This window comes from Mobula birostris, chromosome 6 (genome assembly GCF_030028105.1).
Source record: "Mobula birostris isolate sMobBir1 chromosome 6, sMobBir1.hap1, whole genome shotgun sequence".
NCBI lineage: Eukaryota > Metazoa > Chordata > Chondrichthyes > Myliobatiformes > Myliobatidae > Mobula > Mobula birostris.
In genome coordinates, this window is record NC_092375.1 from 85,044,485 (window position 1) to 85,105,432 (window position 60,948).

Sequence of the window (60,948 nt, forward strand, 5' to 3'; positions counted from 1 at the left end):
ACGACTCTTTCAGGTTCCCGTCTTCACTCTCCAATACTAAGGAAAAGGTACATCAACAAATCTGGCAGCTATTAGTTAAACTGCTGGCCCAACACTTTTGTACCTTACAATAGAACGTAAAACTCTGTTTTAAATCCAAACTGCGTCATGAGATTAATAAGCAGCGTAGCGGAGTACAGTGTATTTGACTGACGATCTAACTGAAAACTAACTGTGTCACGGGGTCATTATGTGACCTCACATCGGCGGGAAAATTACATCATGTGACCTCCTCAAGACCATTACATCATCCTCATAAGACAATCATAAGATACCCATGAAGTATGTAACAGTGTACACCCCAGGGTTCTGAAAGAAATGGCTGAAGAAATTATGGAGGCATTAGTAATGATCTTTCAAGAATTACTAGATTCTGAAATGCTTCCAGAAGACCGGAAAATCTTCTATAAGGGAGAGAGGCAGAAGAAAGGAAATTATAGGCCAGTTAATTTGACCTCAGTGGTTGAAAAGATATTGGAATTGATTGCTAAGGATGTGATTTCAGGGTACTGGGAGGCACATGATAAAATAGGCCATAGACATCATGGTTTCCTCAAGGAAAAATCTTACCTGACAAATCCGATAGAATTCTTTGAAGAAATAACAAGCAGGTTAGACAAATGATGTTGAGTACTTGGATTTTCAGAAAGCCTTTGACAAGATGCCATACATGAGGCTGCTTAACAAGTTAAGAGCCCATGGTATCACAGGAAGAGTACTAGCATGGATAAAGCAGTGGCTGATTGGCAGGAGGCAAAGTGTGGGAATAAAGGGGGCTTTTTCTGGTTGGCTGCCGGTGACTAGTGGTGTTCCACAGGGTTCTGCGTTGGGACCGCTTCTTTATACATTAAATGTGAATGACTTGGATGATTGAATTGAAGGCTTTGTTGCAAAGTTTACAGAATACAAAGATAGGTGGCGGGGCACGTAGTTTTGAGGAAGAAGAGAGGCTACAGAAGGACTTAGACAGATTAGGAGAATGGGCAAAGAAGTGGCAGATGGAATATAGTGTCAGAAAGTGTACAGTCATGCACTTTGTTAAAAGTAAAAGGGTAGACTGTTTTCTAAATGAAGAGAAAATGCAAAAATCTGAGGTACAAAGGGACTTGGGAGTCCTTGTGCAGGATTTCCTAAAGGTTAATTTGCAGGTTGAGTCTGTGGTGAGAAAGGCAAATGCAATGTTAGCATTCATTCCTAAAAGTTGCTGGAAGTCAGGACGAAGGGTCTCGGCCTGAAACGTCGACTGCACCTCTTCCTAGAGATGCTGCCTGGCCTGCTGCGTTCACCAGCAACTTTTATGTGTGTTGCTTGAATTTCCAGCATCTGCAGAATTCCTGTTGTTAGCATTCATTCCGTCAGGACTCAAATATAAAAGCAAGGATGTAATGTTGAGGCCTCACTTAGAGTATTGTGAGCAACTTATGGCCCCTTGTCTCAGAAAGGATGTACTGACACCAGAGAGGGTTAAATAGAAGTTCATGAAAATGATTCCAGGATGAACAGCTTGTCAATGAAGAGAGTTTGATGGCTCTGGGCCTATATTCACTAGAATTCAGAAGAATGAGGGGTGCCTATACGAAACCTATCGAATGGTGAAAGGCTTTGATTGAGTGGATGTGAAGAGAATGCTTCCTATGGTGGGAGAGTCTAGGACTGGAGAACACAGACTCAGAATAGAGGGGCATCCTTTTAGAACAGAGATGAGGAGGAATTTCTTTAGCCAGAGAGTGGCAAGTCTGTGGAATTTGTTGCCACAGGCAGCTGTGGAGGCCAGGTCTTTACAAGTATTTAAGGCATAGATTCTTAATTGGTCAAGGCATGAAGGGATACAGTGAGAAGGCAGGAGATTGGGGCTGAGGGGCATAATGGATCAGCCATGATGAAATGACAGAGCAGACTCGATGGCCAAATAGCCTAATTCTGCTGCTAGATCTAATAGTCTTATGGAATTTCTTTAGCCAGAGGGTGGAGAATCTATGAAATTCATTGCCAAGGATTGCTGTAGAGCCCAAGTCACTGAGTATATTTAAACAACACACATCAAAGTTGCTGGTGAACGCAGCAGTATATTTAAATGTCTTAGAAAAGAAGTGGAAAATATTGGGAAGGCAGAGGGGAACATATAACTAGGTTCAGCAATAAAGGAGGAAGATTTAGAAGGCAATATACTGTACCTATCAAGATTTGATGGGATGATACAGAAGGGAGTACTATAATCGGTACATGGCAGAATTTCTGATTCTGCTGCTGCCTGTAAGGAGTTTGTATGTTCTCTCATGACGGCATGGCTCTCTCCCAGGTTCTCCACTTTCCTGCCACATTCCAACAACGTACTGTTAGGGTTACTGAGTTGTGGGCATGCTATGTTGGCACCAGAAGCATTTCACTGTATGTTTCAATATACGTGTGACAAACAACAGTAATCTTCTTCTGGGTTAGTCAGGGCATCAAAGGTTACAGGGAGAAGGCAGGAGGATGGGGTTGAGAGGGATAATAAATCAGCCATGATGGAATGGCAGAGCAGACTCAATGGGCTGATAGGCCTGCTACTGCTCTTATGGTCTATTTTCTGGTTTTGTTTCAGGTTAACATCATCTGCACTTTTTTTGATTTTCAAATGCTAAACTTTATATTTGTGATTGTGATAAATGTAATTGCAAAGAAAGCATGACAGCGACTCTACTTCCTTAGGAGTCTGCAGAGATTCGGCACGACAGCAAAAATTTGACAACTTCTATAGATGTGTAGTGGAGAATGTATTGACCGCCTTTACTTCCTGAGAAAACTAAAGAAATTTGGCCTGTCCCCTAAAATCCTCACTCATTTTTATAGATGCACCGTAGAAAGCATTCTTCTGGGGTGCATCACAACCTGGTATGGAAGTTGTCCTGTCCAAGACCGAAAGAAGCTGCAGAAGATCGTGAACACGGCGCAGCACATCACACAAACCAGTCTTCCATCCGTGGACTCACTTTACACCGCACGCTGTCGGAGCAGTGCTGCCAGGATAATCAAGGACACGACCCACCCAGCCAACACACTTTTCGTCCTTCTTCCCTCCGGGAGAAGGCTCAGAAGTTTGAAGACTCGTATGGCCAGATTTGGGAACAGCTTCTTTTCAACTGTGATAAGACTGCTGAACGGATCCTGACCCAGATCTGGGCCGTACCCTCCAAATATCCGGACCTGCCTCTCGGTTTTTTTGCACTATCTTACTTCCCATTTTTCTATTTTCCATTTATGATTTATAATTTAAAATTTTAATATTTACTAAGTTTAACTATTTTTAATATTTAATATTTGTAATCCAGGGAGTGTGAAGCACAGAATCAAATATCGCTGTGATGATTGTACATTCTAGTACCAATTGTTTGGCGATAATAAAGTATAAAGTATTATGTCCTGGTATAGGAACACCAATGCCTTTGAACAGAAAATCCTACAAAAGGTGGTGGATTCGGCCCAGTACATCCCTCCCAATCATTGAGCACTTCTATATGAAATGCTGCCATAGGAAAGCAGCATCATCAAAGATCTTCAACACCCAGGCCATCTTTTCTCACTGCTGCCATCAGGTAGAAGGTACAGAGCCTCAAGATTTGCACCACCTGGTTCCAGAATAGTTACTACCCCTCAACCATCAGGCTCCTGAACAAAAGAGGATAACTACACTCCTTTATTGAGATGTTCCAAGAACCAATGATCTCACTCTAAGGACTCTTTATCTTATTATTTCATGCTCTCAGTATTTATTATCATTTATTTATATTTGCACAATTTTGTTGTCTTCTATGTGCTACATGATCCTTCACTGCTCCTGCCGTAGTTACTATTCTATAAATTTGCGGAGTATGCCCACAGGAAAAAGAATCTCAAGAATTTTATGTGGTGACATATATGTACTCTGATAATAAAGTTGAATTTTGAACTTGTGTAGGGAGGCCTTTCAAGCCTCCTCCTTCCATTAGCTGTTTCTTGTCCAACATAATATACAGATGGAAATGACAGGAACTTTGATGGGGTCCATTGGTTGTGGGATGACTCACATTTGTCTATTACATGCTGCCTTCCACTTTTACTACATGTGGCCCTGTGAAGAAGCTTCACTGATTGGCATCTCATTTTAAGTTTCACTTGGCCCTGTAAGTCATTGCACAATCCTCAATGGCTGGTTCACGGAGTGAGTGAAATAGAACAGATTTTGCAGAGTACAATTCTGAAGCTGCTGTTGGACCACAGTGTTTAATGAACGTAAATTTCAAATGCCGGACATGTTCTGGATCCATCCTATTTACTATATTGTTGGTGAGAAGATGGAAGTTTGTCTCCACATACACACTGTCAGGTACACCCATTGTCCTGCTACAAGTACTTCTGCATAAACAGATTGCTGAAAACAAAATTAAGTGTATTTTTGACCATTTCTTCACTTCTTGCCTTTAAATGCATTGAGGATACCTGTCATCTTTCCAATCCTCACCTTTCAGGCTGAAGGTAGAAGGTAGTTGGGTGAAGGGAGTTTTCCCTAATTCGCTGATTAATTTGTTTAATAAATGTCAACTGATTAGCATCCTGAATTGTGTCCATTCTGCTCCCATAATGAGAACTCCTTATTCCAAATAGCTCAATTATAATTATCCATCAGTTTGGTGTCAAAAAACCTCTTGTAGCTGTAACCTCTCAGTCAAATGAGTCATCCTGAATAATCTCTGCACCCTCTCCACTGTTGTCACATACTTCCTGCACTTAAAAAGAACTCTGCACTTTATATGAGCAGAGATTATAAGAAGGGATTCACTCCGTTTCAACATAACCCACAGCCTATACTGTGTATTCTGTGCAATAGCCAACAAAGGCAAATATCTGGTTTCCCCTTTTGCCTACTCTATCAATTTTTTAAACTCCAGCTAACTGTATGCATGCAGACAAAGATCCTAGTGTTTCTCTGCACAGTTTTCTACCATCCATATATTAACTTTGTTTGTTTGTCCTCCCCAGTGGGTATCTTAAACTCCTGTGGACTGAAGTTGTGTTTACATTTTTGGAATCATTTAATCTAGCCATTGAAATACTCCAACTAAATGGAAATATCTTCCTCACTGCCAATTCTGATATTCCTGGGCTATATGTGCTAGTCCACATCCTTTTTTAATATTTCAAAGAAAAAGGCACCTGGTACTGATCCATGTGAAATGCAAGCCTTCCAGGTGCAAAATGCCAATATACATTAACAATTCCTTTCAGAAAATCTACTAGATTACTTTGAATGCACCCTTGTGACTTCCTGATCAGATTCAGCATGGTTTATCAGATAAGTCGTCACTATGGCAAATATATACTGGCTGTCCTTTGAGCTCCAACTAACTAAGTGCTGATATGCTGGCCCCCTGAATTACCAGCAATTACTGCCTGCCTGCAATGATAGCGTGGACGCTCTGCAGTTACTCATTCATTTTTTTTTACACATTAACAATCTTCCATTCCTTTGAAACCACACCTGAAACCATGTTTTATGGTAATTAAGCCTCTCATTAAAAGTACTGACTCACTCCTGCTACTTTGAAAGAGAAAGTCTCAAATATTCTCCTTCAGTGCAGTAGTTACAGGGGACTCGATCTTTAGGGGGACAGAAAGGAGATTCTGTGGCCAAAAAAGAGACCACAGGATGGTGGATTGCCTTCTGGGTGCCAGGCTCCATGATGTATCGGAACAGCTGCAGAATATTCTCAAGGGAGAGGGGGAAACAGCCAGAAACTGTGGTGCATATTGGCACCAATGACACAGGCAGAAAAGGAGAAGATGTCCTACGCAGTTAGTATATAGAGTTAGGGAAGAGGCTGAAAAGAAGGCCCTCCAAGGTTGTAATCTCTGGATTACTCCCAGTGTCATGGGCTAATGTGGTAGGAATGGGGTGAAACCACAGATGAATGAGTGGTTGAGGAGATGGTGTAGGGAACAGGGTTTCAGGTTCTGGAACACTGTGACCTTTTCTGAGGAAGGGGTAACCTGTACAAGAGGGATGGGTTGCATCTGACCTGGAGGGGAACTAATATCCTGGCCAGGAGGTTTGCTCTTGCTACACGGAGAATTTAAACAAGCTTTGCAGGGGGCTGGAAAACAGAGCCCAGGTCAGTAAGGGAAGGATCAGACTGGAAGGTAGACGTCATGGAAAGTATTAAAGGGAAAATCGAAATAACAGGTATGATGGGTAGGATAGTTTGAAGTGTGTACATTTTAATGCTAGGAGAATGGGAGTTAAGGATGATGAACTGAGAGCATGGGTTCAGTAATGACACAGTGTTGTAGTCATTACTGAAACTTGGTTGGGAGAGGGGCAGGAATGGGTGATTAATTACCAGGTTTTCTAAGTCTTAGAAAAGGTAGAGGAGGAGATAAAAGTGTGTGTGGGTGGGAGGGGGGGTGGTTACACTACTAACCAGGGACAATATCACAGCTGCACTTAGGGGAGACAAAATAGAAGGGTCAGATACCGAGTCTATTTGGGTGGAAATCAGGAATAGGAAAGGTGCAATCACAATAATGGGATTGTACTACAGACCTCTCCCCCCAACAGCCACCAGGATGTTGAGGAACAGATATGTAAACAGATTAAGGAAATGTATAAAAATAATAGGGTTGTTCATGACAACTTCCCAAATATAAACTGGGACTTTCTTTGTGTAAGGGGTTTAGATGGGACAGAATTTGTTAAGTATATCAGGGAAGGTTTCTCAAATCAACATTGAACAATCAAAAAAGAGGAGGGGTCGTGCTGGATCTGGTGTTGGGTAATGGGCCTGGCCAGGTGACTGACCTTCCGGTGGGTGAACAGTTAGGGAACGGTGACCACAACTCCTTAACTTTCAGGATAGCTATAGATAAGGATAAGTATGATCCTTGTGGGAGAATTTTTAATTGGCACGGGGAAAATTATGAGGGCATTAGGCAGGAACTAAGAAGAGTTAATTGGGAGCAACTTTTCTCTGGCAAGTCCACATCAGAGACATGTGGAGGGTGTTTAAAGATCAATTCCACAGAGTACAGGAAAGGTATTTTCCTGTTAGAAGGAAGGATAGGGATGGAAAGAATAAGAGATCCTTGGATGTCCAGAGAGGTGATGTCTTTAGTCAAGAAGAAAAAGGAAAAGTATGTAAAGCTTAGGAAGTTGGGATCAAATGAATCACATGAGGAGTATAAAGAAGCCAGAAAAGAACTAAGGAAGGGAATTAGGAAAGCCAGGAGGGGCCATGGAAAGTCCTTGGCAAGTAGGATTAAGGTGAATCCCAAGGCATTTTATACATACATCAAGAGCAAGAGGATATCTAGGGAGAAGTTGGGAGCACTCAAGGAGAAAATGGAGAACATTCGCTTGGATAGAGGGAATGTGAGTGAGATACTTAATGAGTACTTTGCTTCAGTATTTACCAAGGAAAAGGACATGGAGGACCAGGAGATCAGTGCTGAGTGTATAAATTAGGGTGTTTAGAGGTCACTGAGGAGAAAGTGTTGGCCTCCGAATGAGTATTAAGGTGGATAAGTCCCCAGGTTATTGAAAGAGGGAAGAGACACTATTTCTGGGCCCTTGACCAGTATCTTTGTGTCCTCTCTAGCCACAGACCAGGTCCCAGAGGACTGACAAGTGGTTAATGTTGTATCTCTATTTAAGAAGGGAACAAGGGAAAATCCTGGGAACTATAGACTGCAATGTCTCGCGTCAGTTGTAGTGAAATTGCTGGAGAAAAATCTTAGAGATAGGATATATGAGCATTTGAAAACTCGTGATCTAATTAGGGAGAGCCAGCATGGCTTTGCGTGTGGCAGGCCGTGCCTTACCAACTTGATTGAGTTTTTTAACAAGGCAACGAGAGAGATTGATGAAGGTAGTGCAATGGATGTTATCTACATGGATTTTAGTAAAGCATTTGACAAAGTCCCTCTTGGGAGATTAATCCAGAAGATTAAGATGAATGGGGTCCATGGCAAATTAGCTGTTTGGATTCAGAACTGGCTTGCACATAGAAGACAGAAGGTAGAGACTGAAGGGACTTATGCAAGCTGGAGGTCTGTAATTCATGAAGTTCTGCAGGGATCTGTTCTGGGACCTCTGGTGTTTGTAATGTATGTAACTGATCTGGATGAAAATGTAGATGGTGGGTTAGTAAGTTTGCAGATGATACCAAGATTGGTGGAGTTGTGGATAGTGTAGAAGACTGGCAAGGATATAGCACGATATGCAGAGCCTATGTGTCCAACAGAGTGATCAGCAGCACTGGGGCTCCACAGGGGACTGTCTTGTCTCCCTTTCTCTTCACCATTTACACCTCGGACTTCAACTACTGCACAGAGTCTTGTCATCTTTAGAAGTTTTCGGATGACTCTGCCATAGTTGGATGCATCAGCAAGGGAGATGAGGTCGAGTACAGGGCTACTGTAGGCAACTTTGTCACATGGTGTGAGCAGAATTATCTGCAGCTTAATGTGAAAAAGACTAAGGAGCTGGTGGTAAACCTGAGGAGAGCTAAGGTACCGGTGACCCCTGTTTTCATCCAGAGGGTCAGTGTGGACATGGTGGAGGATTACAAACACCTGGGGATACGTATTGACAATAAACTGGACTGGTCAAAGAACACTGAGGCTGTCTAGAAGAAGGGTCAGAGCCGTCTCTATTTCCTGAGGAGACTGAGATCCTTTAACATCTGCCGGATGATGCTGAGGATGTTCTACGAGTCTGTGGTGGCCAGTGCTGTCATGTTTGCTGTTGTGTGCTGGGGCAGCAGGCTGAGGGTAGCAGACACCAACAAAATCAACAAACTTATTCGTAAGGCCAGTGATGTCGTGGGGATGGAACTGGACTCTCTCACGGTGGTGTCTGAAAAGAGGATGCTGTCTAAGTTGCATGCCATCTTGGTCAATGTCTCCCATCCACTACATAATGTACTGGGTGGGCACAGGAGTACATTCAGCCAGAGACTCATTCCTCCAAGATGCAGCACAGAGCATCATAGGAAGTCATTCTTGCCTGTGGCCATAAAACTTTACAACTCCTCCCTTGGAGGGTCAGACACCCTGTGCCGATAGGCTGGTCCTGGACTTGTTTCATAATTTACTGGCATAATTTACATAGTACTATTTAACTATTTATGGTACTATTACTATTTATTATTTATGATGCAACTGTAGCGAAAACCAATTTCCCCCGGGATCAATAAAGTATGACTATGACTATTTACCCCCCCTTGGAAGTTTTCATGTTTTATTGTTTTACAACATTGAATCACAGTAGAATTAATTTGACTTTTTTGACATGATCAACAACAAAAGACTTTCATGTCAAAGTGAAAACAGATCTCTACAAAATGATCTAAATTAATTACAAATATAAGTGTTCACCCCCTTCAAGTCAGTATTTAATAGATGCACCTTTAGCAGCGATTACAGCCTTGGAATCTGTGTGGATGGATCTCTGTCAACTTTGCACATCTGGACACAGCAATTTTACCCCCATTCTTCTTTACAAAACTGCTCAAACACCAGTATCTAGAAGGTCTGACTGCTGGGGAGTCAGTATCCTGGCAAAAACTACACCATGAAGCCAAAAGAACATGCCAAGAAACACTGTGAAAAAGTTAATGAAAAGCACAAGTCAGGAGATCAATACAAGAAAATTTCCAAAACGCTAAATATCCCTTGGAATACAGTTAAGTCAATCATCAAGGAATAGAAAGAATATGGCACAGCTGTAAATCTGCCTAGAACAGGCCATCCTCAAAAACTGAGTGTCTGTGCAAGACGGGGACCAGTGAGGGAGGCCATCAAGAAACTTATGACAACTCTGGAAGAGTTATAAGATTTAGTGGCTGAGATAGGAGAGACTGCACATACAACAACTGTTGCCCGGGTGTTTCACCAGTTGCAGATTTAAGGGAGAGTAGCAAAGAGAAAGCCACTGTTGAAAAAAACATATGAAATCTCAGCTACAGTTTGCCCAAAGACATGTGGGAGACTCTGAAGTCAGCTGGAAAAAAGTTCTATGGTTTGATTAAACCAAAATTGAGCTTTTTAGCCATCAGACTAAACACCGTTAGGCATTAGTCAAACACCACACATCATCAAAAACACACCACCACTACTGTGAAGCATGGTGGTGGCTGCATCATGCTGTGGGGATGCTTCACTGCAGCAGGCCCTGGAAGGCTTGTGAAGGTAGAGGGTAAAATGAATGCAACAAAATACAGGGAAATCCTGGGAGGAAAACCTGATGCAGTCTGCAAGAGAACTGCAACATGGGAGAGATTTGTTTTCCAGCAAGTCAATGACCCCAAGCATAAAGCCAAAACTACACAGGAATGGCTTAAAAACAACAAAGTTACAAATATAAGTGTTCACCCCCTTCAAGTCAGTATTTAATAGATGCACCTTTAGCAGCGATTACAGCCTTGGAATCTGTGTGGATGGATCTCTGTCAACTTTGCACATCTGGACACAGCAATTTTACCCCCATTCTTCTTTACAAAACTGCTCAAACACCAGTATCTAGAAGGTCTGACTGCTGGGGAGTCAGTATCCTGGCAAAAACTACACCATGAAGCCAAAAGAACATGCCAAGAAACACTGTGAAAAAGTTAATGAAAAGCACAAGTCAGGAGATCAATACAAGAAAATTTCCAAAACGCTAAATATCCCTTGGAATACAGTTAAGTCAATCATCAAGGAATAGAAAGAATATGGCACAGCTGTAAATCTGCCTAGAACAGGCCATCCTCAAAAACTGAGTGTCTGTGCAAGACGGGGACCAGTGAGGGAGGCCATCAAGAAACTTATGACAACTCTGGAAGAGTTATAAGATTTAGTGGCTGAGATAGGAGAGACTGCACATACAACAACTGTTGCCCGGGTGTTTCACCAGTTGCAGATTTAAGGGAGAGTAGCAAAGAGAAAGCCACTGTTGAAAAAAACATATGAAATCTCAGCTACAGTTTGCCCAAAGACATGTGGGAGACTCTGAAGTCAGCTGGAAAAAAGTTCTATGGTTTGATTAAACCAAAATTGAGCTTTTTAGCCATCAGACTAAACACCGTTAGGCATTAGTCAAACACCACACATCATCAAAAACACACCACCACTACTGTGAAGCATGGTGGTGGCTGCATCATGCTGTGGGGATGCTTCACTGCAGCAGGCCCTGGAAGGCTTGTGAAGGTAGAGGGTAAAATGAATGCAACAAAATACAGGGAAATCCTGGGAGGAAAACCTGATGCAGTCTGCAAGAGAACTGCAACATGGGAGAGATTTGTTTTCCAGCAAGTCAATGACCCCAAGCATAAAGCCAAAACTACACAGGAATGGCTTAAAAACAACAAAGTTACAAATATAAGTGTTCACCCCCTTCAAGTCAGTATTTAATAGATGCACCTTTAGCAGCGATTACAGCCTTGGAATCTGTGTGGATGGATCTCTGTCAACTTTGCACATCTGGACACAGCAATTTTACCCCCATTCTTCTTTACAAAACTGCTCAAACACCAGTATCTAGAAGGTCTGACTGCTGGGGAGTCAGTATCCTGGCAAAAACTACACCATGAAGCCAAAAGAACATGCCAAGAAACACTGTGAAAAAGTTAATGAAAAGCACAAGTCAGGAGATCAATACAAGAAAATTTCCAAAACGCTAAATATCCCTTGGAATACAGTTAAGTCAATCATCAAGGAATAGAAAGAATATGGCACAGCTGTAAATCTGCCTAGAACAGGCCATCCTCAAAAACTGAGTGTCTGTGCAAGACGGGGACCAGTGAGGGAGGCCATCAAGAAACTTATGACAACTCTGGAAGAGTTATAAGATTTAGTGGCTGAGATAGGAGAGACTGCACATACAACAACTGTTGCCCGGGTGTTTCACCAGTTGCAGATTTAAGGGAGAGTAGCAAAGAGAAAGCCACTGTTGAAAAAAACATATGAAATCTCAGCTACAGTTTGCCCAAAGACATGTGGGAGACTCTGAAGTCAGCTGGAAAAAAGTTCTATGGTTTGATTAAACCAAAATTGAGCTTTTTAGCCATCAGACTAAACACCGTTAGGCATTAGTCAAACACCACACATCATCAAAAACACACCACCACTACTGTGAAGCATGGTGGTGGCTGCATCATGCTGTGGGGATGCTTCACTGCAGCAGGCCCTGGAAGGCTTGTGAAGGTAGAGGGTAAAATGAATGCAACAAAATACAGGGAAATCCTGGGAGGAAAACCTGATGCAGTCTGCAAGAGAACTGCAACATGGGAGAGATTTGTTTTCCAGCAAGTCAATGACCCCAAGCATAAAGCCAAAACTACACAGGAATGGCTTAAAAACAACAAAGTTAATGTCCTGGAGTGGCCAAGTCAGAGCCCAGACCTCAATCCAATTGAGAATTTGTGGTGGACTTGGAAAGAGTTGTTCATTCACATTCCCATGCAATCTGACAGGACTTGAGTGGTTTTGTAAAGAAGAATGGGGGAAAATTGCAGTGTCCCAATGTGCAAAGCTGATGGAGACCTATCCACACAGACTCAAGGCTGTAATTGCTACCAAAGGTGCATCCACTAAATACTGATTTGAAGGGGGTGAATACTTATGCAATCAATTATTTTGCGTTTTATATTTATAATTAATCTAGATCACTCTGTAGAGATCTGTTTTCATTTTGACACAAAAGAGTCTTTTTCTGTTGATTAGTGGCAAAAAAGCCAAATTGTATTCACTGTGATCCAATATTGTAAAACAAAAAAAAATGAAAACTTCCAAGGGGTGAGAATACTTTCTATAGGCACTGTAGATCGGTTGCAGATGTGGGCTGAGAAATGGCAGATGGAGTTTAACCCAGATAAATGCGAGCTGTTGCACCTCAGTACGGCAAATGCAAGGAGACAGTATGCTGTTCAGGAAAAGATCCTTAACAGTGTTGATGAGCAAACAGACCTTGAGATCCAAGTTACAGCTCCTTGAAAGTTGTTACACAGGTTAATAAGGTAGTTAAGAAAGCTTACGGAACGCTTGCTTTTATTAGTTGAGGCATTGAGTTCAAATGTCAGGAGGTTATGTTGCAACTTTATAAGACTCTGGTTAGGCCACATCTGGGGTATTACATAGAACTCTGGTTGTCCCAGTATAGGAAGGGTGTTGAAGCTTTGGAGAGGGTGCAGAAGAGGTCTACCAGGATGTTGCCTAGTTTAGAGGGCAAGTGCTATCATGAGAGGCTGGATAAATTTGGGTTGTTTTCTCTGAAGTGGCAGAGGATGAGGGGAGAGCTGATAGAAGTTTACAAGATTATGAGAGGCATAGTGTGGACAGGGATATCTGATCCCCAGGGTTGAAATGTGCATGCATGGAAGGTGAGAGGGCGTACATTCAAGAGGGATGTGAGGGGTAAGTTTTTTATTCGGAGAACAGAGGATGCCTGGAATGCGCTGGCTGGTATGGTGGTAGAGGGAAATACATCAGAGACACTCAGGAGACATTTGGACAGCCACATGGATGTAAGGAAGATGGAGGGATATGGACATGGTGGGGTAGGAGTGATTAGTGTTTGAATGATTTTGGTTTGCTTTTTGGCTGGTTCAGCACAACACTGTGGGCTGAGTGGCCTGTTCCTTGTCTGTAGTCTTCTATGTTCTTTTTCAATACATCAGTGATACCCCACCCTAAACTTCTCCATACAATGTGAAATGAAGAATTTCTCCTCAACACTCAGGCTATCATTCCTTTTTTGTGTAGTCCCCCGCAATAAACTGAAAGAATAGCACAGAACTAAGAAATGCTCTTTGCCTCTAACGAACTGTCTTGCGTTCTCACATTGTTTTTCTAATGGAACATCTGCACTTTTATATAGCTTTTTGTTTCTGGCAAAGCTTCCTTTTTAACCTTATCCTACAAACTTCGCATATTATTCCACATTTGTACTAAATCCATTTCCCAAGCTTGCAGTGTATGGATTTAAGAGTTTCTTTTTCTACAGAAGACCTATGGGCCTTAGCTAACCTTTACTCTGCACTGTCTAAAGTACTTTTGAAATATTACTTCCTTCATACTTTAAGCATCCAGCAAGTTGGCCTGCATTCCCTGAATGCATTTGGTATTGTAAACAGTGAATGAATTTGCTCTTATGGGGTTCAAAACAGTCTCCCATGCTACTTGAGACCAGTGCAAGAGGTGTGGTCTGCTCAAGCATGTTGAAATAATATGATACCTGTTTATGTCTTCCGCAGCAACATTCAGAGACGAGAGGTAACTTACAAAGGTACTATGACATCCAACTTGTGCCTAATAAAATGTGCGTCTTGTATACCTTTGTCCAAACAAGCAAATACTACAGAATATTGAAGTGTATTTTTATTTTCTGCCCAATAATATCAGCACAAGCTAAATCTAATAGTTGAATACAGTTAAATAGTTAAAAACCAGAGCGGACAATATTGACTTTAACCAAGTGTTGTTTCACAATGGAGTAAAAACACAGAATGGCAGTACAGGAGAACAGTAGGTTTTTTCATTAAAAAAATTAAAAAGTCAATCAAACCTTGATAGGCAAATCCCCAGATCTGATGGTTTTCTTCCCCAGATTAATAGAAGTAGGAGATGTGCTGTATATAATTCTCCAAACGTTACAGTTAAAAGGTTCATAATCTGAAAAGTGCAAAAACTCCTCCATTGTTTGAGGAGGAAGCAAGATGTGGAATAGATCAGAGACAGTGACCAAACACTTGAATAACAAGAGCTGATCAAACAGCACCATAAAGAAAGTTTGCTTTGTGTTCTACAGCAGACTCTTACATTACAGACCAACATAATATTTTCAGCTGATCTTAAAAGTACAAGAATTATTTGCTATCATTAAGAAACATCTTACAAAGGATGAGAGGATTGATTTGAATTTGCATAAAATTTCTCATTGACTAACTAGCTTACCTGATTTGTGGAGTTTCTTGGGTGGAGTTGAATGGGATTCGTTACAAAACCTGGCAACTCAAGTACTTGGCATAATTTTTGGTCATCAAAAATAGAATCTGTGATGACCTGGGTAAAAGGAATTGAAAACAAAAGTACTACAGCTGCTGGAAATCTGAAAATAGAAGATGCTGGAAATTCTCAGCAGGTTGGGCAGTAACTGTGGAAAGAGGAACAGGACAAAAACCCTTGAACAACTGATGAAAGTTCTTTGATCTGAAATGTTATTATTGTTACTTATTGTTTCTCTTTCCACAAAATCCTAAGGTATTTGAGATACCTCAAATACTTCAGTAGAGTTAACAGCAACTTAAGTATTGAGTATCATCATCTTAGAAATTAATATTAATGCCCCACCCATCTGTACCATGAGCATTTTTAACATTGCTAAAGGAATCTTAGGGCATTGATCAATCTAATTAGACCATGGAACTATACATTGTGGCCATTACAGAGACTTGGCTGTCACAAAGGTAGGAATGGCTGCTCAATGTTCTAGGGTTTAGATGACAGACAGGGAGGTAAAAAAAATGGAGGAACGGCATTGCTAATCAGGGATAGTATTAGAGCTACAGGAAGGGAGGACATTGTGGAGGAATTGTCTGCTGAATTGGTGTGGGTGGGAGTAAGAAACAGGAAGGGAGCAATCATTCTATGGGAAGTATTCTATACACTCACCAGTAGCAACAGAGACACTGCAGAACAGATCAGGAAGCAGATTTTCAAAAGGTGCAAATAAACAGGGTTGTTTATCATGGGCAACTTCAACTTCCCTAATATTGATTGGCACCTGCCTAGTGCAAAAGATTTTGAAGGGGCAGTATTTGTTCGGTGTGTCCAGGAAGGATTCCCAACACAATATGCGGACAGGCCAACTAGCGAGGCCGTGCTGGATCTAGTACTAGGCAATGAACCCAATCAGGTGACAGATCTCTCAATCGGTGAGCATTTCGGAGGCAGTGACCACAACTCCTTGACCTTTACCATAGCTTTGGGGAGGGTTAGGAGCAGATGGTATGGGTAAGTATTTAATTGGGGGAGTGACAATACTATCAGGCAAGGAGTGAAAATTGGGAAAGATGCAGCTCTATAAACTCTGGTTAGACCACACTTGGAGTATTATGTTCAGCTTTGCTCACCTCATGATAGGAAGGAAATGGAAGCTTTGAGGGTGCAGAGGAGATATAGCAAGATACTGCCTGGATTAGAGAACATGTATTATGCGGATAGTTTGAGCAAACTAGGGCTTTTCTCTGAGAATGAAAGAGGATGAGCAGTGACTTGACAGGGGTGTATAAGATGACAAGAGGCAGATGTAGAGTTGGCAGCCCTGTACTTTTCCTCAGGACAGAAATGGCTATAAGAGGGCATAATTTTAAGGTGATTGGAGGAAGGTATAGGGGTGATATCAGAGAGTTTTTTTTATACAGTGGTGGATGCATGAAGCACCCTGCCAGGGGTGGTAGGAGAGGCAGATACATTAGGGACAATTGAGAAATTCTTGGGTAAGCACACAGATGAAAGAAAAATGAAGGGCTATATGGGAGGAAGAGTTAGATTGATCTTGGAGTAGGTTAAAAGGTCAGCAGGACATTGTGGGCTGTAGCGCCTGCACTGTGTTATGTTCTACGAAACATAGTTAAGTACAAGGTAATGACTGTAATTATTAATTAAAATTGGAATTGAGGTCAAATCCCTTCAAGCTCGTTAACAAGTAAATGACAAGCTTACTTAAAATAAAATAAAATTACCATATTCTCATCCAGGAAATTTCTTCATTGTTCCAACATTTAAAATCACCCAAGATTTGCGACTATCCAGACTGGAACGTGCACAAGAGAATGACATATTGACAGAGGTCGTATCTTTTGAATGGAGCCGCACTGAGATCTTTTTCCTACAACACAGGGGGTGGTTGGGAGTGCGGAACCCACATTCCGAAGAGGTGGTGGAGGCATATACTCTCTCAGAATTTAGATAAGCACTTGAAACCGTGACGGGCCTTATGCTGGAAAATAGGATTAGTATTGATGGGTATTCGGTGGCTAACATGAACACATTGGGCAGAAAAGCCTTGTCTCCGTGCTATATGGTTTTATGACCATGTCAGGATCTATTCGATGAAGAGTAGATTCCCCTGCAAATGTCCATTGAATAATCATTTAATAAAAACAGATAAAACCACACTAAAACGATTAGAATATATTTTTAAGGAATGCAACCCTCCGGCATTGCCGGAAAGTATTAGCTAACCATGAGGTCAAAGGCTCCAACGCACTCCATCGCCCAGGCGCATGAGCACAGCAGCCAGTCAGACAGACGTGACATCTCGCGGCGCCGGCGCTAGCCATGCGCGTTCCCGTAGCCGCGTGCGTGACTGTACGCGCGCGGGCCGGGCAGAAGCGGCGTGACGTCGGCAGGTAAAGTTGAGAATATGGCGTTGTCCGTCTTGTGCTGCTTGAGGTGGTGTGGAAATGGAGGTTCTGGGCACATTCAGCTCAAGGAAATGCCTGCCGTCCAGTTAGACACGCAGCATATGGGTGAGTCAGCGACTTATTATTAACTGAGGAAAACCAATCGGCCACCTCACTCCATTTAATTTACATTTACTATTAGCCCTGTTTTAAAATATCGTCGGGTGGAATGTGAAGATGCTTGGTACCTGGAACGCAGTAACCCAACAACTTTGCTTTGTATTAGAATTTGTAGTACCCTTTAAATTAACCCAAATCCGCGTCCCTCGGTCGTGTTGATTTATCGTCGCTGACGTAAGTGTGACATGTGATGGCGGCCGCAGATTGATGAGACTATTCACAACAGACGTACCAGTAATTAATCATTAGACACATTTAACTGGTAAGAGTTAATAATATAGTCATAAGATATAGGAGCAGAATTAAGACCATTTGGCCCATCGAGTCTGCTCTGCCATTTCATTATGGCTGATCCATTTTTTCCTCTCAGCCCCCATCTCCTGCCTTCTCCCCGTATCCCTTCATGCTCTGACCAATCAAGAATCTGTCAACCTCTGCCTTGAATATACATAAAGTCTTGGCCTCGGGTAATGAATTCCACAGATTCACCATTTCCTGGCTAAATAAATTCCTCCTTATTCTTTCATATTCCTGTCATTGACAATTTCTGAACTGAACATCAATCCGCAACCTTATTGGCAATGCCAATTTAGACCACCAACTTCCACACAATCACTTGGAATCATAGGCCCTGTAATGTTAGTCCCCAAGCCTAAGTAATCCATTGCCATGAGCAGGCGCAAAAAGATCAGCTACAATGTTAGTAGCCATTGGGTGATATGTTGTCGTCATGGAACCAAATTGACTAGGTGTACAGGAGCGAGCTAGGTCCATTGGCTGAGTGGTGTCGAGGCAATAACCCTGCATTCAACATCAGAACAACCAAGGAATTGGTTGTGGAATTTCAGGAAGGTGAAGTCAGGGAACCCCCACCAGCCCTCATTGAGTGTCAGTAGTGGAAAGGGTGAGCAGTTTCAAGTTCCTGGGTGTCAGCATCTCAGAGGATCTATCCTGGACCCAACACATTAATGCAATCGTGAAGAAGGCAGGTCAGTAGCTTTAATTCATTAAGAGTTTCAAATGTCTATAGATGCATGGCGGAGAGCATACTGACTGGTTCCATCACTGCCTGGTATGGAGGCACCAATGCCCAGGATCGAAAGAGGCCGCAAATGATTGTACATTACGCCAGCTCCATCCTCTTCTCATTACTACCATCAGAGAGGAGGTACAGGAGCCTGAAGATCCACACCTAATGTTTTAGTAACAGTTTCTTCCCTTCCACCATCAGATTTCTGAATGTTCCATGAACACTACCTCATTTTTTTCTATTTTGCATTAATATATTTATATTTGTAACTTGTAGTATTTTTATGTATTCTGCTGTTTCAGAACAACAAATTCCATAACTTGTATTAGTGATAATAAACCTGATTCTTATTCTGTGGTGTCTGGTAGCACGCTGGTGTCGGACAGTGGCACTTGAGGTCATGACATTTGACTTTTGTCATTAAGGGTTAAAACTCTTGTTGCAATTTCCAGTGATGGCATATGATATTGAAGTTACATTGTATAGTGTCAGAAGATTGTATGGAGTTTGTAACATGACAAACTATCATTGGGAATCACAAACATGAGAAATCTCAGTTTCCTTACCCCACACCTTCCGTTTCTTCCTCCTACCCAAGATCCATAAACCTTCCAGTTCAGGTAGACCCATTGTTTCTGCTCGTTCCTGTCCCAATGAACTTATATCTTGCATACTTCGACTCTTTTATTCCCCTCAGTTCAGTCCTTTCCCACCTACATCTGTGAAACTTCACATGCTGTTGATTCTTTCAACAACTTTAAGTTTCCTGGTCCCGATTACTCATTTTCACTATGGATGCCCGTTCCCTATACATCTCTATCCCATATGAGCACCCTAAAGCTCTCAGCTTCTTTCTGGACAACAGGCCCAACCAGTTCCCCGCTACCACCACTCTTCCCTGTCTTCGTCTTTGCCCTCAATAATTTCTGCTTCAACTCCTTCCTCTTCCTTCAAACCAAAGATGTAACCAAGGGCACTCACATGGGTCCCAGCTATGCCTGCTATTTTGTCGGCTATGTGAAACAGTCCGTGTTTCAAGCCTACACTGGCATAGCTCCCCAACTCTTTCTGTGCTACATTGACTACGGCATTGGTGCTGCTTCTTGCACCCATGCTGAGCTCATCAACTCTGTCAGCTTTGCCTCCAACTTACATCCTGCCCTCAATTACCTGGTCCATTTCAGAGATAGAGACAGTTTATCTACTGATATCTTTTCTAAACCCTCTGATTCACACAGCTATCTGGACTTTACCTTTTCCTATCCTGTCAATTGTAAAAATGCCATCCCCCTTCTCTCAGTCCTCCATCTCCATCACACCTGCTTTCACAATAAGAATTTTCATTCCCGAGCTACTAAGATGTCGTCGTCCTTCAAAGAAAGGGGCATCCCTGCCTTAACCATTAATGTTGCCCTCACCCACATCTCTTCCATTTTGCATATATCTGCCTTCACCTCATCCTCCCACATCCACACCAGAGATAGGGTTCCACTTGTCCTCACCTACCACCCCACTAGCCTCCACATCCAGCACATAAGTCTCCATAACTTCTGCCGTCTCCAGTGGGATCCCGCAACCAAGCACATCTTTCCCTCTTTCCCTTGCCCCCACTTTCTGCAGGGACCGCTCCCTACATGACTCCCTTGTCCAGTCATCCCTCCCCACTGATCTCCCTCTCTACCAATCAGGGTCCTTCCAGATGAGGCGACACTTCACCTGTGAGCCTGGTGATGAAATCTACTGTATCTTGTGCTCCTGTATATCAAGAGCCCCAATGTAGGTTGGGAGACCGCTTCGCCAAGCACCTTCGCTTGGTCCACCAGAAAAAGCAGGATCTCCTGGTGGCCACCCATTTCAATTCTATTACCCATTTCCATTCCGACATGTCAATCCATGGCCTCTACTGCCACAATGAGGCCACACTCGGGTTGAAGGAGCAACAGCTTCTGTTCCACCTGGGTTGCTTCCAAACTGATGATATGGACATTGATTTCTCGACCTTTCAGTAATTGTTCTTCTTCCCCACCCCCATTGTTCGCCATTCCGGTGACTCCCTCTCACCTCATTTCCTTACCTGCCGATCACCTCCCTGTGGTGCTCTTCCCACTGCCCTTTTTTTCCACAAGACCTTCTTTTCTCTGCTATCAGATTTCCGCCTTCTCCAGCCCTTTATCTCTTTCACCAATCAACTTCCCAGCTCTTTACTTCACTGCATCCTCCTCCTCTCCCTGTTTCACCTATCACTTACTACCTTCCTCCTGTCCCCCCCCCCACCCACCTTCTTACTCTGACTTTTCCTCTTTCTTTCCAGTTTCAGTGAAGGGTCTTGGCCTGAAACATCAACTGTTTACTCTTCCATGGATACTGCCTGGCCTGCAGAGTTCCTCCAGCATCTTGTGTGTGTGGCTATCATTGGGAAAGATGCTATCAGATGGTATTAAGAACTGTGGCTTTAGACATTTAGTAGGGATTTTAATGCATGCTTTATCATCTCCGAGGATTGTGGCAATAATCATTTGATACAGTGAGGTAAATGGGTAATGTGATGGTGTCAGTGGGAAGGTAGCATCAGTGCATTACGTGATCAGGGCGTGTCCTTTAGTCTATGGCATAGGATAGGATTGTGTATTGCGATATCTGTTAATGTAAGCAGTGATTATTGTATTGTGTCGGATCCTCTTATTTAACATTGTGATTCTAGATGACGCTATCAAGCCGACTAACGCTGCCTGCTATCACAATACCTACTAACATTCTCATGTAGTTTCAGACACCATCGAGTGACACATAACCATTTTGTGCCATAATCATTCATCCAATCCAGTTCCTACTGGCTCTGTACAAGTGTAGTTCAGCTACCAGTCCTCTTCTCCTCTCTCCATAGTGAATTTTCCCTCCAGGTGTTTCCAGCCTTCTGTTGAATGCTAAAGTTGGATTTGCTTTCGTGTCACCCCTACCAGTCCAGAGCCTAACTACTTGCTGCATCACTCAATGGTGCCTGGAGCTACAGGAGAATGATAGTAGGTATTGTGATAGCAGGCGGTGTTGGTAGGCTTGACAGTCCGCAGCTTAAAACCTGCTTTTTTTTTTGTTCCCTTTCCCAGTTCTAAACAAGGACCTTCAAGTTTAAACCTTAACTGTATTTCTCTTTCAGAAGATGATGTCTGACCTTCTGGGTATTTTCAGCAATTTCTATTTTATTTCTGATTTCCACTGTGTGCATCTTTTACATTTTCAGTGTTGGTAGGCATTGTGGTATTAATGTTGTCAATGACATCCAAACCGTACTTTGACCAGGAGCAGCAGGAAAAAAGTATTTCACCATTATGATTTATCACATCCTCACTTTGTCAGTCAACCAGGGTATCAATTCTTGAAGCGTGCAGAAGTGCATGATGGGAGTAGCACTGGGTCTATCAAGAAGTGAAGTGTCAACCTGTCAAAAATGGAGTACAGGAGTACATACTTGCTAACAGCATGTAGTGGAAAACAATTCAAAAATTATTAGATCAAATCAAAGCTCTGCAGTCAAGCTATATCTAATTGTGAACAGTGGTGGACAATTAAACTGCTAATGTGCCGCAGATGCTCAGTACGACAACGGTGAAACACAATCTTGTTCAACCAGAAATGCCAAATAAGTAATCTGTTATGTACCCTGTAACTGGGTTGCCAAACGAGCAGAAATGGACCACTTAGTTGGAGTCTGGTTTAACAGAAGCTAATAAAGTTTTATTAAAGAAATAAGTAACACAGTACTTTATTGTAAGGATATAAATGCAACAGGTTAGCAATGATAAAACACACATGTACACAGAACTAAGGTAATAAGAATCAACCAAGCTCTATCACAGTCTAGGGGTAAAATGATCAGTCTCAAGTGACGCAGAGTTCAGTTCAGCTTAGTACAGTTCGCAGTAATCGCTGTTGTGCCGTTGGAGAGAGAGAGAGATAATATGCAAATCTGATTCAGACAGACCTTTGATGTTCTTTGCAGTTAGCTTTCGGGCAAACTCTTTTAATATCTTCTGTGGTCACCGACTGTGACCCCTCCGTTCCGGTTACGACTGTTCTTCTGCGGTGGACCCGGCACCCAGGCAAGGGCGGACACACACACCAGGTTCCCGCCGATCGTACCTTTTCACCCTGTGAGTCTATGGTCGGTTCCCGCGACCATACCTCCAAACTCTCACCAACTTGTGGGGGCACACCGCTCTTCCAGGGTCTCGTTATCTCGTGATCTCGTGGTGTGTCGTGCCTTAGCGAACCTGTTCTTTTTATCCCCTTGCTGGGGTATCGCCTGTCCATCAAACTTCAAACAGTTCAGGTTCAAAGCAACCGGTCTGTCAATATTCTGAAGTGTGTTTCTTTCTTGTTAATCTCTCTCTTCTCTCTTATTAGCATTTTGAATGTTTTTCCATTGTCTCTCATATCTCTCTCATCAGCATCAATCTTCTGATAACTTGGTTTGTCATCACAAATCCAATTCGCATTCCTCCCAAGACCCCCAGCATAAAGGCATATCATTGAGCATCAAGGAGAAACCATTCTTCTAGTTTGTATCTTATCTTCCACAAAGCGAGGTGGTGATGGTGTTAGAGGTAGGTCTTCCCAATGCCAAGAATTTCTACACCCATGCAGTACTCAACATAGAACAGTACAGCAAGGGAACAGGCCCTTCTGCCCACAATATTGTGCCAAATCAATTAAATTAGTAATCAAATGGCCAGCTAAACTAATCCATTCTGCCTACACCTTGTCCATTTTCATCCATTCCCATCAACCTTCTCAGCCCTTCCTATTGAGACAGAGATTCACATGCACTTCCTCTATATTCCATTTGGTGAGCTCTGCATTGTGATCAAGTGCAGACTAAGTGACCCTGTCTCATGGTTATCTAAAACATCAGGTTACTAACCACTTTAATTCTCTCTCTTCCTTTCCCACTACTTACTTCCTGCTAGGGTGAAGCCAGATGCAAACCAGAAGCTTCACATGCCGTCTGGGCAACCTGCAACCCACCAGCATGAACACTGAATTCTGTAATTTCAGCTAACTCACTTGCTCTCTGCTCCTTTTTCTCTTTTTCTGATTTACTCAAGCGTTATCACACATATCCACACCCTTGTACCCTCTCACACCCAGCCCTCTATCTCCCAGTTTCCTTTTCTTCCTCTACCTATTCTGTGTGCCTATCTCCCCTCTCCTCCTCCCCCCCCGCCATCTGCCTACTACGCCTCCCTTATTTGCCTTCCCCACCCTACTCCATCTGCCAATTAACCCCTCCTTACCTGAATGGAGCTATTGTTTGCCAGATCTTGCTCCACCCCTCACCCTCATCTTTTTATTCTGGTCATTTCCCCTTTATTCTTTTAGTCCAGATGAAGGTCCCAACCCCAGATCAGCTGTCCTATTCCCTACAGTTGCTAGCTGACCCACTGAGTTCCTCCTGCAGCTTGTTTTCTTGCTGTTGCTGCAAGAGTTTCCCCATGACAATATCTTTGTCCCAACTATCTTTAGTTGCATCCTAAGTAGCCAACTTTCTATTATATCAGAATTGAGTATGTTTGATAATTGCACAATGTTTAATTCCATTTGCATCTCCTCAGAAAATAAAGTTATTTACAGTCGTATGCACATCTAGGACTTGGGATTGGGTAAGTAAGTGGGATTAACATTTGTTGTAAAAGATTTCCAGCCAATACTTGTTTCCATCTGGATGGAATCCAACTTACTTCCATCCCTTGACGTTATTACATTTCTTCTTTGTGTTCCTTGTTATCAATATCTGGTGGTCACCACTGACCCAGCCATGTAGCAGTAGGTGAGAAGCTCTGTAAATCCTTTGACAAATGATTCACCTCTTTATACCTCAAGGCCTTTCCCCTGTGTTCATGAGACATGTCAGGAGCATGATGGAATACTGTCCACTTGCCTAGTGAGTGCTGTCAACAATACTCAAGCTTGGTACTATTCAGGACAAAGGAACTTTAAACATTCATTCTCTACCATTTTACACCTTAGCTACGGTATGTGCCATCTACAAATACTCTTATTCACATAATCTTTCCCAAAAGTGTTCCCAAACCTGCAATGTCTATCACTAAGAAGAGTAAGGGCAGTAGAGGTAGGGAAACACGACAGCCTGTAGGTTCTCTTCTAAGTCACACACGGACCTGGTAAAGTTATTGCTGCTAATCGTCTTCAGAAGGACTTAACTTACTGACAAATGTGGCTTACCAAAATCATCTTAAAGGCAATTTTCAATGGGCAATGCATGCTGCCCATGCAAAGTCCCTCATCATGAAAGACGAATTTTTTTTTAATATCAGATAATGTCTTTGTGTAACTAGACATGGGACAATATGAATCCGAATCAGGTTTAATATCACTGGCATATTTCATGAAATTTGATAATTTTGTGGCAGCAGTGCAATGCAGTACATCATAGCAAAGAAAGAAACCAATTACTGTTGATATATATACACACACACACACACACACGGACACACACACACACACACACACAGTGGTGCTAAATGGGTCACACCAGTGAACCCTTTAGAATTTTCTGTATTTCTGCATAAGTGACCTAAAATGTGATTAGATCTTCACATAAATCCTAAAACTAGTTAAAGAGAACCCAACTAATAAATAACACAGAAAAATTATACTTGTTCATTTATTTGAGAAAAATGATCCAATATTACATGTATTTGTTGGAAAAAACGTGACCTTTGTTTTCAGTAACTGGTGTGTCCCCCTTGTACAGCATTAACTTCAACCAAACATTTCTGGTAACAGTTGATCAGTCCTGCACATTGACTTGCAAGAATGTTTCATTCCTCCATACAAAACTGTTCCAGTTCAACAATATTTCTGGGATGCCTTCCATGAACAGCCCTCTTCAGGTCATGCCACAGCATCTCAGTTGGGTTAAGATTTGGACTCTGACATCGGGACTTGCAAATTTTAGAAGATTTGGTATGTCACCTAAAACACTCGCAAATTTCTGTGGAGAGCATTCTAACTGGCTGCATCACTGTCTGGTATGGGGGGGGGCAGTGCACAACTGCAGAGAGCTGTAAAATTAGTCGGCTTCATCATGGGGATAAGCCTAGGTTGTATCCAAAATATCTTCAAGGAGTGGTGCTTCAAAAAGGCAGCGTCCATCATTAAGGACCCCTAACACCCAGGACATGCCCTCTTCTCATTGCTACAATCAGGAACGAGGTACACACTCAACAATTCAAGACCAGCTTCTTCCCTTCTGCCATCTGATTTCTGAATGGACATAGAAACCATGAACACGACCTCACTACTTTTTTTTTTGCACAATTTATTTAATTTAACTATTTAAAATATACACAGTTCTTAGAAAAAGTTTGTGAACCTTTTGCAATTACCTGGTTTTCTGCATTATTTACTCATAAAATGTAGTCTGATCTTCATTTAAGTCACAATAATAGACAAACATAATCTCCCTAAACTAATAACACACAAACAATTATACTACTTCTCATCATTACTGAGTACAAACAATCACAGCCTAGGTTCAAAAAACTATGTGAACCTCTGGGGTAATGCTTTCTACAAACGTAAACACGAGATCAAGGTTGCTGGTGAATGCAGCAGGCCAGGCAGCATCTCTAGGAAGAGGTACAGTCGACGTTTCGGGCTGAGACCCTTCGTCCTGACGAAGGGTCTCGGCCCGAAACGTTGACCGTACCTCTTTCTAGAGATGCTGCCTCGCTTGCTGCGTTCACCAGCAACTTTGATGTGTGTTGCCTTCTACAAAAGCTATTTAGAGTCAGGTGCTCCAATCAATGATTTGAGATTGAAGGTTGGATTGTAGAAGTGCCCTGCCCTTTAAAAAAGACACACAAAGTCAGGTTGCTGACAGAGCCTTCACTTCTCAAAGAAGATTTCTTTATGTGCACCATGACTCGATCAAAACAATTTTCAGAGGACCTTAGAAGAAAAATTGTAGAGATGCATAAAGCTAGAAAAGGCTACAAAAGCATTTCTAAAGCCCTGAGTGTTCATCAGTCCACAGTAAGAGCAATGGTCTCCAAATGGAGGAAATTCAGTACTGTTGCTACTCTCCCTAGGAGTGGACATCCTGCAAAGATCACACCAAGAGCACAAAGTGCAATACTGAAGGTATTTCAGCTTGAAAAAGAACCCAAGGGTAACAGCTAGAGGCCTGAAGAAAACTTGAGAATTTGCTGAAGTCTCTGTTCATGTGTCCACTATAAGAAAAACATTGAGGAACAATGGTGTTCTTGGAAGGACACCACAGAGGAAACCACTGCTCTCCAAAAAAAAACCTTGCTGCACATTTCAAGTTTGCAAAAGACCTCCTGGACGTTCAATGCTTCTGGGATAATGCTCCGTTGACGTGTGAGACAGGAGTTGAACTTTTTGGCAGAAATGCACACTGCAATATTTGGAGGAAAAAAGGCACTGCACACCAACACCAAAACCTCAGCTGTGAAGCATGGTGGAAGAAGCATCGTGGTTTGGGGCAGCTTTGCTGCCTCAGGGCCTGGACAACTTGCAATTGTTGAGGGAACAATGAATTCAAAATTGTATTACGACATTTTGTAGGAGAATGTCAGGGTAGCTGTCCGTCACCTGAAGCTTAATAGAAGTTGTATAATGCAACAAGACAATGATCCGAAAGGCGAGAGTAAATCAACAACAGAATGGTTGAAAAAGAAGAAAATTTGTGTTTTGGAATGGAAAAGCCAAAGTCCTATAGAAATGTTGTGGAAAGACCTGAAGCAAGCAGTTCATGCAAGGAAGCCCACAAACATCCATGTTGAAGCAGTTTGGAGAAATGGCCTAAAATTCCTCTAAGCTGATGTGCAGGACTGCTCAATAGTTACTGGAAATGTTTGGTTGAAGTTAGTTCTGTACAAAGGGGTCACACCAGTTACTGAAAGCAAAAGTTCACATACTTTTTCCAACAAGAACATGTGATATTGGATCATTTTTCTCAATAAATAAATGAACAAGTATAATGTTTTTGGTTTTATTTATTTAATTGGGTTCTCTTTATCTAGTTTTAGGACATGTGAAGATCTAATCACATTTTAGGTCACATTTATGCAGAAATAGAGAAAATTCTACAGGGAACATTTGCATGGCATTCTGCGTAGGCAAGTTCCATTGAGGCAGGGAAAGGATGGTAGGTAACACCATGTACAAAGACCTTGGCGAGCAGGATTAAGGAAAACCCCAAGGCATTCTACCAAGTATGTGAAGAGCAAGAGGATGAGCTGCGTGACAATAAGACCAATCAGGTGCAATAGTGGAAACGTGTGCATGGAGCCAGAGGAGGTAGTGGAGGTACTTAATGAATACGTTGCTTCACTATTCACCAGGGAAAAGAACCTTGGCAATGTGGGATGACTTGTAGTGGACTGAAACACTTGAGCATATAGACATCAAGAAAGGGGATGTGCTGGAGCTGTTGAAAAGCATCAAGTTAGATAAGTTGCTGGGACTAGACGAGATACACTCCAGACTACTGTGGGAAGTGAGGGAGAAGATTGCTGAACCTCTGGTGCTGATCTTTGCATCATCAATAGGGATTGGGTAAGTGCCAGAGGATTGGAGGGTTGCAAATGTTGTCCCCTTGTTCAAGAAAAGGACTAGAGATAACCCAGGAAATTATAGATCAGTGAGTCTTACTTCAGCGATGGGCAAGTTGTGAGAGAAGATCCTGAGAGGCAGGGTTTATGAGCATCTGGAGAGACATAATCTGATTACGGATAGTCAGCATGGCTCAGGTCTTACCTTACGAGCCTAATTGAATTCTTTGAGGATGTAACAAAACACATTGATGAAAGTAGAGTAGTGCATATGGATTTCAGTAAGGCATTGATAAGGTTCCCCATGTAATGCTCATTCAGAAAGTAGGGAGGCATGGGATCCAAGGAGACCTTGCTTTGTGGATCCAGAATTGGCTTGCCCACAGAAGGCAAAGGGTTCGTATTCTGCATGGAGGTCGGTGACCATTGGTGTTCCGCAGGGATCTGTTCTGGGATCCCTCCTTTTTGTGAATTTTATAAATGACCTGGATGAAGAATTAGAAGAGTGGGTTAGTAAGTGTGCTGATAACACAAAAGTTGGGGGTGTTTTGGATAGTCTGGAGGGTTGTCAGAGGTTACTGCGGGACATTGATAGGATGCAGAACTGGGCCGAGAAGTGGCAGATGGAGTTCAACCCAGATAGGTGTGGAGTGGTTAATTTTGGTAGGTCAGATGTGAAGACAGAAGATAGTACTATGGTAAGACTCTTGGCAGTGTGGAGGATCAGCAAGATGTTGAGGACTATGTCCCTAGGACACTCAAAGCTGCTGCACAGGTTGACAGTGTTGTTAAGAAGGCGTATGAGAGGCATTGATCGTGTGGATAGCCAAAGGCTTTCTCGCAGGGCAGAAATGTCTAACATGAGGGGGCATAGGTTTAAGGTGTTTGGAAGTAGGGACAGAAGAGATGTCGGGGGTATGTTTTTAACACAGAGAGTGGTGGGTGCAAGGAAGGCATTGCCGGCGATGATGGTGGAGGGAGATACAATAGTGTTTGTTAAGGGACTCTTAGATATGTACATGAAGCTTAGACAAATAAAAGGGATATTCACTAGGGTAATTCTAGGCAGTTTCTAGAGTAGGTTAATGATCAGCACAACATTGTGTTCTATGCTCTAAGCTAGTTTATCTAATAAAAGTCACTGCTCTCAGGCATTCTGTCCCTCTATGATTAACGGTATCTTGGATTTATTACAGCAGGATTAAAACTCAGCTGGTATTGTCACATAGTACATTTATTGGAGGTTAAGATTTATTTCAGAATTGTCCAGTTCACTGCATCATATGTTTACCATTGATTTTTAAGAATTGTAATCATACTGTCACAGGTAACAAATTAGTGTGTAATCTAGTTGCGTACTAGACAGATAGTAAATTGGTTGTTGATATAAGAAATGTAAAGTGTATTTCTAATATTTTGAGTTGATTTCTGTCTAGTAGAAATTGAAAAATGATTTTTCAGGCAGCATTTTTTCAGACAGTATTACTGGCAGTAGAACGCTTACTTAATGTTTACTGAGGTAAAAATTGCTACAACGTAATCTGATTGTAGTGATATAGAACTGACAACTTCTGATGCAACTGAAGGCAAATGGATATATGCTCAAACAGAAGACTGAATTATATTTCAAGCTAAAAGATAACATGTGAAATGACATAAAATGTGAAGCAACAGACAATCTGCTGAAGGAACTCAGTGGATCGAGCAATATTAATGGAGGGATATTGTCTTCATTTTGGGTTGAAACTCTTCATTATAATTATTATCGTTATCAATGTACTGAAGTACCGTGAAAAACTGCAGGCTATCCATACAGATTATTTCATCATATCTGTACTTTGAGGCAAGAGAAGAGCAATAACTGAATGCAGAATAAAGTGTTACAGATGGAGGAAAAAAGTGCAGGCAGACAATAAGGTACATGGACATGATAATGTATATTGAAGTCAACAGTTCATTTCATTGTACAGAAGGTCTATTCCATGCCCTATAACAGCAGGATAGAAGCTGTTCTGGAGCCTGGTGGTACATGCTTTCGGGCTTCTCTAACTTCTTTCTGATGGGAAAGGGGAAAGCCTGGGGTGAGAGGTGTCTTTCATTGAGTTGGCTGCTTTATTGAGCAACAAGAAGTGCAGAGAGTTACTGGAGGCTTTAATGATGTATTGAGTTGTATCCACAATACTCTGCAGCTTTGTGGCTTTGACAGAGCTTTTGTCATAAGAAGCCATTGTACATCCAGACAGGATGCTTTCGATGGTGCACCTATAAAAATTGGTGAGAGGCAGCAGGAACGTGCCAACATTTCTTAGCCTCCTGAGGAACTTAGGGTGTTATTTCACTTTCTTAGCCATGATATCTATGTGCTTAGATTAGGAGAGCTGTTGGTGATGTTGACACCTGGGAACTCAAACCTCTCAACCATCTCCACCTCAGCACCTGATATAAACAGGAATGTATGCACTACACCCATCATCAGAAAAAATGCAGTTTTTCAACCCAAAATATGGGCTCTTCCTTTCCCCCAATGAGTTCCTCCACTGGATTGTTAATCCAGATACCAGCATCTGAAATATTAGAATCAGGTTTATTATCACCAGCATGTGTTGTGAAATTTGTTAACTAAGCAGCAGCAGTTCAATGCAATACATAAAATAGAATTAATTAATTGCAGTATATGTATATTGAATAGATTTTAAAAATCATGCAAAAACAGAAATAATATATATTAAAAAAGTGAGGTGGTGTCCAAGTGTTCAATGTCCATTTAGGAATCGGGTGGCAGAGGGAAAGAATTTCCTGAATTGCTGAGTGTGTGCCTTCGGGCTTCTGTACCTCCTACCTGATGGTAACAATGAGAAAAGGGCATGCCCTGGGTGCTGGGTGACCTTAATAATATACGCTGCCTTTCTGAGACACGGCTCCGTGAAGATGTCCTGGGTACTTTGTAGGCTGGTACCCAAGATGGAGCCAACTAAATTTACAACCCTCTGAAGCTTCTTTCGATTCTGTGCAGTAGCCATCCCCCCCATGCCAGACAGTGATGCATCCTGTCAGAATGCTCTCCACGGTACATCTATAGAAGTTTTTAAGTGTATTTGTTGACATACCAAATCTCTTCAAACTTCTAATGAAGTATAGTCGCTGTCTTGCCTTCTTTATAGCTGCGTCCATATGTTGGGACCAGGTTAGATCCTCAGAGATCTTGAAACTGCTCACTCTCTCCACTTCTGATCCCTCTATGAGGATTGGTACGTGTTCCTTCATCTTACCCTTTCTGAAGTCCACAATCAGCTCTTTCGTCTTACTGACATTGAGTGCAAGGTTGTTGCTGTGACATCATTGCACTAGTTGGTATATCTCACTCCTGTACGCCTTCTCATCTCCATCTGAGATTCTACCAACAATGGTTGTATCATCAGCAAATTTATAGATGGTATTTGAGCTATGCCTAGCCACATAGTCATGTGTATATGGAGAGTAGAGCAGTGGGCTAAGCACACACCACTGAGGTGCACCAGTGTGGTTCACCAGCGAGGCGGTGATATTATGGTGTTTTGGTTAAAACGTCGAGAATTCAATTGCAGAAGAAGGTACAGAGGCCCAGGTTCTGTAACTTCTCAATCAGGATTGTGGGAATGATGGTGTTAAAAGCTGAGCTATATAGTCAATGAACAGCATCCTGACACAGGTGTTTATATTGTCCAGGTGGTCTAAGGCCTTGTGAAGTGCCATTGAGATTGCATCTGCCATTGACCAATTGTGGCAATAGGCAAATTGCAGTGGGTCCAGGTCCTTGCTGATGCAGGAGTTCAGTCTAGTCATGACCAACCTCTCAAAGTATTTCAGCACTGTAGATGTGAGTGCTGCTGGGCGATAATCATTAAGGCAGCTCACATTATTCTTCTTGGGCACTGGTATAATTATTTCCTTTTTGAAGCAAGTAGGAACTTCCACCTGTAGGAATGAGCGGTTGAAAATATCCTTGAATACTCCCGCCAATTGGTTAGCACAAGTTTTCAGAGCCTTACCAGGTACTCCTTTGGGGCCTTCCCCCTTGCGAGGGTTCACTCTCTTTAAAGACAGCCTAACATCGGCCTCCAATTCAGAGATCACGGGGTCACCAGGTGCAGCAGGGATCTTCACAGCTGTATTTATGTTCTCCCCCTTCAAAGCGGGCATAGAAAGCGTTGAGTTCATCTGGTAGTGAAGCATCACTGCCATTCATGCTATTGGGTTTCGCTTTGTAGGAAGTAATGACTTGCAAAACCTGCTAGTTATCGTACATCTCATGTCACCGCCAACCTCATTCGAAATTGTCTCTTCGCCCTTGAAATAGCCCTCTGCAAGTCAAATCACGTTGTGGTGTGCTGTAAAATGTGAAAGCAGTATGTTAAAACTGCAGAACAGATGTGGAATTCAATGTAATATTGTATTATTTCAGACAATTATTGTGGAGAATCTCAGCTCCCTACATTTCCAGGGCTAAATTCAGTTACTAATTCTTTCCTGTCTCCCATGTTTGGAGGGCAGCTAAATGACACTGAGTTTGGTCATTATCTCAAGCAAATTTGTTGAGCAGCAAAATTACCAATATGTTACAGACAAGAGAAAATCTGCAGATGCTAGAAATCGAAGCAATAACACAAAAGGAACTCAGCAGGCCAGGCAATATTTATGGAAAAGAGTAAACTGTTGATGTTTCGGGCCAAGATCCTTCATCAGGACTAGAGGAAAAAAAGGAGTCAGAGTAAGAAGCTGGGGTGGAAGGGGAGAAAGAAATATGAGGTAGTAGTGATAGGTGAAACCGGGGAGAAGGGGAGGGATGAAGTAAAGAGCTGGGAAGTCAATTGGTGAAAGGGCTGGAGAAGGGGGAATCCCATGTCAAAGGACAGAGGCCACAGTATAAAGCGAAGGGGGAGGAGCACCAGAGGGAGGTGATGGGCAGGTATAGAGATAAGATGAGAGTGAAATGGGAATGGTGAAGGTGGGGGGGGGGGGGCATTGCTGTAAGTTCAAGAAATCGATGTTCATGCCATCAGATTGGAGGCTACCCAGATGGAATATAAGGTTTTGCTCTTCCAGCCTGAGTATAGTCTCATTGCAACAGTTGACAAGGCTGTGGACTGACATGTTAGAATGGGAGTTGGAATTAAAACGGGTGGCCACAGGGAGACCCCACTTTTTCTGGCAGACAGAGCATAGGTGTTTGATGAAGTGATCTCCCCATCTACGATGGGTCTCATCAGTATATAGGAGGTCACACTAGGAGCACTGGATACAGTAGATGACCCCAACAGACTTGCAGGTGAAATGTTGCCTCACTGAGGTGTCACCTCACCTGGAACGACTGTTTGCGGCCCTGAATGGTAGTGAGGGAGGAGGTGTAGGGACAGGTGTAGCACTTATTCCACTTGTAACGATAAGAGCCAGGAGGGAGATCAGTGGGGAAGGGGCAACTGGACAAGGGAGTTGCATAGGGAGTGATTCCTGCGGAAAGCAGAAAGTGTGAGGTGGGGAGATGTGCTTGGTGGTGGGATCCCATTAAAGATGGCAGTAGTTATGGAGAATTATGTGCTGGACGCGGAGGCTAGTGGGATGGTAGGTGAAGATGAGAGGAACCGGGCAGACATGGGTGAAATTTCTGGTGGATAGTGTGTAGGTACTCGGCAAAGTGGTCTCCCTACCTACACCGGGTCTGCTACAGCATCAGTTAAAATGTTGTCAATGATTATAAGTAATGCACTACCTAAAAAATCTATTTGTCAAATTCTTAACAGAAAATGCTATCAAAAATTCACAGGATTTCAGTGAATTTAAATAACTGTTTACATTTGAAAGCAGCTGCCAATCAAAAATATATTTGAACAAATCATACCAGATGTTTCCATTTGAATTCAAAGGCTAGGTTCCTCCCTTGGTCAACAGGCACTGCTGATTTCAGCAATAAAATGAGTTGGAACATTCTTGTGTTTGTGAAAATAGTTTTTATGATGTGCCAAGACTCCAACTAAACTTTACCAAGTTAAATTCGAGCAAAAATAAACTTCTTAAAAATAATTTTTCTTGTGTTATCCCAGGAAATAAAAAAAAACACAGTTTGATAGATGTCTGCTTTGGCCTGGTGGGTTCCACATAAGGACTCAATCCAAGCTAGCACTCCAGTGGGGTACTAAATGAAAGGTACTAAACAAAACCTTTTGCAACACAATTTCATAGTGCCTCAATCAATATTTATTCCTCCAACAATGTCACTAAAATTACTTCTCTCTGCAATATTGTAATATAGTTTGATGTGAATTTAATAACACACAATAACTAAGAGTAGGCTACTAGCCCTTGATGCTTGCTCTTCCATTCAGTGTCAGTGAGGTAATTTTCTACCTCAGCACCTCTTTCCTGAACTAATCCCACATTGCTAGATTCCCTTAAAATCTAAAAATCTGTGCAACTGAAGCCTCCACAGCCCCATAACAATTTTGTAGATCACAAATCTTATGGTCTTATTAAGTGAGATCACCTCTCAATCTTCTAAAGTCAAGAGACTATATGCCCAGTTTGTCTCATCACATAGGACAGTTCCCACCCCCAACATGCCAATTCACTGGGAGTCAATCTGAAGGAGCCTTCACTGCATTCTCTTTATTACAAGTGTAACCTTTCCGAGATAGGAAACGTGGACATGTACATAATGTTTCAAGTGTGCTTTCACTAGGATCTCTGCAATGGGCTTATTATTGTCACACGGAAAAACCTTACATGGAAAAGTTTGTTCTGCTTGCTATTCAGGCTGATCATGCCAAACATTTTTACTTTGTGTTCTAGTTACATAGAGTGTACAGTGTCCCAAAACCTCATCCTTAATAATGGATTCCAACATCTTCCCAACCACTGAAGTCAGGCTAACTGACTTCCTTTCTTCCGCCTCTCTCCCCTCTAAAAGAGTGAGGTAGCATTTGCAGTTTTCCAGTTCGTAAGAACATAAAATGTATGAACAGAACCAGGGCATTTGGTCCATCGAGTCTGTTCTGCCATTTCATCATGGCTGATTAATTTTTCAATTCAGCCCCAATCTCCTGCCTTCTCCTTGTATCCCTTCATGCCCTGACGAATGAAGAATCTATCAACCTCTGCCTTAAATATATCAAGTGACTTGGCCTTCACAGCCACTTGTGCCAACGAATTCCACAGATTCACCACCCTCTGGCTAAAGAAATTCCTCCTCACCTCTGTCCTAAAAGGACATTTCTTTATTTTAAGGCTGTGTCTTCTGGTCTTTGACTACCCCACCATAGGAAACGTCCTCTGCACATCCACTCTATCGAGGTCTTTCAACATTTGATAGATTTCAATGAGATCACCACTCACTCTTCTAAATTCCAGTGAGTACGGGCCCAGAGCCATCAAACGTTTGTCATATGTCAACACTTCCAATCTCGGAAACATTTCTGTAAACCTCCTTTGAATCCTCTCCAATGTCAACACATCCTTTCTTAGATAAGGGGCTCAAAACTGCTTACAATATTTCAAGTGAGGTCCCAACATTACGTCCTTGCTTTTATATTCAAATCCTCTTGAAATGAATGCTAACATAGCATTTATCATCTTCACCACCAACTCAATCCTTCAGGAAATCCTGCACAAGGACTCCCAACTCCCTTTGCACCCAAGATCTTTGAATTTTCTCTCCATTTAGAAAATAGTCATTTACCAAAGTATATAATCATATGCTTCCAGATACTGTATTCCATCTGCCACTTCTTTGCCCATTCTCTTAATTTGTCTTTCTGTAGCCTCTATACTGCTTCAAGATTACCTGCCTCTCCATCTATCTTCATATCATCCACAAACTTGTCTACAAAGCCATCAATTTCATCATCCAAGTCATTGGTACATAACATAAAAATAAGCAGTCCCAACACAGACCCCAGTGGATCACCACAAGTCACTGGCAGCCAACCAAAAAGCATTCCCTTTATTCTCATTCTTTGCCTCCTGCCAATCAGCCACTGCTTATCCATGATAGTATCTTCCCTGTAATACCATGGGCTTTTAACTTTTTAAGCAGCCTCATGTGTGGCACTTTGTCAAAGGCCTTCTGAAAATCCAAGTTCACAACATCCACTGATTCTCCTTTCTCTGTCATGTTTGTTATTTTTTCAAAGAAATTCCAGCAGATTTTCATGTACACCCAAGTACCCAGAAATTGCATCCTTAACAATTGACTCCAACATCTTCCCAGCCACTGAGGTTAGACTAACTGGCCTATAATTTCCTTTCTTTTGCCTCTCTCCCTTCTTGAGTGGAGTGATATTTTCAATTTTCCATTCTTCCGGAACCATGCCAGAATAAATTATTTCTTGAAAGATCATTACTACTGCTTCTGCAATCTATTCAGCCACCTCTTTCAGAACCCAGGGTGTATACCATTTGGTCCAGGTGATTTATCTATCTTCAGACCTTTCAGTTTCACAAGATCCTTCTCCCTAGTAATAGCAACTTCACACACTTCTGGCCCCTGTCATTCTTGAACCTCTGGCATATAGCTAATGTCTTCCACAGTAAAGACTGTTGCAAAGTACTGTTGTAACATACCATCTGGATGTCTCTCTTGCGCCCACAGAGACTTGTTTCTATTCCTCTATGGCACCTCCTATCACTACTGCAGTCCTCTTCACCTCTCTTCTGAGCCACAGCACTAGAATCAGTGCCAGGCACATGGCCCCACATCCCCCGCCCCAGTAGGTTGTCCGCTCAATTATATCCAAAGTGGTATGCTTATTGTTGAGGAGAACAACCACATGGGTACTCTGCACTGGATGCCCATTTCTCTTCCTTCTGACAGTCTCCCAGTTACCTGGCTCCTGCAGCATAAGAGTGACTACCTTATTGTAGCTCCTACTTATCACTTCCTCATTCTCCAGTATGAGCCGAAGGTCATCGAGCTGCAGTTCTAATTCCTTAATATGTTCTCTGAGGAGTTGCAGCTTGGTGCACCTGATGTAGATGCAGTTATCTGGGAGGCTGGAGGTCTCCAGAATTCCCACATCTCGCCCACAGAAGAAAACACTGCCCTGGAGCCATTTTCACTGCACTAACTATGCCCTTACAGATGAGGAATTAAGATTAAAGAAGGAAAAGAGAAGCTTGCTATATACTTACCTTGCCCAAGCCTGATGAGCCAAAGCCACTCCAACACTGGACCACTCAAACAGTGGCCACTCCGATTGCACCTGTCTTATTAATATTTGCTCTTTCTAATGAATCCCGCTCAGTGATTGGTCGCTGTTAACTCCGAAAAAACTGGTGCAAAGTTCTGACTTTTTAATCTTGAGTGCAAACCTAAGTGAAAAGGTAGCTCTTTCCTTGTGCTTCCACTTAGTGATTGGTCACTGTCCTCCAGAACCATTCCAGAATCTAGTGATACTTGAAAGATCACTATTAATGTCTCCTCAATCTTTTCAGCTGCTTCTTTCAGAACCCTAGGTCTATCTGGCCAAGGTGACTTACTTACCTTAAGACCTTTCAGCTTCCCAAGCGTCACCTCCTTAGTAATAGCAACTACACTAGTTTCTGTCCCCCTGACACACTTGAATTTGTGGCATACTTATAGCTTCTTCCACAGCGAAGACTGATGCTAAATATTTAAGTTTGTCCACCATTTCTTTGTCCCCCATTACTATCTCTTCAGCGTTATTTTCCAGCAATCCGATATCCACTCTTGTCTCTCTTTTACTCATATATATATATATATATATATATATATATATGTGTGTGTGTGTGTGTACGTATGTATATGTGTGTGTGTGTCATATATATATATGTGTATATCTGAAAAATCTTTTGGTGTCCTCTTTCAAAGTATTGGTTAGCTTACCTTTATCTTTTCTTTCCTTATTGCTTCTTTAGTTGTCTTCTGCTGTTTTTTAAAGGCTTCCCAGTCCTTGGACTTCCTACTAACTTCTGCTGTATTATGAATCCTCTCTTTTGCTTTATGCTATTTTTGACTTTACTTTTCAGTCACAGTTGCCTCGTCCTCCCACTAGAATACTTCTGCTTTGGGATGTATCCTGCGCTTTCCAAATTGCTCCCAGACACTCCAGCCATTGCTGTTCTACCATCATTCCCTTTCAATCAACTTTGGCCAGCTCCTCTTTCATGCCTCTGTAATTCCCTTTACTCCACTGTAATACTGATACATCTGATTTTAGCTTCTCCCTCTCAAACTGCAGGGTGAATTCTATCATATTATGATCACTGCCTCCTAAGGGTTCCTTTACTTTCAGCTCCCTATTCAAATTTGGTTCATTACACGATATCCAGTCCAGAATTGCCTTTTCCCTAGTGGGTTTAACCACAAACAGCTCTTAAAAAGCCATTTTATAGGCACTCTACAAATCTCTTCTCCTGGGACGCAGCACCAAATGTATGTGCATATTGAAATCCCCCATGACTATCGCAACATTGTTCTTTTTACATACCTTTTCCATCTCCAGTTGTAATTTGCATCTCATATCCTGCTGATTGTTTGGAGGCCTGTATATAACTCCCATCAGGGTCTTTTTAACCCTGCAGTTTCTTAACTCTACCAGCAACAATTCTACATCTGATCCTGTCACCACTTTCTAAGGATTTGATTTAATTTTTTACCTACAGAACCATTCCACCTTCTCTGCCTACCTGCCTGTCTTTTGAGAGGCTGGAGTTGATGTATGCGATGACCATTTTGTCCACGCACTTAAAGATAGTAGATGTCAGAGCCACTGGGTGATATTTATTAAGACGTGCCCTTATTTTTCTTTGGCACCAGGATATAAGTGGTCATTAAACAGGTGGAGATCTCAAAATGGAGTGAGGAAAGGTTAAGGATGTCAACAAACATTCCCACTAGCTGGTTTTTGTATGATCTGAGAACAGAGCTGGGGAAGTCATCCAGGCCAGTCACTTTTTGTGGGTTTGATCCTCAGAAAGGCTGACGTCAGCTACAGTGGCCATAGTATATGTGTGTTAAAAGTGATTGGGACATAAAATGTCATTTCAGTGTAATATAGTTTTATTTGTTAATCCTTTTTATTTCACCTTATCAGAGATCTACTAAATAACAAAATAGACCACATCAATTAGTTTATCCTTTTCCATTTCCTGCAACGTGACAAGTAACTCTACTTCTAAAAAAAGTAGTTAATTCTTAAGTATTGTGGACATTCCTAGACCATGCTTGGCATTATATAATAGCACATTTCTTGTTATTTTTCCTTCTGGCATAGTGTTTGTTACATTACTGCATTTAACTTTTTAAATGATTTTATATTTCCATAATGATAATTCTATTAACAGCTATTCTATCTTTATAGGAACGGATGTAGTTATTGTTAAAAATGGGAGGAGAATATGTGGCACAGGAGGTTGCCTAGCCAATGCACCTTTACATCAGAACAAAAGTTACTTTGAATTCAAAATCCAATCAACAGGTTAGTGAATATATTGGAGATATATACTACAGTATATTTAGTAGCCATTTATTGCAATTGCCTTTCCATGCAGTTCAGTGTGGCTTATCAGTTCTCCTGAGAAATTGATTGAACAGCAGGGGATAGAGCTAGAATACTGGATAGCTACACAAAATAGCAAAGTAACACTAGTGGAGTTGCACAGAGCTGCAGTTATTCTTCATTTTTATAAGTGATCTGATGAATAACATATTCAAAGTGACATATAAGTTTGCCGATGACAAAACAATAGGTGACATTGTAAACTAGAAGTATCTGACTACTTGGTGTTTAATAAGCTACGCAAATGTGAAATACTAAGTCAAATAAAATTTAGTCACAGAAAGATTAGAATGTATGTAGGTCATAAAAATGTCATGGATGGGTAGATAAACTAATTTGAATGGCCATTGGAATGAAAGGAAGTAGAAGTTTTACCAAAATTATATTCCTTCCTTGATTAATCTAGAGCAAATGGAGCATAGATTTGCCAGGATGATACCTGATTTCTAGATTAAATTACAAGGAGAGATTGCATTAAACTTCTGTTAAGTTCTTTGGAAATTAGAATGTTCAGAAGCAGTGCTGTAGGTAAAGATGAAAGAAAATTCAATTGGTTGGGAAATCTAAACTTTTGAGTTAAAGATAACCTAAATCTAAGAGTCAGTCTTTTCACTACGGACAGAAAGAATATGGAAAACTTTTCAACAAAGAACAATTGACTTTGACCACTTTTATCTATCATCAATTAAAACTAAGGGACAAAGTAAAAAGTATTTAGTTAGGTCACAAATGGTAATGATATGATTTAAATTTCAAAGGCTTCAAACGTACGTTTAATGTCAGAGAAATGTATACAATATATATCCTGAAATGCTTTTTCTTTGCAACCATCCATAATTAACAGAGGAGTGCCCCAAAGAATGAATGACAGTTAAATGTTAGAACCCCAAAGCTCCCCCCCACAGCACCCCCCTCCTGCATGTAAGTGGCAGCAAGCAACAATCCGTCTTCCCCCCCACCATCAAAAAAAATGCAACGGCACCCACCACCGAGCACTCAAGTGTGCAGCAAAGCAATAGCAAAGACAGAGACTTGCAATACCCCAAAGACTACTCGTTCACCCGGTATTCGACATACCACAAGCTCTCTCTCCCTAATAAGGGAAAAAGAGGTGTCTCCATTTCATAGCAAGAGGGGAGACATAACAAACAACTCACTGGTTTACAATGTTAAAAATCCGTTGCATCACTTTTTCCGAGCTCTGTGCCCAAAGATCTCAGGTCTGTGGGCACACAGCCATAGAGCTTCCGGCTCCCACGACACACCAATCTTCTGCCAAGGCACTGACCTTCAATCCGCCCATCTCCAGAGCCACGAGATCTCGGACCCCCGAAGGCGAGCTAAGCTCTTGGACCGCATCCTTGGCATGTTGAATTGTTGAGCAGATTCAAGTGACCTCCATGTAAATGAGAGTTCCTCTACTAGTAGCTGTAAGAAAAGGAAATTATTTGGAGGTTCACACCTTGTTACCCTAAACCCCAGCCATATTATAGATTGTACGCGAAAATACTAGATATTGTGTAACAATGGTTAAATTATAAGACTAGTTCATTGATTTAAATCTCTCAAGGAAGTTGGGATCTTTAGACTATAAGACATAAGAGCAGAATTAGGCCATTTGGCCCATCGAGTCTGCTCCGCCATTCCATCATGGCTGATTTATTATCCATATTAACCTCATTCTCCTGTCTTCTCCCCATAACCTTTGATGCTCCTACTAATTAAGGACCTTTTATACGCAATAACTTGGCCTCCAGAGCCGTCTGTAGCAATGAAATCCACGGTTTCACCACCCTCTGGTAAAGAAATACTTCCTCACTCTGTTCCAAAGAGGACATCCTTGTATTCTGAGGCTGTGCCCTCTGATCCTAGACTCACCCACTATAGGAAACATCCTCTCCACATTCTCTCTATCTGGGTCTTTCATTATTCAATAGATTTCAATCAGATCCTCCCTCATTCTTCTAAGCACCAGTGAGTACAGGCCCAGAGTCATCAAGCGCTCCAAGTATGTTAACCCTTTCGTTCCCAGTATCATGCACGAGAACCTCCTCTGGACCTTCTCCAATGCCAGCACATCTTTTCTTAGATAAGGAGTCCAGAACTGCTCACAAAACTCCAAGTGCAGTTTGATCAATGTACTGTAAATTTATATTCTAGTCCTCTTGAAATGAATGCTAATATTGCACTTGCCTTCCTTACCACCAATTCAACCTGCAAGTTAACCTTTAGAGAATCCTGCATGAGGACTCCCAGGTCACTTTGCACTTTGTTTTCTGAATTGTCTCCCTGTTTAGAAAATAGTCTGTGCCTTTATTCCTTCTACCAAAGTGCATAAACTTACACTTCCCAATACTGTATTCCATATTTAAAATCATTTTATTAAATCTGGAATAAAATGTTAGAGTTAATTAACTAAATTTGTAAAACAAAAAATCTGGTTCACCGATATTTTTCAGGGAAGAAAATCTGTTGTCTAGGCCTGGCCTATTTGTGACTCCAAATCACAGTAATGTAGATGTCCAATAACTATCTTCTGAAAAGGCAGAAATATTGTTTGACAGGATTGTTATAAATGAAATATTGAACCAACCTTCAAAAAAAAATAAGGAAATGATTCCATTTAAATTAATTACATTTTGAAAAGTTCAATGAGGAAGTGACAATGTGCATCCATTAAATTAGCTCCTATAACCCAAGAGGTTGTTAACCAATTATGAAGACTTAATATGTTACTGAAAGCATACTCACATCTCGCTCAGGAGTGTAAAACACAAAATGCTGGAGGAATTCAGCAAGTCAAGCGGCAGCTAAGGAAGGAAATAAACAGTCAATGTTTCAGACCGAGACCATTCATCAGGAAGGCTGAGTGCTGTTAAAGGGTCTTCAGCCAAAACATCAAGTGTTCCCATCCCATAGATGTTGCCTGACTTGTTAAGTTCCTCCGGTATTTTGTAAGCGTTGCTCAAAATTTCCAGAATCTGCAGGATCTTCTGTTCACAGCAGAGTGAAAGTTTTCAGATTATTTTACAGTGAGAATTTTGAAACACTCCTGGTATTTCTGAGTCTCCACGGCTTCTTTGATGAGTTGCTTAGGAAGACACTAAAAGATTTTGAAGTGTTCTTTGTGAAATTTCCCCAGCAAATTTTCTTGGACTTCCTTTGATATGAACCCACTGTGCAAACTCAGCTGTCTTAATTTCTTTGCTGTTACTGGTCTGACGAACCAATATTTCTCACTCACTGTTTTAAGTTTATTCAAGGGTCTCTTTTGTCCAGCCAAGTCTACAACACTTTTCTGCTAGCGGGAAAGTTACTTTTAGATGCAAATGTCAAGCCACCTTAATTACAGATCTCCACTTAGACCACACATGTCAATGAATTAAGAATAGCAAAGTGATTTCTATTAAGGCTTTGTTCTTTTCCCTCTCAGTTTTGAAGTGTAGAGTTTTCTCTTTGTAAGGGAGGTGGTACACCTAAGCTGCAGGACACAAGTAACAGGGTGATGGTCAGGAGTGGGAAAGGCGATAGGCAGCCATTGCAGGGTACCTTGTGGTTATTCCCCTCAATAACACACATACCACTTTGGATACTGTTGGGGACTGGGGGAATGGCCTAGCAGAGGAAAGCTACAGGGGTTAGGTTTCTGGCATTCTGTCTAGCTCTGTGACTCAGAAGAGGGAAGAAGAAGTGGACTGTAGTGATAGGGGACTTAATGATAAAGAATCAGACAAAAGGTTCTGAGAGAAGGTTAAGATTCCTGGATGGTACATTGCCTCCTAGTGCTAGGGTCAGGGGCACCTCAGATTGAGTCTGAAACATTTTTAATTGGGAGGATGAGCAGCCAGAGATCATGGTCTGCGTCGGTACCAATGATGTGGGTAGGAAGGATAACATGATTCTTCAAAGAGAGTTCAGAGAGTTAGGTACTAAATTAAAGGACAAGACCAGAGTTGTTCTCAGGATTGCCACCCGTGCCATGTCCTAGTGAGGCCAGAAATAGGAATATAATGCACATTGTTAATGAGATGGTGCAGGAGGGAGGACTTCAGATTTTTGGTCTTTTTTCCAAGAGCAGGTGGGACCTGTACAGATGGGTCTGTTTGCACCTGATGTGGAGGGGTACTATTATCTTTGCTTACAAGTGCTGCATGGGATGGTGGTAGGGGGGAGAGTGGAGCAGGGTCATGCTGGTAGAATTCAGATCTAGCCAAGGTTGATTTGAAGAGACTATGAAAGAAAATGAATGAATGGCAAGTGGGAAGTATTTATAAATGGAACAGCAAGTGTCCAATAACATAATATTCCTGTTTGGATGAAAGGGTAATCTGGCTAATGAGAAATATTGAAGTTAAGGTCAAAGCAAAAAGGAAATATACACTTCATTTAGGAGGTGAGCATCGAGCAAGTTATTTGATAGCTATTAGGCTTTGTACTTTGCAAGTCATGTCTAACTAATTTTATGGCATTTTTTTTCGAGAATGTTACCAGGAAAGTTGATGTAGGCAAGGCAATGGCTGCTGTCTACATGGACTTTAGCAAGGCCTTTGACAAGTTCCTGTATGGGAGATTGTCAAGAAGTTTCTGTCTCTTGGCATTCAAGATGATACAGTAAATTGGATTAGACATTGGTTTCACGGTAGAAGCCAGCAGGCAGTAGTAGATGGTGGCCTCCCTGACTGGAGGTCTGTGACTAGTGGTGTTGCAACAGGGACTGGTGCTGGATCCGTTGTTGTTTGTCATCTATATCAACGATCTGAATGATAATGTAAACTGGATCGGCAAATTTGCAGATGATACCAAGATTGGGACTGTAGTGGACAGCAAGGAAGACTATCAAAGCTTGCAGTGGGATCTGGACCAGCTGGAAAAGGGTGGGCTGAAAAATGGCAGATGGAATTTAATGCAGACAAGTTTGAGGTGTTGCACTTTGTGAGGACAAACCAGGTTAGGTCTTTTATGTCGAGCGATAGGGCATTGAGGAGTGCAGGAGAACAGAGGGATCTGAGAAACATCTATAATTCCTTGAAAGTGGCATCAAGGGTAGATAGGATCATAAAGAGAGCTTCTGGCACATTGGCCAGTCACACGTGTTGAGTAAAGGAGTTGGGATGTTATGTTGAAGTTGTACAAGACATTGGTGAGGCCTAATTTGGATTATTGTGTGCATTTCAGTCATCTATCTACAGGAAAGTTGTCAATAAGTTTGAAAAAATGCAGAGAAAATTTACAAGGATGTTGCCAGGATTTGAGGGCGTGAGTTATAGGGGCTTTATTCCCTGGAATTTAGGAGAATGAGGGGAGATTTGATAGAGGTCTACAAAATTATGACAGGTATAAATAAAGTAAACACAAGCAGACTTTTTCGACTGAGGTTGGGTGAGACTAGAACCAGAGGTGATGGATTAAGGGTGAATGGTGAAATGTTTAAGGGGAATATGAGGGGGAAGTTCTTTAGTTAGTGTGGAACGAGCTGCGGCAACTAAGAGAAATTTGGGTAGGTACATGAATGGGAGTGGTATGGAGAGCTATGGTCTGGGTGCAGGTTGATGGGAATATGCAGATTAATAGTCAGGCACTGACCAGGTGGCCCAAGGGGTTTCATGACTCCATGACTAACATGTGTAGCAATCAATAAGTTAAGATTCTGTGCTGACCAGAGTCCCTAACAAGTGAGCTGATAAATTTCCCTCCACAGTAGTTTGACAGTGGCTGGTTTTTATTTTCTGCCTCTCAGTAATCTGCCACAGGATTATGAACTCTGTAGGAAATTATCAAGTGCTTTACCATTTTGACAAGTAGTTGGTACATCAGTTCATTCACAGTTTTGGTTTAAGCATAGTGTTAATGGTGTTCCATCATTCAAATGATCATGGATGGTCTAATCTTTGATGTTGGCTCCTCTTTCCTACCTGATCTCCAAAATTTATGATTCTGCTTTGGTCAAGATATCTATCTCAGTGTCCACAGTCCTCCGTGATAGAGGATTCCAAAGATTCAGATTCCTGAAAGAAGTAATTTTTTTTCTTATAGATCAGTGTTAAAAGTCCAATAGATTATTCCCCTATATTCTAGACGTTCCCATGGGAGAAATATCCTCACTATATTTACTCTGGGGGGAACTCTGTCTGAATCCTGTGTGTTTCAATAAGACCAACCTAAAGTCCAAAAATTAGAGCTCACTTTTCTGAAAGGACAAACCCCTGATCTCAGGCATTAAATGTGTGAATCATCAGAACAACTTGAATTACTTGGTGTTTTGTTTGAAATGTAGACAAAACTCACCTTGTGATTTGGATTATAACGTGCTGAGAAAAAAGATCAAGATTGTACAGAGTTCTTTTAAGATATACACTTTTTTATGTACCATGTTAAAGCAATTTATAAAAAAAAAAGGGAGAAAAAACTGCAGATGCCTGAAATCAGAAATAAAAATATCAGAAAATGCTCGAATCTCTCAGGCATTGGTAAGTAAACTGAAACTCGTTTCACTTTCCTCAAATGCTGATTGCACTGCTGAATGCTTCCAGAATTTTCTGTTTTTATTTTTGCCTGTGGTTTAGATTTCAGGAAACCAGTGTATGTTTAAACAGTGATGCCCCCTTATTTTTTTTTCCAGGAGTTTGGGGGGTTGGAGTTGCTACCCAAAAAGCTAATCTTAACCAGATTCCTTTTGGTCGAGATGCACAAAGTTTAGTACTTAGGCATGATGGAGCTATTTATCACAATAATGAGGAGCGAAACCGTCTACCAGCTAACAGTCTTCCCCAAGAAGGAGATGTTGTGGTATGTAAGAAACAATTTACCATTTGTGAGTATTCACTAGGACTGTTTCAAAACTTTATTTTGCTCATGCCATCCTATGTGCTTTTGAGACCTGGACCTACAATAGGCAGTGGAAAAGTACACCAATACTATTGCTGCAAAATCCTCCAAACTGATTAAAAGGACAGACATCTGTGCCCTCTTCCAGGACAAGGTTCCTCATATTGAGCCTCCAGTTACACCTGGATAGCTATATCGTGCGGGCCACGTCATTTGCGCTTGCTACCAGGCTCCTGAAGCATATTATTCTGAAGGGAAAATATTACCAGGTACACAGAGGAGATTTTCCTCATTGAAGAAATTCACATTCCCACTGATTTCTGGGAATGACTGCAGGATCGTTCAGGACAGTATTGAGAACCTTAAGGACATGCATCAGGAGTACACAGATTACTGGAAGAAGGAGTGGATCACCTCACAAACTGCCCTATCGACCTGCTTCATTGGCCACCATCTGCCCTTGTCTGATAAAGGGGCTGTAGTTTCCACATTGCCTTTTACAGTCACTTAGAACTGGAGCCTAAGTGCGTCATTGTTGTTTCCCAAGGGACTACCCAAGAAGAAAAATGCAGTTTTGCTTTTAATGAGGCTATTTTATTTTGAATATGTTCCTCAAGTCACTGCAGCCAAACTGTACCACAGATAGGTTAGGCCTCATTCTATACATACAGATTCTGAATCTTTATTTTAAAATGTGTACGTTACCTGTGATTGTACAGACTTAATTAAATTTGACTTTTTTTTAAGGGTCTGACTTATGATCATGTGGAATTGAACGTTTATTTGAATGGGAAAAATATGCATTGTCCAGCATCTGGAATCAGGGGTACAGTGTATCCAGTTGTATATGGTAAGTAGATTTACACATTTGTAGTGTTCTCGTGCAGTGTGTTGAAACTCTGACTAAATACCAAGTTAAACCGGAGCCAATGAAGACAGAGTCGTAGTAAGGTTAACCATTTACTGTTCACTCTTCCACATTAACATCATATGGTGAAAACTGTTGATAAAAAAATACAAACATACTGGAGACCACGCGCGCTCTCTTCTCTTAGCGAGTGTCTCCAGCTGCCCCGAGTGGCGGGCGAGGGGGTCGCATCAAACCGCCATCGGGCTCAAGCCAACCCCCCCCCATATGAAATTGAAAAGCCAGCACGCAAGCCGCCCCAACCACTGCTTCCTTAGCAGAAACCACGTTAATATTTTTACTTCAAATACATTCTTATTAACTTACGGCGTTGCTTCTACAATGTTTCTTTGCGGGTAAAAATGGAGCTCTTAACGATCATGCTGCACGCATGGCACCCACCTTCTCACCTTCGCGAACCAGAGTTACACACAAAATGCGGCGAAACCGGAGGTGACGTCATCGCATGCCGCAATATACCATAGGCAATTAATTTACCTTTATTATACTGTAACTTAATTACCAACCTTTAACTTTAACTAGAAAATAGTTACCAACAAATCATTTAAAACGTAGACCCAACAAAGTCAAATAAAGGCCTTCAGGGCAACACAACATTGTTGTACAGGAATCACTAACTGTATTTTACAGTGGTGGAAAGCAGGCCTTTCAGCCCATCTGGTCTATGTTGACCGAGTTGCCCATCCAGGCTAGTCGCACTTGCCTTTGTTTGGCCTGTAAATTTCTAAGCCTTTCCAATCCATGTATCTCTTTGAGTGCTTTTTTAATGAACCTAACTCAGCTACTTTCTCTGGCAGCTCATTCCATCCACTGAGTGGAAAAAGTTACTGACTGGATTCTTATTAAATTGCTCTCTCCCCACTCTCAACTCAAACCTTTGTCCCCTAGTTCTTGATTCCCTAACACTTGTATTTACCTATATATGCCTTTCATGATTTTATACACCTATAAGATCACCCGTCATTCTCATACATTTCACTAAATAAAATTCTAGACTGCTCAAGCTCTCTTGTTAACTCACTTCCTCAAGAGTCATAAAGCAATGCAGCACACATGCAGCCTGTTAAGGTCATAGTCATAGAAAACTACAGCACAGAATTGAACCCTTCGGCCCATCTAGTCCATGCCGAACCATTTAGACAGCCTAGTCCCATCAACTTGCACCTGGAGCATAGCCCTCCATACCCCTACCACCCATGTACTGCACCTATTCAAACTTCTCAAATGTTGAAATTGTAATTGCATCCACAGCTTGTTCCACACTCTCACCAGCCTCTGAATGAAGGAGTTTCCCCTCAGTTTCCCCTCATGTTCCCCTTAAACATTTCATCTTTCTCCCTTTACCCATGACCTCTAGTTGTAGTCTCACCCAACCTCAGTGGAAAAAACTTGCTTGCATTTACCCTATCTATACCCCTCATAATTTTATATGTCTCCATCAATTCTCCTCTCAATCTTCTACATTCCAAGGAATAAAGTCCTAATCTATTCAATCTTTCCTTATAATCTGGTCCACCAGTCCTGGCAACATCCTTGTAAATTTTCTCTGTACTCTTTCATTCTTATTTACATCTTTCTTGTAGGTAGGTGACTAAAACTGCATATAATACTCCAAATTGGGCCTAACCAATGTCTAACATTCAACGTAGCATCCCAACACCTGTACTCTGGCTTTCATAGATCAAAGTACTATGTACCAAAAGCTTTCTGTATGGCCCTATGTACCTGTGATGTCACTTTCAATGAATTATGAATAAGTATTCCCAAATCCCTTTGTCCTATTGCACTTCTCGGTGACCTGGTTGGTCTTCTCAAAGTGCCACACCTCATTTGACTGCATTAAATTCCATCTGCCATTTTTCCAGCTGATCTAGATCCTGCTGCAAACTCTGGTCTTCCTCGCTGTTCACTACACGCCCAATCTTGGTGTCATCTGCAAATTTGCTGATCCAGTTTAACCAAATTATCATCCAGATCATTCCTATAGATGACAAACAATAGTCCATGTGGACAAGATTCACTAACTTTCTTGGTAACTTACTCCAAAAACTCTTGTAAGATCAGTTGGACACAACCTACCACGCAGAAAGCCAAGCTGACTGTCCCGAATCATTCTCTGTCTATCCAAATACTCATATATCCGGTCCCTAAAGTACCTCCAATAACCTTCCCGCTACTAATGTCAGGCTCACCGGCTCATCGATCGCTAAGGATGACTTCAATGTCTCTGCTAGGGTCTTCAAAATTGGCCTTTCTCCAATTTAGAATCTCAACCTGAGGACCAGGCTTATCCATTTCCATAATTACCTTGGAACTAATGGAATTATGATCACTAGCTGCAAAGTGTTTCCCTACACTAATTTCTGTCAACTGCATGATCTCCTCTCTCATTGAGACTTCTATGTGCTGATTATGGACACTTTCCTGAACATGTTTGACAAACCCAATCCCATTTAGTCCTTTTATGGTATGGGAATCCCAGTCAAAATGTAGAAAGTTAAAAACACCTATTGTCATAACCTGTAAAAGTTGCTGGTGAACGCAGCAGGCCAGGCAGCATCTCTAGGAAGAGGTACAGTTGACGTTTCGGGCTGAGACCCTTCCCCCTGCAACTCTAGTTTTAAACTCACCCCCTCGCTCATGCAGTATGAGCAAACATTCCCACTAGGATATTAGTCCCCTCCAGTTTAGGTGCAAACTGTCTCTTCTGTGCAGGTCCCACCTTCCCTGGAAGAAAGCTGAATGATCCAAAAGTCTGAAGCCCTCCCTCCTACGCAAACCCCTTAGCCATGTGTTAAACTGTACAATCTTCCTATGTCTGGCTTCACTAGCACATGGCACGAGTAACAGTCCTGAGATCACAACCCTAGAGGTCTTGTCCTTTAAATTAGCATCTAACTCCCAGAAGACACTTTGCAGAACCTCATCCCTCATCCTATCTATGTCATTGGTGCCTATATGGACCATGACCTCTAGCTGCTCACCTTCCCACTTAGAAATGCTGCAGACTCAGTTGAAGATTGCCCAGACCCTGGCAGCTGGGAGGCAACATACCACCTGGGAATCTTTTTGTCATCCACAGAACCTCCTTTCTGTTCCCCTAACTAACAAATCCACCATCACCAGAGCTCGCCTCATATCCACCCTTCCTTTCTAAGCCACAGAGCCAGAGACCTGACTTCTGTGACTTTTCGTCTGCTTGGTCATCCTCCCTAACAGTATCTAAAGTGGTGTACCTGTTGTTGAGGGCAACGGCTACAACGATACTCTGCACTGGCTGTTTTAACCCCTTTCACACTCCTGTCTGTCTCCCAGTTTCCTGTGTCCCACATTTTGGGTGTAACTACCTCTCTATGTGTACTGTCTTTCACCCCCTCAGCCTCCTGAATGACCCAGAGTTCTAGTTCCAGCTCCAACTCCCACTCCTTAATGTGCTTCATCAGAAGCTGCAGCTGGATGTACTACTTGCAGTTGTAGTCGTCAAAGATACCGAAGGTCTCCCTACCTTCCCACGTCCCGCAAGAGGAGCATTGAACTATCCTGTCTGGTATAACTACCCTACTGTTCCAACTGTTTAATTATAAAGAAGGAAACAATAAATAACAAAAAGAAATCTACCTACAGCTTTTTTGCCTTCTCTTACTAAAGCCTTTACTCCCTGAATCTTTGAAGAGCTAAAGCCTCAAAACCCCCTATCTAACACAGTTCTCTCCAACAAAGGCTGCTCATTTCACCCTTGTTAATGAATCCCGATCTCTGGCCACAAATGAAATTCCAAAACTCCCATGAAGAGCTGGTTTCTTCAGTGTAATGATGCCATGTGACCATTTCTTGCATTCGGCCAATATACCTCCCAAATTCTACCCCCCATGTACTTATGTAAGAACTTCCTAAATTACATGATTATGCTAATCACTAAATTACAATACAAAAAAAGTTTGGTATTTCACAAAGGCTATTTCTTTCCATTCTACACATCCACATTTGCAAGATTCCACTGATTTCCCATTATAAAACTTATTAACAAGTTGTCATTGATGATACTGGAGTATGGTATCATCACCAAACAACAGTTCTCATGGTATAGCTACCGCCCACTATCAATATGCCTTGCTGAATATATTCAGGATAGAGCAAAATCTGTTGTAAGGCACTGTCCACCATTGGGAACTTTGGAACAACTCCGACTCCAGGTGTGGCAAAACACAAGTTACTTCACATTGCAGTGAATTCAAGTTCTGCATTTACCATCAGAACTTCACATGACCTCTGAGGATGCCATTGTGTGCCACTGGTTTTTAAAATAGTAGGTTATTTTATCAACTAAACCTGTCTTTGCCATTGCTGAAAGTTTGTGGAGCCCAATAATCTAGAAGTGAGAGAAGGAGTACAGTACAGATCTAAGTTGCAGATTGTTTGGTACAAGAATGTTAAGTTACACAGGATGTCTGTCCTGCGTTTCATCAGTGCAGGGAACAGATGAGAGTTGCTCTTTAGTGAACCAAATAAATATCTGTACACATGCTGTGGAAAATGCTATTAAGGGATTTCAGCAACAGTTTATTTGTAGTTACATAATGTTTGTAAACTTCAGAAAAATTAAAATAGAGTTAAGTGTACAGGCAACACAAGTCATTAAAAAACACCAATTAATCTGTTCATAGAACATACATTACATTTACTAGTAATTATTTTCCAAGTGCTTTCATGATTGCTGAATGCATGTAGACTTAAAACAATAAAATGTTTTGGTCACTCTCCAAAATGTTTTACATTCTTCCATTTGCTTTGTGGTCATTTCCTCCACCTTGTTTGGACAGGCCAGTTAGTTAATCCATTGAAGGTAACACACCTTTATGAAGTTTCCACTAGTCACTGTGGTTCAGCAGAAAATATGCCAGGTTGCACCAGTGGTTAGTGCATCCAGATGTTCATATTTTCATACCCTGCATTGTGTTTAGAACTCAACCTTGTACTTTTGTCTCTTCCTCCTGGTCATTAAATGTAAATGAATTGTAAATAATGAGTGTCAAGAAGTGGCACCACTAGTTTGAACCATCTACCCATATGTTCTCTGTATTCAATGCTCAATCCATGCTAACACACTTCCCCTAATATTTGAGCTCTTATCTTTTTCACCATCACTTGTTGTGGCACATTATCAGAAGTCAAATACACTACAGTGTATCAACAGTTACCCTCTATCGAAAATTTAATGTACAAGGTGTATCAGATGATATTGGTGTACACTGCCTTATTATAGCATGTTGCAGTAAGCAAATAACTGGGACTGATTTGTAGTAGCTTTCATCTATGTAAATTGAGTTGAGTGGTGAAAGTCAAATCAAATTTTTTCACATTTATTTGTGGTTTTGAATTCTAGCCAATAGTAGCAGACACTTCCAGAATTACCTGATTTTATTTTTGTTCTTTTTGCTTTTCAGTTGATGACAGTGCAATTTTGGATTGTCAGTTCAGTGAATTTTACAGTCCTCCACCTCCAGGATTCGAAAAGATTTTATTTGAACAGCAGATCTTCTGATATGCACTCTATAAATGTCGCAAGCACTGCTACCTTGCCTGTTCCTGCTTAGGTGTTTGGTTGGAAGTTGCTTGAGTGCAGTTTCCTTGAATTGTCAGTACCTTGAATGACAATGCAGCATAAAGAATTTAGGTTTATCATGCTTTCGTCTTTCATTGTCTGATAACGTTTTTAAAAACATTTTTAAAGTGACCATTGACATAAATGTGAGGTGCAATAAATAATAGACCTTATGCACCCTATAACTTAAGAATAACTAAAACTCAAAACGCTTGCTTGTGAAACATGCATCTTCATTATTACTGTACTTACTAAGTTAGGTACAAGTACCAAACAAATAATTAAGCAAAGTTCTACATGTATTTTTAATCCCTTTAACCCTGTCCAGCATTTATTTTTGTAGCTGTTTGTATGTACTAATGATATCAGGGTATTTTCTGTCCTTGCAGTATTTCTCTCTCAACATTTTATACTCTTAAGTCTCAGTTAAATTTTGCCACTATGGTAATCGATTTACTTCTCTTTGCCCTTTCAATATCATCTCACCATTTCTACTTTGCTTCCTTTTGAACTTTTTTTGGTGCTGAGATGAGTACACTATTGGATGTAAGACATCTTCAAAATCACTAGTTAAAATCAGCTTTACTTTGAGCACATATCAATCACAATACAAAGATCAGGCGTCTGTCAGTCAGGAAAATATGACATTTATCTGACTAAGATCTGTAGACTCCAGTGGCCTAATTCATTAGCATCTAGCTAGGCTTCCCCAGGAAAAAAGTGAGGTTTCTTCCCTGTCCCCAAAAAAAAATGCCATAAATATGAAATTAAAACAGAATTTTGGAAACAGCAGATCAGATGTGTTGAAAGAGTTAACATTTCAAGTTGATCACATTCACAACTAGAAGGATTTAGTCATGGCAACATTTAAGCAAGTTCAGAACTGCAGAAGTGCCAGGAAAAGGGAAAAATGATTGGATGAGGAGTAAGATGAATGTGATTTATTAATTCATTGGACCATTGATACATGTCTGGCACAAGAACAAGATATTGGTTCTGACAAAAGGTCTCTGAGCTGGAATGTTAACTGTTCCTTTTCACACAAATGCAACCTGATCTGCTGAGGATTTCCAGCATTTTCTGTTTTGAAAACATTGGAGATGCTAAAAATGTAACTAAAAGAGGTTAACACTGGAAATGACAAGTCAGGTGACATCTGTGGATTGAGAAACAGTTTGCTCATCATTAACTAATATTTTAAAGTACTGTATTGAGATAGGGATGGTGATGCAGGGTAGGTACACGTCAGAATGGAAAGTGATCAAATAAATTGTGTTGAATTGTCTTTTGGCTTTAAAACACAAGTTTGTCACTAATCATCTCTTATCTCCTGTTGATCTTTCACTGAGATTCAAATGTGTGCTCAGAGTGAAGCAGGAAGTTCATATGAATAAATGGTGTTTCTGAAGCTAGAGGAAAAAAATGTTTTGTCAATTCTAATATATTTTTTTAAAAAGCCTTTTCTCAGTAACTTCAATCAGCTCTATCTTCATCTGTAAAGAACAAAAACTGAACTTTCAAATTCAGGATGTCTGTGAACCAAATATTTTTGACACAATGTTTATCATAGGATTGGGCTTGTGGATAAGGTCTATTATACTAGTTTTCGGTATACAGTACAAAGTTTCTGTGAAATCATTATTTATATAAAAATTTAGAAGTGGTGTACAGTTCTTTGTGTAGATGGTGTAGAATCTCCAGTGTTCCTTAATATTTTCAGAAGATAGAAAATGTTAAATGAAACTTGGTTTCATTGTTTCTGCAATTATTTGTATTGAAAGTATTAAAGTGGAAATATAGTTAAACTGTAATCAAATCAGACCTATGTTCTTATTAATTTTGGAATTCCTGAAAAGCCATACAAAAGAATTGAATGAGGATTATCAATAATAGCTTTGTGTTACTTCAGGATGATTTAGAAGCAAGCTGTAACCAGACTGTCCATTGTACACAGTGTGTAGAGGACAGTAATATTTATTTACTGAATAATTAAAACAATATCCCAAAGTCAACTATTGTGCCTGTATAGTAAGATTAAATATTCCAATTATGTTCTAGTTTTTTTTCCAGTGATGCAGTGAAATAAATGCAACATTTTAAAATACGGTTTTGTTGATTAATACCTTCCTGGATTTGAATTAATTTTCTTAGAAATGATATTGAGGATGGTTCTGTTTTCGTGAGGCTGTGTGATTAAAATTCTGAATGTTTCAGTGTATTTTAATGCCTTTAAATGGTAATGGATTTGGGCAAAGATAAGCTCAGTTCAGAGTTGAACATTATGGTTATTAGGCTTCGATCTTTTACCTCATAGTAGTCATAGTCATACTTTATTGATCCCGGAGAAAATTGGTTTTCGTTACAGTTGCACCATAAATAATAAATAGTAATTTATTCAGCACTGCTTGCTCTTGTTAACTTCATTTTCCTTAACACTAAAATCTCATTACTCTCTGTCCTGAATATAACCAGTGACTGAACCCTTAAAGCTCTCGAGAATCTCTGAGTGAAGAAGTTTCTTCTCATCTCAGTCCTGAATAGCCAACTCCTTATTTTGATTCTACAATCCCTAGTTCTAAACACCGAAGCATGAGAAACAATATCCTCACCCCATACAACAAACCGCCATACAAGGAATCAATCTCCTCATAAGTGTGCATTTTATGAAGGAAAACCAGACCTGTGCATTATTTAATTGCAGATTTACCAAACTATTTATTTGGAGCTAGATCCCACAAGCTGGATACACAGATCCTTTTGCAGTAACAACCTTCATACAGCTTGCCTTCCTCTTTGCTGACTGAATATTAATGAACTTTATGCGATGAGTGTACAAGAACAGCCAGAACTCTGAACACCAACACATCCCAGTGGTCTACCATTCTAAGAATTGGTGGGCATTTCTTTTTTGTGTTTTCGTAATTATCAACATTTTTCCACATACAGTGGATTCTGGCTAACTGGGCTATCGGTTAATTGGGGCAGGCACTTATTTGGGACAACTCTTAACAAAAACTAATCAAGAAAATAGCCACAATTCCCTTTGTTTATTTGGGACACTATGCTACTTAATTGGGGCAGGAGACGTGCTGAACAGTTTCTAACCAGTGTCAGATGTGTGCACCATGTGGCCGTGCTTACAGCAAGCAGTTTTTAAATAGCGTCAGTTGCCTGTGCTTGTGTTCAAAAAAGCAGTGATTTTTCACAGATAGTTGATGTGAAATAAGCAGTAAGGCAATTCAGAACTGTTTTGCTCTCTGCAGTTTCAAGCATTCAGGCTTGGACATGCCAGAAACGGCTGGGAGCAAAAAGGAAACTATTTCGCCACTTCAACAAGTTACGAAGCAGTTGAAGGTATCAACAATAAACTTGAATGTTACAATGAAAATGAATATATAGAAGATGCAATTGTCCAAAACATTGTATGAAGGCAATATATCATCTACACTAGATGCCTGCACTGATTTTGTTCATTTACAGTCAATAAAGAGAATGTGGCAGTGTACACTGGACGAACTATTGGGAGCTAATACAGTTTTACAGTACTGTGGTTCTATTGAATGTTCAAATTTATTCTGCATTTTGTTTAAATACATAATTTGTTACTCAGTTAAATGGTAGTTTGTCTTAACTATTTCCATGAAACTTCAACTAATTAGGGCAGCCATTTAACTGAGCCAAATTGTACTGGTCCCGGTGTGACAGAATCCACTGTATTTCATCACTCCTGAGCTCATTCATTCATTTGGTCTGGCAATAGCCTTGGCACCTTCACAATTCATTACGACCCAGCTTTGTATTACTGCGACTAGTTGGATTGTTTTTCCTCCTACCATATTCATGTTCATGATAAATTCATCTTATATTAAATTCAAGAGGGAGCACAAATGACATGTACAAAGATACCAGATACATTTTTTTTTTAGTTTATTTCATTATGGTGGCAGAACTAGTACGTGCCAAAGAGATGGAATCTGTTTCAGTGAATGTGATTAACATTAAAATACTATGCTCCATTTGGGAAAATGTACATTGTTAATGTAACTGCTTGAAATATATTGTCAAATTGTGACTCTTGCAATTAAATAAATATTGGCTTATTTTGCCTGTAAACAATGACGGTTGTGACAAAGAAATTTGGATGGATGCAAGTTGAATGACATTTTGTAAAAAAAAATATTCCTTCCCTCCATCACTACTCCTCACCCCTCCCCCAAATCCAACTCAAATTCTCTTGAGCAGGGTTTTGAAGCTTCTGCTTTGCTCTGCTCTTCTCTTTGACCACACTGTTCACGTGTTGTTATGCCTTTTAAAACAATCAGCATAAAGAAGATGGCGCCACCAGTAAAGGTCTTGTATGATCTCACAGCAAAGGTTTGCCATATGAGTGGAGCTTGAAACTGGAAATTCTGCAATCATTGTTCCCAATTCTGGCAATATAATGTGCAATATGACAAATCATTTTTAATGCATGCATTCCTAAATGACAATAAATGCAGACTGAGTGTCCTCATAATCTAATCTGGTTAAGTTTAGGACACTGAAAGAACTTCTGCAGTGGTATCCTGAGATGTGTGACCTCCAAATAATTGCAGTCATATATTCCCAAGTACAAAAAGTGACTCAAGCCAGTGGAGAGTTTGCAACCTTTCAACTATAATCCACCCATATCTTGTGTTTATATCTGGACCGAGGCCACAATGACAGCTAGAAAACAGGGGTCCTGATGGAACATCAACCAGTCTGAGTAAATGTCACCTGATACTAGTAAATCACAGCATCACACAGGATAGGGACAGGCCCTCAATAGCCCTTTCCATGCTGACTGCTGCCTATTTAAACTAATCCCATCTGCCATATCATTCTACTCTTTTTCTATCCAAGTACCTGTCCAAATACTTATAAATCATCTAATTGTCTCCGCCTCTACCACCTGCCTTGGTAGATCATTCCAGCTAGTCACCCTCTGTAAGGAAAAACTTGTTATCAAACTTCCTTTAAATTTCTCCCCTCTCACATTAAACCATGCTTCCCAGCCCTGAGAAAAAAGACTATCTACTGTTGAAGTCTGGTGTTTAAATCCAAAGTTAATTTAGAAGTCAGGAATGAGGCATAAACTTGCGGTCTAATAATCATTTTATTAAAAGTTGATAGAACAAATAGTACAGGAACAGGACGGTGACAGGGTCACTGCTGCTTGAAGAGAGAAACTAGAGATGACACCTAGCATAAGGCAACTATTTTTATACCCAATGATTTAAAAAAATTACATTCAGATCCATAGATAACAATAATCTAATTAAAAAGTACTTAGTCAATAGAGCAGTAAAAATTAACCATGGAAGTGAAGCTAATCTTTAGAGCTAATAAGAACCAGTTCAATCTACAGCAGCTACATACCAGAACAAAGGTCACCTGAAGCTAGGCAGTCAATTTGCTCCGTTCAGATAATGCTTGTATTTGCACACACTGAAATGCTGAGCTCCAAGATACCATCAGATTACTTACCCAAGCACATGAGCGGATAGACATAATATTCAACATCTTCAAGATCTGGTCACCTGCCAACCTGCACTCACCGCCCCACACTGCTCTTGATAACAAAGGTTACTTGTAAAATCTTGAGAAAGGTGGATTTTTTCCCACATCAGTGAAGACCATGACAGATAGGAGCAGAATTAGGCCATTCGTCCCACTGAGTCTGCCACGCCATTTCATCCATTTTCCCTCTTGTAATCTTTCATGGCCTGAATAATCAAGAATCTATCATCCTCTGTCTTAGATCCCCAATGGCCTGGCCTCCTCAGCCAGCTGCAACAATGAATTCTACAGAATCACCATCATCTGGCTAAAGAAATTCTTTTTCTCCATTCTAAATGGATGCCCCTCTGTTCTGAAGCTGTATCCTGTGGTCTAGACTCCCCCACCAGAGGAAACATCCTCTCCACATCCACTCTGTGCTTTTCAGCATTCAATGAGATTTCCCCCCTGCCCCATTCTTCTAAATTCCAGCGAGGGCACGCCCAGAGCCAACAAATGTTCCTCATACAATAACGCTTTTCATTCCTCTGAAACTTCTCCAATGTCAGCACATCCTTTCTTAGATAAGGGGCCTAAAACTGCTCACAATACTCCAAATGAGACCTTACCAGTGCCTTATAAATCTCATCACATCCTTGATTTTATATTCTAGTCCTGACAAAAATGAATGTTAAATTTGCATTTGCCTTCCTCACCACCGACTCGACCTGTGAATTAACCTGTAGGGAATCCTACAGGAGGACTCCCAAGTCCTTTTGCACCTTGGATATTTGAATTTTCTCCCTGTGTAGAAAATAGTCTACATCTACACTTTTATTCCTTCTGCCAAAGTGCATGACTACACACTTCCTGACACTGCATACCATCCACCTCTTCTTTGCCCTTTCTCCTAATCTGTCTTAAGTCCTTCTGCAGCCTTCCTGTTTCCTCAATAGTACCTTCTCCTCCACCTAACTTTGTGTTGCCCACAAAGCCATTAATTCCGTCATCCACATCATTGATATATAACAAAAAGAAGCGTTCCCAATGCCAACCCCTGTGGCATACCTCTAGTTACCTGCAGCCAACCAGAAAAAGGCTCTCTTTATTCCCATTCCTTGCCTCCAGCCAATCAGTCAAATTCGGAGAAGGAAGTCTGAAAATCGGAGCGGGAGTGCAGAGGAAGCCATTTTTGAATTTTTTTGTCTTTTCCCATCAGCGTTCAGAGAGGTGGGACTGCGCAGACGTGTGATGTCGGGCAGTGAAGCACGGAAGATTTAAAAGGAACAGAGTGTTATACAGCGGGCAGCGGAGTGAGCCGGGAGCAGAGTGAAGGCTTAAGGGCTTCGGCTCAATGGGCTTAGGCGGAAACGGGCGAGGCATTCATTTTTTGTTGTTATTTGAGGAGAGGGGCAGTATAAGTATGAGGGCAGCTTGCTGTTCTCGATGCCGGATGTGGGAGCTCCTGGAGTCTCCAAGCCTCCCAGACCTCCACATCTGCGCCAGGTGTGCGGACATGCAGCTCCTAAGGGACCGCGTTAGGGAACTGGAGCTGCAGCTCGATGACCTTCGTCTGGTCAGGGAGAGTGAGGAGTTGATAGAGAGGAGTTACAGGCAGGTGGTCACACTGGGGCCACGGGAGGCAGACAAGTGGGTCATAGTTAGGAAGGGGAAGGGGAAGGGTCAGGTACTAGAGAGTACCCCAGTGGCTGTGCCCCTTGACAATAAGTACTCCTGTTTGAGTACTGTTGGGTTGGGGGGGAACAGCTTACCTGGGGGAAGCGACAGTGGCCGTGCCTCCGGCACAGAGTCCGGCCCCATAGCTCAGAAGGGTAGGGAAAGGAAGAGGAAGGCAGTAGTAATAGGGGACACGATAGTAAGGGGGTCAGCTAGGCGATTCTGTAGACGCAGTCCAGAGACCCGGATGGTAGTTTGTCTCCCTGGTGGCCAGGGTCCGGGATATTTCTGATCGCATCCAAGATATCCTGAAGTGGGAGGGTGAGAAGCCAGAGGTCGTGGTACATATAGGTACCAATGACATAGGTAGGAAAAGGGAGGAGTTCCTGAAAGGAGAATATAGGGAGTTAGGAAGGGAGTTGAGAAAAAGGACTGCAAAGGTAATAATCTCGGGATTACTGCCTGTGCTACACGACAGTGAGAGTAGGAATGCAATGAGGTGGAGGATAAATGCGTGGCTGAGGGATTGGACCAGGGGGCAGGGATTCAAGTTTTTGGATCATTGGGACCTCTTTTGGTGCAGGTGTGACCTGTACAAAAAGG

At 41.4% G+C, this 60,948-nt stretch overlaps 1 protein-coding gene across 1 annotated transcript; it reads left to right on the forward strand.

Moving 5' to 3' along the window:
• The first annotated feature begins 17,404 nt into the window (after positions 1-17,404).
• On the forward strand, positions 17,405-55,252 carry LOC140199154 (SPRY domain-containing protein 7). The gene is made up of 5 exons (XM_072260760.1): positions 17,405-17,561; positions 39,596-39,712; positions 46,413-46,579; positions 47,366-47,468; positions 52,991-55,252. Exons 1-5 carry the CDS (start codon positions 17,456-17,458, stop codon positions 53,086-53,088), a joined length of 591 nt encoding a protein of 196 aa, XP_072116861.1. The 5' UTR covers positions 17,405-17,455; the 3' UTR covers positions 53,089-55,252.
• Positions 55,253-60,948: the final 5,696 nt, after the last annotated feature.

Excerpts from the sequence above, each read along its gene's own strand:
- LOC140199154 (XM_072260760.1), top strand. The coding sequence starts at position 17,456 with ATGGCGTTGTCCGTCTTGTGCTGCTTGAGGTGGTGTGGAAATGGAGGT. Across the intron at positions 39,713-46,412 it reads ATTCAAAATCCAATCAACAG|GAGTTTGGGGGGTTGGAGTT; the intron begins GTTAGTGAATAT and ends TTTTTTTTCCAG. Across the intron at positions 46,580-47,365 it reads CCCAAGAAGGAGATGTTGTG|GGTCTGACTTATGATCATGT; the intron begins GTATGTAAGAAA and ends CTTTTTTTTAAG.